Genomic DNA, 63,442 nt, shown 5'->3' on the forward strand with positions numbered 1-63,442 from the left:
TGTTGGCTCATATTCAACTTATGATCAACAACAGTTCCAAGATCCTTCTCACATGTAGTATTGCTGAGCCAAGTATCCCACATAGTATAACTGTGTATTTGGTTTTATTTCCCAAGGTGTAGAACTTTGCACTTATCCCTGTAACATTTCATTCTGTTGTTTTCAGCCCAAAGCTTCAGTCTATCAAGATCACTCTGAATTTTGTTTCTGTCTTTCAAGGTATGAAGTACATACATCACACATGCACATTCGAGCATATCGTTGTGGGCATGAGATCTAGAAACATCGTTGTTGCTTTTAAAATGAAATCTCAGACCTTGCAGAACTGTGACATATGCTGTCCTGACTATAAAGCACAGAAAAAAAGTGCTTCGGTTCCTTGATGCTCCATTCTTATCCGCTCTCACACACTTTCCAAGGCCCAAGGTGCAGTGTTCAATACTGGACAGCCACCTCCAACCCTGCTCTGGTTTGCCATGGTCCTTGCACAAGAATGTCTGTTCTTGAGGAGATTCTTCCCAGGCTTCTTTGCCAAACTCCCCTCCCCTCTCGCCAGCCCCTGAGTTTTCTTCTCAAATTGTGCATCCTTCATGGTGTGTTAACCCTCCAAGCGCCTCCAAAGAAAGTGTGAGCAGAACCGTCACAATATTGCTTTTGTAAAAAATCAAAATACCAACTGGCATACCTTGCTGAGCATTTCCCCCAGTTGGGCTCCACAGCTTCGTTTATGAACACTTCCCTTCCCACCCACGCACCACCCTTGTCGCCATCGCTTGCCTGTTTGCGGTCTGTCTCAACGCCCAGGCATATGGTTTGCACAATGCTTCCCCCACTGCTCCGAGAGAGAGAGAGAGAGATGTACTAGAGAGGCAGGAAGCCAGATCAGAAACGCTATAACTGAGGGTGGGATAGGGAGAATGCTCTAGATTTCTGCCTTAAATCCCCTCTGTCCAACATTAAAAGGGGCCAGTTCTTCTAGCAGCAATACAGAAAGCAGTTTGCATCCAGCTCATTCAGACAGGAGTGCCAGTACAGGAGTCTTCCATGCTCTTGATCTAAGATCAGTTTGTTTGTACGCAATGGACACTGGTGGCTCCAAGGTCAACCGTGCAGTGAATCCGCTCCAGGCACCTTGGACAGCTCCTTGAAAGTCTGGACTAAAACCCAGAACGGATTCACTGCCCCACTGACATTAAAGCCACCGGTCTCCAAAGTTTGGACAAGATCAAAAGGAATAGCCAAGAAAGAGGCTCTGGATAGTTCCCGATGTCTATTGGAGCCTAAGGAGAGCCTTGCTGGAACAGTCTAAAGGCCCATCTAGTCCAGCAGCCTGTTCTAACAGATGTCTGTAAGATGCCTTCAGGGAGGACATGAGCTCAATAGCCCTTTCTCCACTTTTGGAGTGGTGGTAAAACAGTGTTGCTACTAGCCACTGATAGCGTTATCTTTCATGGATTTGTCTAATCCTGTTTTAAAGTCATCCTGCAAGCATGACCTGAGTGCAACAGCACCCTTCTCATGATTCCCAGCAATTCCAAGCAATTCAAAGGCATGCAGCCTCCAACAGTGGAGGCAGGACATAGCCACAGAATCATAGAATAGTAGAGTTGGAAGGGGCCTGTAAGGCCATTGAGTCCAACCCCCTGCTCAATGCAGGAATCCAACTTAAAGCATTACCGACAGATGGCTGTCCAGCTGCCTCTTGAATGCCTCCAGGGTTGGAGAGCCCACCACCTCCTTCGGTCATTAGTTCCATTGCTGTACCACTCTAATAGGATGTTTTTCCTGATGCTCAGTCAAAATCTGGCTTCCTATAACTTCAGCCCATTATTCAGTGCCCTGCACTCTGGGAAGATCAAGAAGAGATCGCTGCCCTCCTCTATGTGATGACCTTTCAAGAGTGCTGTCATAGATTCCCTCAGTCTTCTCTTCTCAAGGCTAAACATGCCTAGTTCTTTCAGTCTCTCCTCAACAGGGCTTTGTTTCCAGTCCCTGGATTATCTTCATTGCCCTCTGAGCCTGTCCTAGTTTGTGTGCATCCTTCTTAAAGTGCGGTGTCCAGGACTGGATGCAATATTCAAGATGAGGCCTAACCAGTGCTGAATAGAAGAGAATTAGTACTTCACATGATGTGGAAACTATACTTCTGTTAATGCAGCCTAAAATAGCATTTGCCTTATTTGCAGACACATTGCACTGTTGGCTCATATTCAACTTGTGATCAACAACAATTCCAAGATCCTTCTCACATGTAGTATTGCTGAGCCAAGTATCCTACATCGTATAACTGTGCATTTGGATTCTTTTTCCAAGGTGTAGAACTTTGCACTTATCTCTGTGAAATTTCATTCTGTTGTTTTTAGCCGAATGCTCCAGCCTATCAAGATCCCTTTGCATTTTGTTTCTGTCCTCCAGGGTATTAGCTATCCCTCCTAATATTGTATCATCTGTAAATTTGATAAGCATTCCCTGCACCTCCTCATCCAAGTCATTAACAAATATGTTGAAGAGCACTGGGCCCAGGACAAAGCCCTGCAGTACCCCACTCATTGCCTCCCCCCAGTCTGAGAAGGAACCAGTGATAAGCACTCTTTGAGTATGATTCTGTAGCCAACTGTGGATCCACCTGATCTGCCCACTCTTGCTGCTGGCCCCGCCCACCACAGTCATGGAACCCCGAGAAGGTTTCCTGGGAGTTATTGTAGCTCTCAGGCTGAAAAGGGTCCCTCGCTCCAGCTAGAGCCCCTGAATCCTCTAGCTAGACAGAGGATTATGCCTGTAAATGTTCAACCTTTTTTCTGTTGCTTCTTCAAAAAAAAAAAAAACCCAGTCAGTCTGGTTTCTTTCTCAACATTAACAACAAATTGATCTTAGAAACATAGGAATCTGTCTTACATAGAATCAGATCAGTGGTCCAGCTAGCTCAGTTGTGTCTACACTGACTGGCAGGGGCTCTCCAGAGTTTCAGGCTGGGGGGGTGCATTCTTAGTGCTACCTGGAGATGCTGGAGATGGAGCCTGGGACCTTCTGCATGCAAAGCAGATGTTCTGCCACTGAGCTATTCCTCACCATCTTAACCTCCATCATATGGGTTCCTTTTTGCTGCAATTCCCCCAACCAGAATTGTATCAGCCATCCATTTGGCTCTACTGTACAACAGAGTTTGGGTGCCCCAATGTTTTGCTTGACATCTCTGTTGGGAGAAGCTGGTTGTTTCCCACTTCTCTTGCATTCTGTTGAATTAATATGATTAATAGTTTCGTCTCTGCAGCTGGCAGCCTTCTCAATTTTTTTTTTTTTTTGAAATCACATCTTTGATTAGAAATGTGAAACTATTATTACCACAGAGAGGGTCCCAAAAGGAAAAAAAAATTGGGGGTCTGGAGACACATAGAAGAAATTGTATACTTCTGTTATTTAATACTTGGAGATTCTAAATGTGGTGTTCAATTAATCTGAATTTTAAAGAGGCTGGATGTACAGCAGGGATGAGGAATCTCCATTGTTGGACTTCAACTCCCATCAACTCCAGCCAGCATGTTGCTGGGTATTTATTCATTTATTAAATTTGTAGGTCACTTTTCTACACAAATATGTGCACTCAAAATGACTTACAGTTAATAAAAAATTAAAATTAAAAAGCAATATGGCTATATATGTATATATGGCTACACAAGAGATGTCCTCTAAAAGCCTTCCAAAGTTAAGAAACAAATGCCTGGGAGAAATGTTTTTGCCTGACGCCTAAAGATGGATAATGATGGCACCAGACTTACCTCCCTGGGGAAAGCGTTCCACAAACAGAGGGCCACCACTGAGAAGGCCAGCTCTCTGCACCTCCTCTGGACGGGGCACACGAAGAAGGGCCTCCGATGCTGAGTGCAGGGTCTGGGCTGGTACATATAGGGAGAGGCAATCCTTGAGGTATTGGGGTCCTGCCGTTTAAGGCTTTATAGGTCAAAACCAGCACTTGAATTGAGTCCGGAGATGAATTGGTAGCCAGTGCAGTTGCACCAGAATTGGTGTTATGTGCTCAAACCGTCTTGTCCGGGAGAGCAGTCTGCCTGCTGAATTCTGCACCAGCTGCAGTTTCCGAACTGCAGAACCTGCAGAATTCCACACTGGGAATCACAAGTGGGGAGAATGCTGCTGCACTCAGGTCCTGATTCAGGTCCTGATTCAGGGCATCCCCTGGCCATCCGGTGGGCCACTGAAAGGACAAGATTAGACAAATTCATGGAGGACAGGGCTATCAATGGCTACTAGCCATGATGACTGCGCTCTGCCACCCTAGTCAGAGGCAGCATGCTTCTGAAAACCAGTTGCCGGAAGCCTCAGGAGAGTGTTCTTACACTCAGGTCCTGCTTGCGGGCTTCCCCCAGGCACCTGGTTGGCCACTGTGAGAACAGGATGCTGGACTAGATGGGCCACTGGCCTGATCCAGCAGGTTCTCCTTATGTTCTTATGGACTAGATGGGCCATTGGCCTCATCCATCAGGGCTCTTCTTATATCCCTGTGCCCAGGGGTAGCCAAGGCAGACACCAACTCCCACCAGTCCTAGCAAGCATGCCCAATGGTGCGAGCAAGCATGCTAGCAGTGGAAGTTGTAGTCCAGTGGCATCTGGAAGGACAACGGTTCTGAGTTAGTTGGGCTACTGAGCCTTGGCCATCTCCATATTCCAATGATGAGGAGCCTGTGGCCCTCCAGATATTGTTGGCATCCAGGTCCCATCAAGTGCAGCCAGCATGGCCAATGGTCAGGGATGATGGGAGCTGAAATCCAAAAGCATCTGGGGAGCCACAGGTCCACTGTCTCCGATGCTTTCAGTGGGGCTGATTCCTGAGTAGAGATGGGGAAGAAATCTGATTGAGATCACGTTTAAAGGCGAATCTATCTAATTTGCTCTTCCTGAAATATTATACAATCTGGAATGCAGTCAGCCTTTGAAAGGCACGCCTCTCCGAATTCTGCAAGGCAGTTCTCCAGCCAAGTAATGTGCACCAAAAATATGCAAGTGTGCATAAAAATACATGCATTGGCGAAAGCAGCATACAAAAATGCATTGCATTAGGGAAAATTTGCTTGCGCGTTCGACAAAATGGCATACAATTGTTTGCGTATCAGGAGAACTTTGCTCTAAGATGCAGACAAATTTTCATGAGATCTTTTTAAAAAAAAAAAAAGAATTCACAAACAGATGTGAAAATGTGGAGAACTGAATTTAAGCCTGGGAAATTGAGAAATGGAGAGAAACCAAAATGGGCAGATTTGTCCATCCCTCCTGCCGAGTAGGTGCCCCTCGCTATTCAGCCTGATGCTTTGTATATGTCCTAAGCCCCACTGAATTCTATGGAATTGTTGTTTATGACACTTCTATCCCACCCTTCATCCAGTGAGCTCCTGGTGGTGTACACAGTTCTCCCCCTCCTTTTCTGATCATTACAACAGGTGTGGTGAACCTTTGGCTCTCCAGAAGTTGCTGAACAACAACTCCCATCGGCCCCATCAAGCATGGCCAATGGCCAGGGAGGATGGGAGTTGTTGCTCAGCAACATCTGGAGGGCCAAAGGTTCCTCACACCTGCCTTACAACAGCCCTGTGAGGGAAGTCAGGCTATAAGACAATGCCTGGCCTGAGGTCACCTGATGAGCTCTGTGACTGAGTGTGGATTTGAACCTGGGTCTTCTTGGCCTTAACCTGTGGCTTCCTACCAGGAAACAAGATGCTAGACCTTTGCTATGACCCAGTAGGATTCTTCTCATGGCGTAGCATGCATTTCTGTGCTTGCAAGTAAAATAACCGCAGAGGATCCAGCAAGCATGTTCGCTCGTGAAACTGATAATTTTTTTTTACTTTGTGCCGTGCACAGGCTGAAGAATGCTAGATTTCCCAGCAGCCTCTTCCTCCTGTCACACGCGTACAAAAAAAGGCCTCAGAGCACCTGGCAGGGAGAAAGACAGTAAAAAGCAGCGCATTAGGTGGGAAGGGAGATAGCAAGAGGAAAGCCATATCAGACGTCTTCAGGCAAGATAACACGATAAATAATCAATCAATCCCGAGCGAAATCCTTAAGTGCTTGATGTATCCGCCCGCAAATTGAATCACAGCGCTTACCAGGAAGTTCTCCCTTGTAAATAAATGAGAGCTGAAATGGTTCATATTGAGAGGGGGGGGAATAATGACGTTAAAGCCGCTGATTAAGTTTTACACAAGCATATGAGAGCAAACTAAAAGGTTTTGGCTTTTTAATTTAAGAAATGAGGAATATGATATAATTTCAATTTGGGATGGGGAGGAGATGCCTTGGATGCTGAGCTTCGCAATTGGATTAGGCCCTAATGTACTTTTATAAGGTGTCAGCATAGTTGCCGATTAAGGTAGGGGTGTAATATCCTTTATTAACAATTTAATGGACTCGCTTCGACTCAATCTGTCTTCATCAGTGATTCCAGTCCACCTGGGAGGTCTAGTTTGCACGGAACCCAAAACGGCAACCCGATGAAAGAGGCAAGACAGCAATACATCAGCGTCAAACCGAGAGAGCTACGGAGGAAGAAAGGGGAGGGGAAATATGAGATAGTTTTGGGGGAGACAGTTGCGAGTGTTCGGAGTCAAACCTCCAGTGGGTATCAGGACCTACCTGCTCTGGTCATTGAGTTGGATGGGACCTCCTCAAGAGGGAAACAAGGGTCCCTCACAAATGTTAGTACATTCTGGCTGTGTTCACACATAACGCTAAGAAGCCATAGTCTTGCTCAACAAACCATTAATTTATCTAGCTTGGTGTGTTTGTTTTTCTTCGGGACCAGCCCTGCCGTTAGACCAAGGGAGGCATCTGCCTCAAGCACAGCTGCAGGAGAGCAAGGAGATGTAGAAGGAAAGAACTGCAGGCGTTGAGTGGCCTGCTCTGTGCCCTCTCAGGTGCAGTAGGGGACACTACTCTGTCACCAGTGCCAAAGGAAGATTCACCTGCCAGTCTGGTTGGCTTTTTTATATGGAGAGAAGGAGGCGCCATCTTGTCCTTCACCTCAAGTAGTAAAATGTGTGGGGCCAGCCTCAGTTTTCCAGCTGCTCTTGCTTCTGTAACTTGGCGAGCATTTGGAGTGGGGTAGCCAAACACACTATGTGTGTTGGCTGTTGAGAACAGAGATAATACCAAACACTAGTTAAAACCAGGCCTGGTTTGCAACCCGGCAACAAACCATAGTTCCACATTGTGGTATTCTTATGCATTAACAACCAATATATGACTCCAATAGAATAACTTTACTTCATAAGAATATCAGGGGTTTAATATAATAATTATATATATAATTATTATCATTATTACTCATCTTTCACCATCTGGTCCCAGGGCAGGTTGCAGGGATCCGGACAGAGGACTTTCAGCAGTGGCGGCTGGTGGTTCCATGTCTGTAGGGCAGTGGAATCCATTCCAGGTTTTAGTCTCAACTTTCAAGGAGCTATCCAAGCTGCACTGACATGGAATGACCAGCTACCACTGGCTTTCAGTATATAATTTTGTTTATGAGGTGTCTTGTTTTTGTTGATTGTTATGAGTCAGCGTACCAACCACCCAAGACTTCCCCATAACCCCCACCCTGGGGAGACACAGCTAGAGACTATCAAGTGGCAAAGAAGAGTAAGAATCAGGGCAGAGGGTTGCTCCTTCAAGTTCCTGTCAACTGTCAACAGAGGGGTAGGACCTAGGCAGTCTACATCAGGATACAAAGGCTTGGCTGACTTTCATCTCTTGCCAGAGCAACTTCTGTGCAAATTGGGAGCTGTCCCGGGTCCTGAAGGTCCTATCTCTCCTTCCTTTCAGTCTACTACTATGCTGCTACCAGATATAAAAGTGGCTTGCTAGCAAGTCTTAGATATCTTCTTGCTCTAGGTTGGTCTACCCAGAGTCTTCCTCACAGTCCCTACCAAGCATTCGTGGAGGACCTGTCGCTTAGCTGTGGAGCAGATCTTTGCATGCAGACAGTTTCAGGTTCAAATCCTAGCATGTCTTGTTAAAAGGGTCAGATAGCACATGATGGGAAAGCCTCTGAACAAGCAATATTAGGCTGGGCTAAACCAATGGCATGGCTCAGTAGATAGCACCTTGACATGTTTGTATTCAGAGTCATGCACATTCGTCCCAGGGCTCCAGAAGTCATGGAGATAATAAAGGGAAGAGTACCTGGAAGCATATTAGGGATGGGCAAGAGATTAGATTCAGTTCGCATTTCAAGCCAAATCTATCAAATTCGCACTTTCTGAAACAATATCAGAACCGAAACACAGCCATCCTTCGAAATTCGCCCTAATTTGAGTTTTGCAGTGCAATTTGTCAGCTAAAGAAAGTTTACAAAAATGCATCCGTTAGGAGAAAGCCATTATTGTAAAAATGAATATGTGGGTGAAAGTAACATGCAAACTGCAGCATGTGATGAGGGGTTGCAAAAACGTGTAAGTCAGTCAAAACCGCCTAGAAGCATGTGTTTATTAGGAGAAATGTGCGCTAAAATGATGCAGACTTGTTACGAGGATTTTTTTTTTTAAAAATCACAAATTGCTGCAGAAATGTGGAGAACTGAATTTCAGATTAAAAGAAAAAGAGAGGAACCAAAATTGACAGCTCTCCCATCCCTAATGCTTACACAGAATCAGCAGGATAATTCCTTACTCATCTGGGATTAGGTGGCAAGGCCGAGCATTCAGATGATGAACCTTAGAAGCTAACTTGCATGCAAATACCTCTTTTGAGAACAGGGGTGGGGAACCTGTGGCCCCCTAAATGTCATTAGACTACAACTTCCACCATCCCATTAGCCATGGTGGCTAGGGCTGGCAGGAGTTGCTCCAGTCACAATGCCTAAAGAGCCACAGCCTCACCATTCCTGTTTTAGAAATTAGCCTATAGATATTGTACCCCTGTACAAATGGCTGTTGGCTCATACTCAGCCGTCTTTCCCCAAACAGACTGTCCCTGGCTGAAGGCTTTCCATCCTTCAGGGCGAGATTATGATCATTGCCTTGATGCTAGCAAGACACTCTCCTGCCGCATTTGGTAACTTCCCAAGTGGCTCTAGGTACATGGATATACGTGTGCCAAACGGGAATGCAAAAAAAATATTTTTTTGGAAGAATTATCAGGTTGTTTTGTAAATAATGCGTGATCAGGAAAGAAGGGAGGGAAGGGGGAATGGATCCTCCTTTAATCCACCTGAGACATGCCTCTGTGGGAGCTTCCACCCTTGAAGGAGGCGGATCCATGGGCTGCAGCTGCAAGTGCTCCAGAACGGAAGACCGAATGGGTGGGAGGGGAAAAAGCATCAAAATGAAGTTGTTTGCAGCGTTTGATTCCATCTCTGGAATTATTTACAGCTGCAGGCAATATGAAAGTATGTAGAGCAAGTGTCCTCATTTACATGCTAATTCATTTATACCCTCTGGATTGATTCCACCAATTCATTTTCAGCCCACTAACTCTTCTGACGTGAATTATATTATCACCTTCAGAATGGCAGCAGGAAAATACAACTTGGGGGGTGGGGGAGAGAGAGAGAGATGCCCCCTGACCCTTGGTCTTCAAATTGTCCTGGAAACTGCAGATTCAACTGCTGCAGCAGGACAGGGAGGTAAGGCTGTATATCTGGCTTTGCAACTGAAGACATTGTTTGGATCATCTGTGGGAGCACACACAATGTTTGGAATGAGATATCAGATGAAAGTACAACGCAGAGAGATTTGCAGACTAGGACAACACCCATAGATTTACAGTTAGATTTCATGGTTTGCTCCCTAGAGAAAAGGATCAGTGGGAAAAGCAAGCTGCAGTTTTTGAAATTTCCATTTCTATTGGCTGAGAGAGCTCTGGTTTCAGTTGATTGAAAAGAGCCCTCCCTTAGACACAAGCTGAGCTGCTGAGATATTACAGAATGTTCATGAACATCCCAACTGCTCCGTAGTTTGCTTTTTTTAAAAGTCATCACACTAGGACTCAGGGGGAGATGAGGCTGTCAGTGAAATGAGGCTCAGGACAGAAGGGTGTAGGAAGAGACGGTACTATTCATGTATTGGTCAAATGCTGGACAGTGTGTGGGGAGGATGAACGAAACCTAGCAGCTGCCCTCTACAAAGCTTGGCAGTGAGCATTGTGGAAACTTGATTGGATCCTTTGAACATGTCTTGCTCAAAGCATGTGAGAAGATGGCCTAGTGCTATCCAGGAACATCATCCAAGTCTCCGTTAACGGGTGGCTTGTTGGATGCAAGTGGAACACAAGGCAGTTGGCATTTTGTTTCTGGGCATTCACATTAGTGTTTAAAGCCCTAAACGACTTAGGCCTCAAATATCTGAAAGACCACCACCTTCCCTACAGACCCTCTCAGGTGTTAAGATCAGCAGAAGGGGGCCTCTTTGTAGATCTGCCGCCGTCAGAACCCCAGGGTGGTGATTGGCCAAGATAGGGCCTTCTCTGTAGCAGCCCCTAAGTGATGGAACTAGATGGAATTAGAAGGAACTTCTTGACAGTAAGGGCAGTTCGGCAATGGAACCGACTGCCTAGGGAGGTGGTGGGATCCCCTTCACTGGATGTCTTCAAGCAGAGGCTGGACAGCTATCTGCGGGAGATGCTCTTGCTGTGGATTTCCTGCTGTGAGCAGGGGGTTGGACTCGATGGCCTACAAGGCCCCTTCCAACTCTATGATTCTATGATTCTATGAACTCCCTCTCCACAGAGTCTGGCACCTTCACTGCACAGCTTTTTGGTGAATGCTGAAGGCACACCTCTTTACTCTGGCCTTTGACACCTGAGATGTATAATCATCATCCTTCAACAGCCTGAGGACATCCTGGGCCATCCTCAAAGCCTTTGCTCCTAGCCTGCACCCAGGATTTTCCCCCCGATTCCAGCTGGGATGGAGTTTATAAACATCCTTAATGGGAAAGAAGGGTGTGTGCATGTGAGTGCCTGTGAATGGGTGCATGTACATGCACATACAGGAATGTACAGAGGTTTCCATTTATCCTCATCTAACTTTGAAGGGGACAGGGCATAGAAACCACAGAGGCATTGTTAGGACAGTTCTTATCTGCTGGGGATGGACAATCTATCAATTTATCTCGATTTCCCTTTTCTCTCCCCAGTCTTAAAAGAAGTTTGTCATATTTCTGCACCAGTTTTGTGCATGCAATTTTGCCTAATATGGACATTATGTTGGAAGCAGTTTCCACCAAGATAATGCACATAGAGGACTGTGTTGCACAACTGCCAATTTCAAAGCATGGATGCATTTTACTTTCATATTGTTTGGGGAAGTGTGCTTTGGGAAGAACAGCATTAAACTGCAAACCAAACATCTCCCATTTTATTTATTTATTTACAATTATATCCCATCTTTCCTCCAAGGAGCTCAAGGCAAATTAGATAGTTCTCTTCCTCCTTGTTTCATCCTTGCAACAACCCTGTAAGGTAGGTTAGGCTGAGAGACTGTTACAGGCCCATAGTCACCCAGCAAGCATCATGGCTAAGGGGGATTTGAAACCTGGTCTCACAGGTCCTAGTCTGACACTTTAACCACTACATCACTTTTGAAGATCATTATCATCATCTAAACATATATACTACCTTTGACTCAAAAAGAATGTCAAGGTGGTTTGCAGAACAAAAGAGTAGAGAAATCCAAGTAGAATCAAGGACTGCAGTGGTGGGGATGGAGCCAAAAGGCAGGCAGCAACATTCATTACCAGTTGGTCCTCCAAATGCTGCCAAACTACAACTCCCATCAACTTTGGCCATTGGCCATGCTTGCTAGGGCTGATGGGAGCTGTAGGCCAGCAACATCTGGAGGGCCAGGGGTTCCCCACCTTTGGTTTATGGCTTTAGAGATCCAAAAACATACAGGTAGCCAGCTGCTTAAGCACCAGTGGAATACGGCCACACCATCTTGTGCTTGGCACCATGTGGACAAAGGATGCTACTTCCTACCAGGTCAGATCACTGGTCCATCTACCTCAGGACTGCCTACTCCACAACTTAGAGCCTTCTCACTGTTTAGGATTACAACTCGCATCATCCCTGACCATGGGAAGGGTGTCTGATGGGAGTTGGGCCCCAACAACATTGGGAGGGCACCAGATGACAAAAGCTGGTCTACTCTGATAACAGGTCTCCCAGTGCTCAGGAGAGCCAGTGTGGTGTAATGGTTATGGTGCTGGACTATGACCTGGGAGACCAGGGTTTGAATCCCCACATGGCCATGAAGCTCACTGGGTGACCTTGGGCCAGTCACTGCCTCTCAGCCTCAGAGGAAGGCAATGGGAAACCCCTCTGAATACTGCTTACTATGAATACCCTATTCATAGGGTCACCATAAGTCAGAATCTTGAAGCCTGTCCATTTCCATTTTTCCCAGTGCTCAGGTGTCATTCCCAGTCTTGCAACCTGAGATATGTTGGGGAAGGGCCATAGCTCAGTGGAAGAGAATGTGCTCTGCATTTAAGGGTTCCCAGGTTCAATCCCCAGTATCTCCATGTTAGCCTGAAACCCTGGCGATCCCCTGCCAGTAAGTGTAGACCAGGTATGGAGGATCTTTGGCCCTCCAAACATTGCTAAAAGTGGATGGGAGATGTTGTTCAGCAACATCTGGAGGGCCAGAGGTTCGCCACACCTGACTTAGACAATACTGAACTTGATGGACTACTTGGTGTGAGCAAGTTTCCTTTGCTCCTGACTGGAGTTGTCAAGGATTGACCTTGGGACCTTCTGAAAGCAAAGCATGTGCCCCCCACTCACACTGGTGCCAAAGCATACTTAGAATTAGCATCTCCCTCCGTTAACTGTGATGGGCACAAATGATGTTTGCAGGCAACCGAGCAGGTTGTGTGATATACAAGTTGGTCCTCTTTGGTGACAAGCGATGATGGATGAATCAACATTGACGGAGTCAGCTAATTTGTATGGCCTTATCTGTGAGGCTGGGCAAGAGTCTATTTGCCCTTCCAAGCGAATTGGGTCACTGATGATCTCAACTATCTCTTTGCCAGGGGAAAACATAGCCACTGAGTAGCAAAGGGAGATGGGGGAGGGACAATTTCCTGTCCCTGATTAATTCTACTTCAAAGCTCTTTGACCAGGAAAATGGATAATGCAGTCAAGTGCAGTTTCTTGAAACGCCCTCCTTTAGCTCTTGAAACTGGGCTATTGAATTCATGCAGTTCTTTGATCAAGGCTGGTTAATTAAGTTATTCCCTTGATATGGGTCTTATCATTTTCACTGTAGACCTCCATCACGCTTTCACAATTGGCGTGAAGGCTTTGACATGCAACCCATACGTTCCCCCTACCAACCCAGAAATGGGGGGTTTCAAGACGAGAAGCCCAGTTAAGCCTTGCCAGCTTCACTTCTCACAAGTCCAGGCGGATCTGTTGGTTGGAGGTTCTACAAAACTTTCCGGAAGCGCTGCACAGCACTACAAAAATACTCCTGATGCAACTTCACCAGAACAAATGCATCCTCATAATTGCCTGAGTTGTTTACTTGCTCCTTCAAAAGGCTGGGACTTAACTGTGCTTTATCGTACTGTGATGCGAAGACCACACATTACAGCTGTATCTTGGAGGGTAAGGCTATCAATGCCTACTACTAGCCACAGTCGGTATGTTCTTCCTTCACTGTCGGAGGCAGCGTGCCAGTTGCCAGGAATCACAAGGGGGGCAGAGAGGGCTGTTGCACTCAGGTTCTCATTTCGGCTTTTAGTTGGCATCTGGTTGGCCACTGAGAGAGCAGGATGCTGAACTAAATGGGTGTTTGGCCTCATCCAGCAGGACTGTTCGTATGTTAGCGGCTTGAATGGGCTGCTGGATCCTCAAGTGTAGCAGGCTGGTGGTTCTGTTCTATGCTATTGACCAGACACAAGCCAGATTCCTAATATTCATACAAAGCCCAGCCATTCAGAAGGCTTTGTGCCAACCACATAGACAATATCTCTCTATGTCCCTCTGTGATTAAAGGGAACTTGGTGATTGCAATGTGTTGAACATGGGGCTGCCTTTGAAGATGGTTTGGAAAATGCACCTGTTGCATTGACTACCACTTAGTTGGGAGGGGGGTAAATTCAAAGTGCTGTTTTTGACCTGCAAAGCCATACATGGCTCAGGATCCCAATACCTCAAGGACCGCCTCTCCCCACCTGAACCAACCCAGACCCTGCATTGGTCAGCTAAGGCCCTTCTCTGTGTGCCCCCTACGACGGAGGCACAGAAGGCAGTAAAACGAGAACAGGCCTTCTCAGTGGTGGCTTCCCATTTGTGGAATGCTCTCCCCCGGGAGGCAAGCCTGGTGCCATCACTGCTGGTCTTTAGGTGCCAGGTAAAAACATTTATATTCCTCCAGGCCTTTGGAGTTTAATTCTCTGCATTTTATTATTATTATTGTGGCATGAGGATGAATCAAATGTTGCTTTTTATGCATAGATTTGTGAGGATTATAGGTTGTTTTTAATTCTTGTTTTTATATCTGTTTGATGTTTGTATGTCACTTTGAGTTCATTTTGGGGAAAAGTGACATCATCAGCATCAGCGTCAGCATCCATTGCAGCTCCAAGGCCTGAGCACATAGTCCTAGCTAACTCTCTAGGCTACACTCCAGACTCACAATTGGAGCCCTAGACTTTCCAACAGGACCAGACCATAGACTTGCTATCAATTCCTATGGGAAAATAGTCCCAAATAAATTATATTAGTGTTGAGCCAAAGTGTCTCCAAATGATCAGAGGCAACATGCTTCTGAATGACCAGTTAGTTGCCGGAGGGCCAGAGCAGGGTAGGCACCTACTTGTTGGCTTCCCAGAGGCATCTGGCTGGCCACCTTGGGAAAGGAGATGTTGGACTAGATAGGCCCCGGGGCTAATCCAGCGTCAGGTTTGTTTTTGTTATGCAAAGGGATTGTTTTGATCTTTAAAACCTTACAATGACTAGGATCTAGAACAGGGATGGGCAGACTTGAGGCATGTTGACTCTACTTTTTCTTTTACTAGAACCCCAAGCGTACCGATGAGGGCCAGCTGCAACAGCCACACCATTCCAAGCACATTCTGAGCCCAAGCATTTGCTTTCAGAACTAGAAACTGAACTGAGCTCAGTGCTTTTCACACTGGATCGCCAATGTTAGCACTAATCAGAGTACACCCATTAAAATTAATGACCATGGCTAACTTAGATCTATTAATTGCAATGGGTCTACTCTGAGTAAACATTAGGTCGCTACAACCCTCAGTGTTTTCAGGTTGTTGAAAGGTTGAATAACAGCGCATAAAATCCTAAACACGTACACACCGAAGGACAAACAAATAAACCGAAACAGTGCTGGCTCCTGGTTTTGGAGGAATTTGGACAAGACACCTTCCGTGGGCCTCCCCCCTTCTCCCCACCCCCCATGCAGCAGATCCAGCGAACTTTTGTCAGTGGGTCCCCTGCTGGGGTGTGGCCCCTTGACCAATGCCCAATGCTGCTGCCTCAGCATCTGCTGTCTGATTTGGCCAGGATTGCTTTCTCAGGTGCCTTTTGAATGACAGCTAGCCAAGAAGAGAGACACAAATACCAAAAGGCAAAGCATGCTTCTTGCTCCTTCTCTGCACTGGGGCAACATGCTCCATGCAGACAAAAGTGTGGGCATGCCTGGGGTTACATTTCATCCTCCCAATAATCCTGTGAGACAAGTTAGAGCAAAAGTGCCAGTTATGCCCAAGGGCACCCTCTGAAAGGCAGGCTCAGCGGTGTGCCTCCGAGAGTGCCACACAGGCTGCAGTGCCAGCCTGCCTGAACCTCCTGTCAGCTGACCACCGTGGGCCAATCCCTGCCCACCAGGCCTTATAAAGCCCTGGTCTTCGAGCCTTCTCTTAATGCTGAGCAAATCATCTCTGGAGTGAGGACACAGTCTAAGCTCTCACTTCCCATTCCAACTGTTGCTCTGGCAGATGACCCCTGACCAATTTGGGGACCACACACCTCCTTCTGGTCCATTTGGGTTGACCGCTAGCTCCTTCCCAGATCTTGGAGCCTGACTGCTTGGGGCTTGGCCTTTGCCGAGACCAGACCCCCCCACCCCCACCCCACTGCTTCATGACTGGGTGAGGTTTTGAAGCCACATCTCCCTCAGTCCCCATCCAGCTTATAAAAATGGGAATGTTGTGCATTTGTGATTATTTATGCTCATGATGGCGCTGCGGTGATTATACATGAGCCCCCCTTTCAATACTGGTTTTGGGATGGGCATACCACTTCATTTCCTGTCAGCACGTGTCCCGTAACTTCCTGCTGAAATCCTGTAACTTCTCATACCACAAAATGTCCTGGGGGTGGTGGTTCTGGTTCTATTTTGTTATGCTATAGTGCCAGAGTGCCCTTCCTGTGGTAACACCGCAGAAGCACAGCAGAACTAATAAAGCAGAATGATGTGTGGACCGTCCAGTATAAATCTATGACTAATGCACTATGGGTTATAGACAGTGTTAGTTCTGCTCAGGGTTTTGTTGTTGCTATGTGCCTTCAAGTCGATTGTGACTTATGGCAACCCTATGAATCAGCGACCTCCAGTTGCATCTGTGATCAACCATCCTGTTCAGATCTTGTAAATTCAGGTCTGTGGCTTCCTTTATGGAATCAATCCATCTCTTATTTGGCCTTCCTCTTTTTCTACTCCCTTCTGTTTTTCCTAGTATTATTGTCTTTTCTAGTGAATCAGGTCTTCTCATCATGTGTCCAAAGAATAACCTCAGTTTCATCATTTTAGCTTCTAATGATAGTTCTGGTTTAATTCGTTCTAAAACCCAATTATTTGTCTTTTTCGCAGTCCATGGTATGTGCAAAGTGGTATATAAATGTTAAAAATAAAATAAAATTAATAAAAATCATTTCAGTGGAGTTTACCCTGCTCAGGGTAAACCCCACTGAAATGATTTTTATTTGTTTTATTTTTAACATTTATATACCACTTGACGGTTAAAAAAACAAAACCCTCTATGCGGTTTACAAATTAATGGACATGGCTATCTTACAACCAGGAATTTCAATGGGTCTACTCTGAGTAGGACTTACTATTATTGCATGAATGACATGTTGCAGAATACACACATGGAAAAATACCACTCTGGAGGGGCCCACAGACTATGCAGAGCTGCCCTGATTCAACTGAAGGGTCTTCCCTGTCATGAAGCTTGATTCTGCTGCTGGCTGGTTTCCAAACACTGGAGGCATTCAAAGGGCAGCTGGGCAGCCATCTACTTTAACTTGGATTCCTGCATTGGATTCCTTGCCTGGTTCTCTGCAGAAGCTCTGCCAGCCTGGGAGAAGACCTGCCCTGCCCCTTTTAGCCCAAAGTGACTTTGGAAGCCTACACCTGTGTTGAAGGGGAGGAGTCCACACCTGGGCTTACAAAGAGATTGTGCTGCTGCTCAGGCCTTGCCTTGAGTCCCTCCGAAACAAGCCTCCTCTCAGAATAATGAAGTTTCGTAGGAGATATAGTAATGGTTTTCCTTAGGGGCTTCGGGGTGTGTGTGTGTTGAATGGTTACTTCTTTGATTTTAGAGGTTGTTTGGTTAAGGTGCTGAACTATGACGTGGGAGACCAGGGTTCGAATCCCCACACAGCCACGAAGCTCACTGGGCGACCTTGGGCCAGTCACTGCCTCTCAGCCTCAGAGGGAGGCAATGGTAAACCCCCTCTGAATACCGCTTACTGTGAAAACCCTATTCAGAGAGTCGCCATAAGTCAGGATCGACTTGAAGGCAGTCCATTCCCATTTTTTTATTATGTTCATAATACTGTAACTCTGTTTTTGCTTGCTGCAGCATTTATTGTTATGTTTCAGTCTTATTATATTTTTGGTATTAGGAAATTGCGTCTGCAATTGTTTTTGAGATGCTGTTCTGTTCTGGTTGTAAGCCGCCTTGAGCGCAATTTTCTGTGGAAAGGCGGCATACAAATAAAATGATGAACGAATGATGAATGCAATGAGCAGAGGGTTGGATTTGACAGCCTCATAGGCCAACTCTACTATTCTATGGGTGGACAATCATGCCCACACAGGTGCCATGTGCAGGATCCCTCACTCCAACACAGCAGCCTGGGCGCAGTTAAAGATACCCTGGTTACTGATCAGAGCCTGTGCTTCCCCTCGCTGTGCAACGCTTGAACAGACTCATTTCAAAATGTAACTGGGTGATGCAAACTTGGGTCACAGACACTGTACAGTGTCCTACATATCTGAACTTGCCACAGATTTACTTTTAAAAAAGAAAGAAAAGACTGACAAGAAGAAGCCCCCCTTTTTAAATTAAATTTACCTGTCCCTTTTATTATAATTCTTCAAAGGTCTTTCCCTTGACTGCCAGTGGAAACAGTGGGTGAAATTCAGGCGAGGAAAAAGGCCACCCCCCCTCCAACTCAAGTCACTTTTTACAAGTAGGTATCACTTAAATTGTTCTTGATTTAATACAAACAAGTGCAAAAATAAAGCCAATTGCAGTAGCAACCGGCTTGCTATATAGACGCACATTTTGACACTGTCATTAAAAAAACAAACATATATACATTAAAACAATTTTCCCTTATTTTTCCCCCCTTCTCCCTTCTGGTTTTAACACAACTTCCTGAGGTTTATTTAAAAGATGGGGAGGGGGAGTCAGCAGGTTGACGCTTTGGGCAACCAGACTTGTTGAGAGCTACACTGCCACCTAGCGGACAGAAGAAAATGTCCACAGTGAGTTGGTCTCCACACTTAATGAGCATCAAAGGACACGAGGACCTTTCTCTGGCTTTGAGAATTAACTCAGCCTTCTCACCACCCTACAAAAAAGAGAATGGGTGTGAAAACTCCTGGCCTGAAGAAGGATCCCGTGACTGTAACAGCTGGCTGACAGGAAAGACTCAACAAGGCATTGTAATGAGATGTGAAGCGCTAGATATGAGTTAGTTGCTACCATGCGAGGGTTAAAGGCCCAGGAGCCTTCTCACCCCAGGCAGGAATTGTTCTATCTTACTGGAAAGGAGCCCACAAAGAAGAGCAGAGGTGGAAATGGTTATGAAAAGAAGCTGAAAGAACTGGACATGTTTAGCCTTAAGAGAAGACTGAGGGGAGATATGACAGCACTCTTCAAGTACTTGAAAGGTTGTCACACATAGGAGGGCTGGGATCTCTTCCCGATCGTCCCAGAGTGCAGGACACGGAATAATGGGCTCAAGTTGCAGGAAGCCAGGTTTCGACTGAACATCAGGAAAAAAACTTCCTGTTAGAAAGGTACGACAATGGAACTCGTGACCTTGGGAGGTGGTGGGCTCTCCAACACTGGAGGCCTTCAAGAGGCAGCTGGATGGCCACCTGTCAGGGATGCTCTAATTTGGATTCCTGCATTGAGCAGCGGGTTGAACTTCATGGCCTTATAGGCCCCTTCCAACTCTGCTATTTTATGATTCTAAGCTGTAAAGCAACTTACCCTTTCTCCTCATTCCATGACAGTGGAGTACCTTCCACCTTGGACAGCTCCTCCCTGAAAGTTCAGACTAAAACACGGAGAGGATGCCCCACTGCCATCGAGACACCAGCCACCACTGCATTCTATGTCACTCTTACGAGTAGCAAAACAGCTCCAGGCCACTTGATGCAGGGTGTGTGTGCCATTTTCTTAGCAATGCTCCTGTGCCCACTACATCGGTCGCAAACATTTATATAGGTCTAGTTCTCCCACAATAGGGGGCAGTCAACATGGTGACCTCCAGCTCCCATCAGCCCCAGGGAGCAGGGCCTAAGGTTGGGGAGGATGGGAGATGTCATTCAATAACATCTGGAGGACACCACATTGGTTACCACTGCTCCATAGCATGGCAGATCCTGGGGTGGAAGGGAGAGGCATTGGCTGTTGCAGGGCTGGCAACAGAGTGCACCAGATCCTCAAAGGGAGCAGTGTGGTGGCCCTACTGCTGCTGCGGGCTTAAATAGGCAAGCATGGACACGCTGACACAGCAACGTGGGAAGTGGCACAGCCACCCTGCGCTGGCAGTGGGGGAGCGAGGGTGGCTCCCACTCTGCAATCCGTGCAGATGCTATTGCAGAGCCGGAGCTATACTTGCTCAGCCCCAGCCCCAGCCCTAGGGGCCTTCAGCCAGTGCCCAACCTGGCCGCCCACTGGCGCCAGGCCTGGGTTGTTGGATTTCTGCTCATCATGCAGCTGTTTAATGCACAGCAGTCCTGGCAGGGAGAAAAGGGGGGTCGGAATCTGTACTTTACACTTTTCCTGCAGTTGTGCATTGCAGGGGAAGATTATTAACAAGAGCCTGGCTATCTTGTGAGATTGCTTGTATTTATAGCAGAAGTGATCAAGGAGGTGCTCCTTTCCTGCGCTGTTCTTGTTGTTGTCGTTGTCATCATCATCATCATCATCATCATCATCATCATCATCATTATTATTATTATTATTATTATTTTAAACACCCTGCCAGTTAAAATAAACTCTAGCCCATCAGGAAGAAGGGTTCTGGACTAGTTTACTCCTTGCAGGGAAGGGTTTTTTGTGGTGATGGTGGAAGGCATTTAAAATGGGATTTTCACACCTGCAATTTATAGTGGTAGACTCCATTCTTCCCCCTCATTCTAACCTGGCCTGTCCCATACAGAGCAGAAGGGAGGCGTTAGAACACAGAAGTGACAGGACAAACTGTGGCACTTCAGGCTGCAGACAAACAGGAGGTGCAATTGTCTCCATGTAAAAACTCCCTGTGAGGAAATCAGACGCAGGAGAGCTTTTTGGCCCAATGGGGGAGATCTTTATCTCCCACCCAACCCTAGTGGACCACCCACCTGTCAGTCATCTATCATCATAATGAGGCAATGGGCATCTGGCAGAGTTGTCCAGCTGAGATAGTTTAAAGGGCTTCCCAAATGCCCCACAGCCCTCTGATTGCTGGGCATTTGGGAAGCGCCGTGCACTGGGCTGAGCAAGCTTTGCAAGCCCTGTGCTTGGAATCTGGGAAATGCCTTGCACAGGGCTTGCAAAGCGCTTTGTGCATCGCTTCCCACATGCCTAATAATCAGTGCATTGTCAGGCGTTTGGGAAGTGGGGCACAGGGGGCTTTGCAGGCTTGCCCAAAACATCCTCGTGGGGCCAATGGGAAGGCCTGGTGGGCCAAATTTGGCCCACAGACTGGGGTTTCCCCACCTCTGGAGAAACGAATACAGCAGAGTGCTAGCTTTCTACTTGCATTCCCTTTTAGGTGGAAGACAGTTGCCTCCCTGTGTGTGCTTGCAAGGGCTGCCACGAAGTTCCTCTGCCAGCTTCTTGTTATGGAAGAGACCAGCCAGCATACGGAGGCCAGGCCCTGGGCTTCTTGCTGGCTGGTCTCTTCCACAACAAGAGGCTGGCACAGAAAGCTCTCGGCAGCCCTTGCAAGCAAAATCAAGCTGAAAGCGGACACCCAGGGAGGCAACTGACTTTCCCCCTGAAATGACCCCAACCCATCAGCCCAGCCAGTATGGGCAACCGTCAAGAGATGATGGGAGAAATTGTCCAGCAATATGAGGAGGGCACCACATTGGCTACCCCTGGTTTAGTGAGGTGTGAACAGAGCCTGAAAGTTTCCCTGCCCACTTGCATGTGGCAACTCAGGAAGTGGCCAGAGGCGGGAACTGTCAGCACGGTGGTGGTCTGTAGGATTTAAGGCATTCCTGGGGTAGAGGAATCAGACATGTACGTGCCCTTCACCCCCATTCTCCCCCACTTCCATCCAGAATCGTGTTGGGAGGTTTCTCGTAGTCCTACATCCATGCCATATGACTCTCGTAACCACCGTCTCATACCAGAGGAGGGAGAAATAGTCACACTCAACAGGTACCAAATCACTTCAGGCCAGACCCAGATTCTGAAGACGTCTGGACAGACAAGCACCAGCCAATCAACACACGTTGCTCTCCAGCTGTTGCTCTGGAGAGGATGCTGCTCTCCAGATGACATCAGTGACACCATTGCTGTCAAAGCGTGTTAAGTTTCTGGATTCTGGACGAGGGACGTTCTGTTCCTTACTAACCAACATTCTGTTCCAAGCAAGGCAGGTTTCAATCATAGCCCTCGTCCAGTTCTTCTTCTTCTGCTGCTGCTTTATAGCCAAAGGGTTTTTACTCTCCTAAAAGAGAAAAAAATATGGCTGGCTCTTCCATCCCCATCACAGGGAAGGTTATCAGGAAAGCAAGGGGAAACAGGCCCTCAGTCCCCAGCCACACGGCCACTGAGGATACGTCACTCTCCAGTCTAGTTCTTCGTTTTCAATAGTTTGAACAAGCCAAATTTCATTTTCTTCTTTTCACTTTCCTGGGGGTTACGGGGCACATCTGCGGAAGAAAAATATATACATATAATTTTTTTAAAAGAGTGCAACTTGTCGTCCTTTATCGTGACTGTGAAGTGGGTGGTTTCGATTTGTAGGGGAAAGTGAACGGGGGGACGACGCAGAGACAGGATCGATAGTTGAAGAAAGACTCCTTGCTCCCTGGCAGTTGCGGGCTGCAGTGTCAGGAGAAGGGCAGCTGACTTTGCACCCTGCTTTGTGGGCTTTGCAGAGGCATCTGATGGATCACAAGAACCACGCCGGATCAGGCCAGTGGCCCATCTAGTCCAGCATCCTGTACTCACAGTGACCAACCAGCTGCCAATGAGAAACCCGCAAGCAGGACCCAACTGCAAAGAGCACCCTCCCTCTCCTGCGGTTCCCAGCAACGGGTATTTGGAAGCACACCGCCTCTGTCTATGGAGGTAGACCATAGCCATCATGGCTAGTAGCCATTGATAGCCTTTTCTTCCCTGGGAGGTCAGCAGGGGTAATGGAATGCTGGACTGGGTGTGACTTGGGTCTGATCCAGCTGGGCTAGTCTCATCCGAGGGCCGGACCCCCAATAGGCTGGATTACTGTAATGCACTCTATGTGGGGCTGTCCTTGAGGTTGGTCTGGAGGCTCCAGCTGGTGCAAAATGTGGCGGCATGACTGCTAGTTAGGATAGGGTATTGTCGGCATATCACCCCGCTGCTGAAAAAATTGCACTGGCTGCCCATTAGCTGCCGGGCCAAGTTCAAGGTTCTAGTTTTGGTGTACAAAGCCCTACACAGCTTGGGACCAGGATACTGAAAGACCATCTTACCCTTTATATTCCTTGTCGATCACTGTGCTTTGCAGGTGAGGGCCTCCTGCAGATACCATCTTATCAGGAGGTCCGTTCTGCACAACATAGGAAGTGGACCTTTAGTGTAGTGGCACCTGCCCTATGGAATTCCCTCCCTTTAAATATTAGACAGGCGCCATTTCTGTTATCTTTTCGGTGCCTTCTGAAGACCTTCCTCTTTCAACAAGCCTTTTAAGTAGAGACCTTATCCCAGTCTGCATCTGTGCTGGAATTGCTTTTTAAGATGTAAGCTGGTGGTTTTTTTTAAAAAAACAGCTGTTTTTAAGATGTTTTGTTTTAATACATTTTTAAGTCTCTTGTTTTAAAGATGTTTTAGAGTGCTTTTGGTGTTTTTGTTTACCACCTTGGACTCCTTCTGGGAGGAAGGGCGGGATATAAATTTATCAAATAAATCAATAATAGATTGCAGCTAGGGCTCACCAAGCTTCTGGATCATGGCAGCCAGCATCTCATCTTCCTCCAGTTCCCTAAGGAAGGAAGGAAAGGCAGTTAGCAGAGAGAGAAGTTGTGCATTCCAGACATTCAGCAGCTGGAGCCCTACAGAGAACAGAGCACTCAGGAACGACTCTTGGCTCAGCTGAACTGTCAGATCCCGTCTTTGAAAGCTGCAGTGTGAATTCTACCATTTCACCTTCCGCCATCATCACCCCTGTTCCTATCAAAGCAACAATCCTCAAAAACTGCATGCCTGAAGAAAAACACAACTCATCTGAGGGATGGAGGAGGGGAGACATCTCGATGGTGCACGTCACTGGATCATTCAATCACTATTATATCACGGACACAGAATAACTTGTCCTCCAGAGTAGGTGGGTCAGGTGTAGTCCTGTATGAGTTCCTGTGCTGCTCATTCCTCCTTCCACTCAAGAGGCATCTGTGACATGCAGAGAGCCAGGTGGGGTGCCTTGCCTCCCCTTACACATTCTAAAGGCAAACTTTGTTTCGGGTGAAGTGAGCCCTTTATTTTAACTCAGTAAGGTTTTAATTTGGTTAGCAGGAAGGTGTTTTGGAGGGGGGAGGCTGGTGAGGCTCTCCTTCCCACTTGCCTTGTCAGCACATCCTCTCAAAGCTTGGAGCTAAAAGACCTGGACCGACAAGGAAGCAGCAGCCAGAAATTAAGACGGTTCCTAATTACTCAAATACACCTGCCAAGGAGCTAAACCTTATGAACCTCGTTTGGCAGAAGGAGCTGATAAAGGCCCTCCAAGGGGGCTGGTTGGCCGGTTTCGGCAATACTGAGGCCAAAGAGGGCCTCCTCACTGTAGCACCCTCGACCGGGAAGCCTCGGCTCTTTTCTCTAAAGGTGCTGCCTCTGGAGAAACATGAAAACCAGGTATTTGGAGAGGAGGACTGGAAGGAAGGGACAGACAGCTTAACGTTCTGTTCCACTCTTTGCAGTGAAATTGGCAGAGCCCTGACACTGCAAGGCTGGAGGTGTGGGAGGGCCTTGGGTTCAGCGGCAGAGTCTCTCCTTTGCACGTCAAGGGTCCCAGGTTCAGTTCCTGACATGCCCACATACATCTTCCTCTTACATATGGGGAGGACCGCCTTAAGGCAGGAAGCTGCCTTACCCTACACTGACTCTAGCTCAGTATTGTTTACACTGACTGGCAGCACCTCTCTAGGGTTTCAGACAGCAGACTCTCTCAGATGCTCTGCCGCTGAGCTACAACCCTTCCCCTACAATGAAAACAAGATTCCAGTCCTCATGGTTCTGACTCGAGGTCTGATTTCACATAGGAACACGGGAAGCTGCCTTATATTTATTTATTTTTATGTATGATTGCATGTATAACCCACCTTTCTTCCAAGGAGCTCAAGTGGCAGACCTGGTTCTCCTCCATTTTATCCTCGCAACAAGCCAGCGAGGTAGGTGAGGCTGAGAGGCAGTGACTGGCCCAAGATCACCCAACAAGCTTCATGGCTGAGTTGGGATTTGAACCCTGGTTTTCCAGGTCTTAGTCTAGCACCAGAGCAGTTTAACAGCCAGTCCCTCTTCCCAGAGAGCTCTGGGAACTGTAGCTCTGTGGAGGGGAATGGGGGTCTCCTGGCAACTCTCAGTGCCCTTCACAAACCACACTTCCCAGGATTCTTGAGGGGGAAGCCATGACTGTTTAAAGTGGAATAAATAAATGGCGTGTGTCGGAAGTGGGGCAAGAGCAACTCCTGTTTGGGTTCTTCTGTTTGTATTCCAGAAGGAAGATAGAGTGAGGGTCCTCCAGCTGGCTAGGTTTGCCTTCTTTTACCTGTGCTCTTCTCTACCTAACTTCCTTCCATTGTAAACTAATATGCTCAGGGAAGCTGACCTGCCCCTCCCTCCTTCTTTAGTTAGTTAGCTAGAACCTTTCCTGTCAACTATGCCTTTCTAGAAATAAAGGAGCTTTTCATGTTTTCAGCCAAGTCCGAAGTCTGCCGATACTCCACAATGACATTGGAGCTGCCAGCCTCCATCGGATGTATGGGGCAGAAGAGGTGAGCAGGAAGGTATTTTTCTCTGCCTCGAGCCCATGTGGTGTAGTGGTTAACGTGCTGGACTAGGATGCGGGAGACCAGAGTTCAAATCCCCACACAGCCATGAAGCTCACTGGGTGACCTTGGGCTCACTGGGTGACCTTGGGCCAGTCACTGACTCCCAGCCTCAGAGGAAGGCAATGGGAAACCCCCTCTGATTACCGCTTACCATGAAAACCATATTCAAAGGGTCGCCACAAGTCAGGATCGACTTGAAGGCAGGCCATTTCCATTTCCTCATAGAACACAAGAACTCAGGGCCATGCAATATGATTACTCCCCACTTCTCTTACCCCCACCCCCACCCACCATCCCTCAAAGGCACCTGATTCTGTCCTCGTCCAGATCCTCCACGATTTTGTTCCGATCGTCGACGGTGGCCACGTACAACTTCAGCAGCTCTTCCTCTCTGGCTCTCTCCCTGGGGGTCTTCGAGAAATCTGCAGAACAAGAAACCGGCTGCGTCAATTCTTCCCATTGACGGCTCTCAAAATATCCACGGGGCCTCGAGTGAGGCAGGGATGGTGGCAGCGGGGAAGCTGGGAATGCCGCATCAGACCATTGGGCCATCTATCTCAGTGTTGTCTGCACGGACAGGCAGCGGCTCTCCAGGGTTTCAAGGCAGGAGCCTCTCCCGGGCCTACCTTGAGATGCTGGGGACTGAACCCAGGGAGGGCTCTACCATGGAGCCACAGCCCTGCCCCGGAAGGTAGCCAGTGGGGGTTTCAACAGAGAGAGAGAACAATGAAATTTGTCCCCTGGTTCTGGATTCGAGTGCATGTTTTCATTTGTATGCCTGCATTGAGCAAGGGGTTCGACTCGATGGCCTTATAGGCCCCTTCCAGCTCTGTGATTCTGTGGTGGTGGTGGCAGCAGGAGAAGGGAAAAGGAAACAGAAAAGGCAGCCACACCTTCCATTAGAAGAGGAGCAGAAGGGAACAAATGGACCAGAGGAAACGGCACACACACACCCAAAACACAGTCTTCAGGCACACCCACCCACCCACCAAGGAGAGGTAGAGGACCCACCGGATTTGCTCATGAGGTTCCGCAGCTCACTCTCAATGTCCCACTGCTTTGCCTCCAGCTTCTGCTGATTCATCCTGCCAGTTTCCGAAGGAGGATAAAGAGGAAGCTTAGCAAGCGTGGATTCGCACACAGATCTCCCCCAAAGCTTTGTGCCGTTCAACAACTGGCCACTGTGGGCAGGGCTACTTCTTCCTATTGCCCCAAACATATAGAACAGGTTGGGATTATGACCCAGAGTTCCCTAGCTAAGAGGTACCCAACATGGTGCACCTGCTCCAAGAACCAGCCCATAATTGTGCTACCCAAGAGCCATGGTTTGTGGCTCCGCCCCTCGGGCATCCCATTGGTTCCTCCTTATCTGGCCCTTGCTATAAATCAGGGCTGGCCCTCCAGATGTTGCTGGGCTATAACTCCCATCGTCCCCAACTGTGGGCCGAGAGTTGGAGTCCAGCAATACCGGGGGGGGGGGGCACAAGCTTCCCACCCACCCAATTTAAGAGAGTGATGTCCCATCTTTCCCTAAAAGTCAAAGGCATCTTAACAATTCAATTTTTAAAAAATCAGAGAATAAAGATTACGCCAGTCTTTATGCATTTTATCACATGCCATTTATTACTGCTGCTGTTTTATTTTTGTGTGGGTTTTTTTTGGCAATTTTTAGAGAATGTTTTCTATTATGACTTTGTTTGTTTGATAAAGGGGTGGGGCCTAATAAATTGAATGCATAAAATAAACAAATAAATAACAGTATCAAAAACCAGGAGGCACAAACAAGAGCAGCGAGGTAAAGAAACATACCGAACGTCATAAAACAGGGACCATCCGTAAAACAGCTAACACATCCGGATTTAGAAACACCAGTAAAACAGCAAAATAGTAACACCAATAATAACAAAGGTGGGAACCTAAAACAGGAACATTACAGTCCAACAGCCCTCCATAAAAACCAGGAAGCATTTCCCACAAGATAAAAGGCTAATAAAAAGGAGGAGAAGCTTCCCTTGGGATTTATTTAGTTTTTATTGATTACATTTACACCCCATCTTTCCTCCAAGGAGCTCAAGGCGGCATTCATCTCTGTTATCTTTTCAGCACCTGCTGAAGACCTTCCTCTTTCAACAAGCCTTTTAAGTAGAGACCTCATCCCAGTCTGCATCTGTGCTGGAATTGCTTTTTAAGATGTTTTTAAACATTTTTTAAAAAGGTGTTTTTAAGATTTATTATTATTATTAGATTTATATCCCGCCCTTTCTCCCAGCAGGAGCCCAGGGCAGCATTGTTTGCTTTTGAGATGTTTTTAGTGTTTTGCCCTTTGTTTGCAGCCCTGGGCTCCTTTTGGGAGGAATGGTGGGATAGAAATTTAATAAATAATAAATGGATCTCTCCCTGCCTCCCTCCTATTTATATCCTCAACAGCAACCCTGTGAGGTAGGTTAGGCCCAGAGACAGTGGCTGGTCCAAAGTCCACCCCCTTTCAGCCACCTTCCCACTCCCAGAGACATGGGCAAAGTGTTCCTGGCTTCACTCACTTGTGCATCAGCTCAGATTCTCGCCGCAGCAGCAACTGCTTCTCGTGGATCAGCTTGAACCATTCCACCATCAGGACATCCTCGGTATCATCTGCAGACAAGACCAAAGAAACCCTGAAGAGCCAGATCTGAACTTTATTCACCATAACAACCAGTAGGCAAACACAGCAAGGATGGCGCCAGGTGGCAAAAGCCACTAGGCCATACTCAGGCATCTATCTGGCCATAAGCAAAGGCCAGTGGCTTTCCCAAAATAAAAGAAACAAAATTAGGGGCTTTTACATCATTTGGCAAATGTGCAGAAGAACGCCTTCACAGCAAGCAAAGAAGAGACAGAGGGAAGGACTTGAAGCCATTACTCACACCTTCCTTATCTCATGAGGGCTAGGAACTTGATTGCTAGAAAAAAGATTGTTAAGCTGATGAAAGGTCAGAGGATGTGATTTTCAAGTGGTGTATTGTCAACTAGTGTGGCCTGTACTATTTCATTTGTTTACTGAATGTGGAGTCTGACAAACAATCAAATCAAATAAAAACCTGAATGCCCCTGTGAGCCCAATGCAGCTATCCACAGAGGAGGTTGCCTCTCTGCATGATTATTCATTGGTTTATTAAATTTATATCCCACTTTTCCACCACATATGTTCAAGGCTGCTATCAGCAATAAAATACTAAATAAAATAACAGAGAGAGAATCATAAGGCATAATCAAACACAGTTTGCTGCAGTCAATCTTGGCTGGGGGTGGGAAGCAAAATCTAGCATCTCTGCACCAGTTGTGATTGGATCCCTCCCTTCCCATGCAGACATCTAATAGAATTACTGACTCTTAGAGGAGCCTGCCTGTTGTCTCTCTGAATGAGTCACTGCTCTGTGTGTACCTTCTTCCAGTCAGTAGGCATGCCCAAAACAGCAATTTATGCAGAATAAAAAGGGAGGAGTTCCTCTATGGACAGGTATTACGCATTCAAAACAATTTTTACAGGTGCAAGTACTAAAACTACATTTTAGTTCAGAAAAAGAACTTTGGGAGCTGCTAGAGGTTTGATAAACGCTGATTTGAGGGAAGATGGAAGTGTTAGAGATAGGCAAGCCAGTGCCAGAATGGGTGATGCCCTAGACTTTCCAAATAAGTTGCTGCAAGCTTCCCAAAGGCTTTAATATTTCAAACATCCCATACTAAAAGTAATGAATCCCACAAAGTGAGTCCCACAGGTGACTGCACTCCACCCTCGCCTCTCGAACCCGCAGACACAGAGGCTCTCCTCACCTCCCTCGCAGTTCCTCAGCTGCTTCTCCATATCCACCCCCTTGAGTTCCAGCTTGTCCAAATCTTTCTCGATCTGCCGGACCTCCTTCTGGATTTCTTCCTCGGGGATATAGTCTGGGTGGAGCTGAAAGAAAAAAATGGCAGTACAGTTCTTCATAAAACACATTGATGATGGTGATGATCATAACCCTAATTATGATGGACCTCAGGGCAGAATATATGGTTCTCTTTTTCCCCTCTCCCATTTTATCCTCACAGCAACCCTGTGAGGTAGGTTAGGCCACAAAAAGGCAACTGTCCATGTAACGGCCTCTAGTGACATCATTAGCATCTCCGTTCTCTGCACCAGGGACAGGAAACGTGGGCCTTCAGATGTGGCTGGACTCCAACTGCCCTCATCCCTGACCACTGGCCATGCTGGATGAGGCTGCCGGGAGTTGGAGTCCAAGGATGTCTAGAGGAGGGGCCACAGGTTCCTCGTCCCTGCCCTGTACAAAAGTGCCTTTCTTCATTCAGTCACAGCTGCACCTTTGAGGGAGATCCCACTTGGCTGGTTGGATACTTCTGGAAAGCTCTAGGAGGAGACGGTTTCACTAGGAAGAAAGGAAATAATAATCATTGTTATTGTTATTATTGTTACAGCATTTATATGCTACCTTTCCTCCAAAGAGCTCAAGCTGATGTACATACATGGTCCTCCCCCTCCTGATTTTATCCTTACAACATCCCTGGGAGGTAGGTTAGGCTGAGAGACAGGGACTGGCCCAATGAGCTTCACACCTGCACGGGCATTTAAACTTTGGTCTCCCAGGTCCCAGTCCAACACTCTAACCACTGCACCACGCTGCCTTTTTTCTCACGAAGACAGACTCCAGAGATGTGCAGCACCAACCAAGGTGTGTCTACTCAGAAGTGAGCCTACCAGGTAAGCAAGTATAGAAGTGCAGCCTTGGTTTAGCAACAGAGATGATTGCTGGTGGGTTCACATAAGAACATAAGGAGAGATCTGATGGATCAGGTCAGTGGCCCAACTAGTCCAGCATCCTGTTCTCACAGTGGCCAACCAGATGCCCATTACGGCAAGCCAGATCTGAGCGTAACTCTCCCCTCCTCCAGCAGGCTCTTCTTATGTTCTTAGACGCACACTATTATCTTTTCGGCGCCTATTAAGACCTGCCTCTTTCAACAAGCCTTTTAAGCGGAGACCTTATCCCAGTCTGCATCTGTGTTGCAATTGCTTTTTAATATGTTCTCTGCTATCTTTTCGGTACCTTTTGAAGACCTTCCTCTTTCAACAAGCCTTTTAAGTTGAGACCTATCCCATTCTGCGTCTGTGTTAGAATTGCTTGTTAATATGTTTTTTTAAAATAATGTTTTAACCCTTTTTTAAAGATGTTTTTAAAGCTTTTTACAAAAAAATGTTTTAAAAGTTGTTTTAATGTATTTTAACATCTGTTTTTATGATGTTTTAAAGTGTTTTTAGTGCTTTTGTTTACTGCCCTGGGCTCCTGCTGGAAGGAAGGGCGGGAAATAAATCAAAGAGAGCTATCGCTAGTCGGGCGGTATATAAATCTAATAAATAATAATAAATAATAATAAATAAAAATAAATAAATAAATACACCTTGCTGAGGGGATCCATCAAAACACATCCCTGGGAAATGTGTGTGCACCAGGACCAATCTCACAACCATGGTTAAGAGATCAGGCCTTGGGAGAGTCCCTAGGGCAGTGATTCTCAAACGGTGCGCCCAGGCACACTGGTGTGCCCTAAGAGGTGGCTAGGTGTCCCTCAAATATTATGAAAGTATATTTTAAAAATGAGAAGAAACCCATTTGCATAGGGTAAGTAATAGTTTCCTATAGTTCATTTTTATTCATAGTTTAAAATATATTAATATATTTTTAATTTTGTACACAAAGTGCGCCAGAATTTTTTTATATGTTCTGCAGTGCGCCGCGAACCAAAAAAGTTTGAGAACCACTGTCGTAGGGCCATATAAAGAAGGTCAGAAGGGCCAAATTTAGCCCACAGGCTGGAGATTTTTCCACCGCTGTGCTAAATCATGACTTAGCATGACATGCAAGCCAACCCAGTTAGGAGACGGAAGCTTACCAGGTGCAATAGTTTTTTTGGTGGGGCTCAACCCCTCCGGCCTCTGGGTTGCAGGAAGATCCTCCCACTGTTGCTTGGCTTTCTGCCAGCCACTGGAAATATCCTGGTGAGGCACCAATAGTTTTCTCTTGGGTGGCTGATCAGTCAACGATGCTAGAAGGGGGGGAAAAAAGGCTGATGGGATCATTGAGATGCTCTGCGCACAGCCCAGCCTGTTCCTAGCAGGAAACGTCTCTTGTTGAATGTGTCTGAAAACCATTTGCTTTATGAAACTTTCCAGTCTTTTGCCTGAGTGGAAATGTCCCCTCCCCAAAATCGTGCTGGCTTATGTGCCTCTCTGCCCATGTCTGAAGTTAATTTTTAGGGATTAGTACCACACCCTTCAATAACCTTCTCAGGGTGGCTTACAAAAATTAGAAACACAGCATGTTTTATTTTTAAAAAGAAACCATTTTTTTTTACAGCCCATGAAGAATCACTTCGGCAGCAAAACAAAAGACAAAACCAGACCACAGAAGCCAGCTGACTGACAACAAACCCAGCCAAGAGAAAACAGACTTTAAACAAACAACCAAGTTTCTAGACCTGATCCTGTGATGCCTCTTCCTAAGATCTCAACCCTACTTGCTTTGGTCTGGTCTGAATTCTGTCTAGGGTAGATAGACTTGCTCGTGCCAAGAGGTACCTCTGAGTCCCTGATTGCACAAATATTGTGCTATATGCATGCATGTACACAGACAGCTTTTCTCCGATGCAAAGGATGCTGTGGAAAGCTGGTAATTTGCAAGGAAAAGTGTCTAAAATATGGATGTGGTCAATTACATACCCAGTCTTGAATGCTGTTGATTTTTACTTGTTGAATATTTAACATTCTGCTCAGTATATGACTGATAAGCTCTAAACCCTATGTTCACACAAAGCTTAGGGACACTTTGGGGTCCGAGCTTTCAGTAGGCACAAAACCTATTTCTAGGCTTTTGACTACATCCATAAGGACTAGATGCATGCTGGGGGGGGGGGGAGGAGGTCAAAACAGAGTTTCTATACCAGAGTCTATACAATGCTCCTGCATTTACTGCCTTCACAGTGCTATCATACCTGTTTCAGGATTTGCTGGAGAGGTTACTGAAGGAGTTGGCTTTTTCTCATTTTGTGCTGGGCTCAGAGTTATGTCGATAGCCACCTTATGGACATCTGAAGTTTTCTGAGCGGTTCTGGCATCACTGGAACTTGAGACTCTGCCAAAGGAAGAAAATAAGTGATAACAGGATTTGGGGCAGGAAGGGAACCCTCAAAACCCAAAAACCCTAAAGACATTTCAGCAGAGTTGTTTATATCCTGTGCTAGACAAATAGTAAACATTCTGTCCCAAGGGTCAGCAACTTGTTGTGCCAATAAAAGCAGAATTAGCAGCCTGTACAAATTATGCAAACCAAGCCATGCATATTATTTGCTCAACTTGTGTAATTTATTCTGCAGAACACTAAAGCTCCAGTCCCAACTGCTGGGATTCCTACCTAGTTACCCATCTGGCTGATAAAATTTTGCCAGAGATTGTCTATCACACGCTTTTGAAATGTAAGCCTTAAGGACTAGCAACATAATTTTAAAAGAAGAAAAGCTGAGATTCCCAGGATGCAGAATTCTCTAGTGTGTAGACAGAATCAAGGAAATACACTCACAGCCCAACTCACTCACATCCTTTTAAACTGGACATGACAGGGATTGCACCTAGGACTCACCTCTCAGTGCCCCTCTAGCACACGTTACCACAGCTATGGGTAGACTTCAGGCCTGCAGGATCTATTTTGCTTGTGTACTAGAACCCAGAGGTCCACCAGTCAAAGCCAAATGCAAAATAGTAGTGGAGGCAGAGTCAGATGTTTACAAAACGATCCTTGGTCAGTTGGCTATATCAAGGGTGGCCAGAAGATCAATCAGGATCTACTAGTAGATCCCTTGAGTGATTTGAAGCAGGCTGGCAAGGATTTCTGATCCCCAGTTGTTTAACAAAATAATAACAATAATAAAACAATTCCCCATACTGCTAAAATGAAGAAAAATGGGGGCTGGAGTAGATTTTTACATGGAAAGACTATTGTGATCTGTTCATTTCTGACAGCGAAAGCAATTTCTTGGATTCAGAATTCTTGCATTCAAAATGTATGTCTTTTGCCCAAGGCTCTGGTTGGGGATCTGGTCAAGGCATAGTAATATTTTATGCTATGTGATTGCAGATGCAACCACTGGTAATAAAAAAAGGTTTTTAAGAAAGTTACGTTTTAACAATGGAGGTGATCTTTGGTATGTTATAAAAGTACGTTCATAGCAATGACTGCAGTGTTGTCACAGTGATATTAATTCTGTCCAATTAAACATTTTTGTTTTTAGCTCCTGAGGAAGGAGATAGATTTTCCGAAACACCCACCCAATACCCGTGCAACCATCGCGTGTCTGCGAACTCAATGAGATGTTTTCCATCCAATTGCAAGTTGCTCTCCTGTCGGCCACCGGCTTCAATCTTGACCTCCAGTCCGCTGGGGTCTCGGATTTCTCTTCCGTAACGCTCCCAACCCCAGCTGTATGAGAAACACACCAACGAACATGAATAGGAAACGCTGGTGATTAGGCTTTGCACAGATCATCAACCCACCTCATGAGCAGCGTACACAGAATAGAGCATGAAAATTAAAGGCACGCATGCAAATGTGCCTCCTTTGCAGACGCTGTGCAGCAGGCTAGAGGAACGGTCAGGGATGATATGAGTCAGCCTTTCCCCTGTCTTGGATTCCTAGTAGCTGTTGGACTACAACTGCTGCCATGCCCAGCAGGCACAGTCGACAGTCAGGGATGCTGGGACTTGTAGTCCAGCAACATCTGGCAGGCCACATGGCAGGCCTCCATCCCTGCTGTGCAGGGCACTGGACTGAGTTCTTGATGTAGAGCTCTTGATTTTATTTTTTAGGGGTTTCATTTTTGATTGTTTTACAGTGGTCACTGTCATTGGCCTACCTGGTGCTCTCCAAACATGCACCACAAATCTCCTCAGATATCTTCAATATCTAGAAGAGCACAGGTTGGCAAAGGCTGCCCTAGAACAATACAAAGTTTGGGGGATTCTGGGGAACTATAAGCAACACGGACACCAAAGGGAAAATTCTGCCATTGCCCCTGCCAAAAAAAGCAATGGGTGGGCACAAATGGATGGCAAATGACCCACAAATTCTGAAGCCACTCATCAGTCAACGCATCAATGTCAGAGCCAATGAAACTGACCTGAATGGGCTCTGCTTTAAAAGCCTGGATGTCACCTCCACACCCTTCACCACAATCACAAAGCAATGGCTACTGCTTGCCTTTAGAGACTTTAACATCCAGTTTATGCCCAAAGTCAGCAGGTCTGCTGATGGGCTGATCCTTGACCCTGTTCTGGGTGGTCGTCCCAACTCCTACTTGGCAGCCTGGATCCTTGGGTGAACGTTCGACCACAGGCAACCTTCCCAGAGGAGCTCTCCTGGGATCTTCTGTGGTGGTTGGCACGCTGGTGAGTCTGGAAGGCCTGACAGGTGATACGCTCTTTCTCTCAAGAGGTTGGAAACCAGAGGTGGCCGAAGATGGTTTGCTCCTATAGGCAGAAGGAGGATGTTAGCACCTTGGCCAAAGGTATGGCCCGGGGCTTCCGCACACACCTGATAGCTGCTATGCCCCCTCTGGAAGGTCACCCAGTTTTGAGGTTGGAGCTCTCATAAATCCTGTCAATGTGTGGAAGCTGCATGTATGAAGGAGGGATCCTGCCTCTGAATTCTAAGCATGCATACCAGTGTTGGCAGTTTGGGATGAAATTGGTGATAGTGGCTCATCTGGCACATTCTCTACCCACCCAAGATTCTGTACTATAATAATAAGAAGAATAAGAATAAGAATAAGAATAAGAATAAGAAGAAGAAGAAGAAGAAGCAGCAGCAGCAGCAGCAGCAGCTTGCTAGTCCTCATGGAGTTCACATGGTCAGGAGAGTTCTATGTTAATCAGCTGTAGATTTCCTTTCTTATTGCCCTGTGGCAGCTGCCAATCCTGGCCCACCAGGCTCCGTGAAGTCCTAGGCTCGGAACTTGCCTTTATAAAATCGCCCTGTGTACATTGTGAAGCTTAACTTCCCTCCCACATCTCCAAACCTAGGCTGCAATTTATTTATTTTTCAAACATGGTGGGGGGGGGGAGAGGAGAAGAGGAGAAGCCACTGAAAACTGAAACGTTCCACAAATTAAAATTTCTACAACACAGAAAAATTTGCCTCAGTTGCATATGGGCTCCCAAATGACAGATGCAGGGGTTTTTCCAGTGGTCAAATCTCAGGCATGTGGGGGGGGGAAGGGTTGGACTTATGAAAGGATTGGATTGTGAAAGGATTACCCCTGGTAGGCAAAAAGAACCTCCATCCCCAGGAGCAGTGTATCTAAGTGCAAAAGAGATTGCAGAATGAACAGACTATTGCTCTTTTTCTAGCACAGAGATCAAAACTCTCTGCCCGCTCAGGAACAGTGAAGTAGGAACGCAAAGTTGCTTACGTGCTAGATGCCAGCGAGCTGGGCCAAGCACTGCTGTAGCCTCCTGGTTGGTGGGTAGAAGGCTGAGATCCAGGTAATGCATGCATGAGAACGCTCCTCGCTTTGTCCTTCTCGCTGGTGCCTGAACTAGTCCCAGATGCAAGCGCCCCAGAACAGGATGCTCTCCCAGCGACCCAAGGAGGGTTTAAAAGAGTGCCTTGATTTTTCACTGGTTCTGTTTTGTTCGTGGAAAGTCCTGAACTCCATGAACCTGCCTGGAAAAACTTCTCCCGAGCCTGCTGTGTTTTGGCTGACGATGCTGTCCAGTGCGACAGGGAAGGGGAGGCTTCATGGGGATCCGATTTGTTCCCAGGAAGGCCTAACCAACGCGAACCTGCGCTTGCAGAAACTGAGCTGGATTTTTTATTCCCGGGGTTGAAGGGCACACAAGCTGCTGCCTGAACGGCACTGCTGTTTCCCAGGGCCTGGCTCGTTTTCACGGTTTCCTGTGTTGGCACCTTGGATGCAAGTCCCTTCAAGTCGTTCCTTGCGGCAGGCGTGGTACCGGTAGGTTTATCGTCTCCAGGGACGCCCCTTGAGCTGACAGACAAGGAATTCTGGGGGTGCGTGGGTTGCTCGTGCCGGTTGCAGATGAAAGTGCCAGGGTCAGTCCCAGTTTTGTACTTGCCAGACTGGAGGGTGCTGGAGCACTGCTTACACCTATGGCAAAATGTATTTATTATTTATTTATTACGTTTATATCCTGCCATTCCTCCAAGGAGCTCAAGGTGGCGTACAAACATGGTTCTCCCACTCCTGATTTCCGGCATATGCTGGGGGGGTAAAAAAAGGCCAGGGACGGAACTGGCAATCCCACCCCATATATATGATCTGCCTAGTAAACATCGCAAGACGTCACCCTAAGAGTCGGAAACGACTCGCAATACAAGTGCGGGGACACCGTTACCTTTACCTTTACAACCCTTTGAGATAGGCTAAGCTGAGAGACAGTGACTGGCCCAAGGTCACCCAGTGAGCTTCATGGCCAAGCGGGGATTTGAACCCTGGCCTCCTAGGTCCCAGTCCGACACTCCAACCACTACACCACAATGACAGGCAGAGGATGAATGCACCTAATCCAGAATGCCACAGTCCTAAGATTCTGTATGTGTTCTTTAAAAATAAATAAATAAATCAAATTTCTACTCCTTGCTAAGCTCTCAGGATTAACGCCTTTAACTGAAATGAATGTGAATGTCCTGCCTTCAAGTCGATTCCGACTTATGGCGACCCTATGAACAGGGTTTTCATGAGGCTGAGAGACAGTGACTGGCCCAAGGTCACCCAGTGAGCTTCATGGCTATGTGGGGATTCTAACCCTGGTTTCCCAGGTCGTAGTCCGACACCTTAACCACTGCATCACCCTGGCTCTCTTAACTGAAACAGGATTTCTTTATTGTCTAATGCTAAGGCTGTATGTGGGTTACAAGACAGCCTTGAATTGATTTGACTGCTTCTATATTTCAACCCTGCCTTTCCGCCCAGTGGCTCAGGGCAGCGCATGTGGGGCTCCTTCACCCACAGGCACGTTGCTACCGGGTCTTTTTGTGCTAGGTCCCACATCTCCTGCTCTTCTTCCCCACCCTTTTAAAAAAACCTTTTTTTCCTGCACTTTGCTTAAAGGACAAGTGGGTAGGTCGTAATTTATAGCACCCGCAAGTTCCCAGCCACTTGTGGTCTTAATTTGCCCAGAGGCCTTCCATCCATTTATGTAAATTTGCATCATGGGCAGGGATTATTATTACCATCATCATTTATTACCCGCCCTTCAACTAAAGATCCCAGGGTGGGTTACAACAGTTTTCAAATACAAAATTAAAAACAATTTAAAAACAAATCCCAAAAATATACGTCCCAGATGTCAAAGGCTAGGGTAAAGAGGTGCATCTTCAGCATTCGCCTAAAACTGTACAGTGAGGTTGTCATATGCACCTTGGTGGGGAGGGAGTTCCACAACTTAGGGGCCACCACAGAGAATACCCTCTCCCGGGCCACCCCCCCCCCAAGCTTCCAAGGGCGGCAGAACTACTAAAAGGGCCCCCTCTGCTGATCTCAACACCTGAGATGGTCTGTTGGAAAGGTGGCAGTCTTTCAGATATTTGGGGTGTAAGAAGGCATTGATTTGCTTTCCGCCAGGCGTTCGTCGCATGCAGCACTGTTTCCGTTCTGCTGCAGTTCTATCAAAAGCTATTTTATTTGTCTCACTGACCGCTGTTGCAAAATGACATAACTTAGATAACTTATGTAATTAATTACATATTATTATTATTGTTGTTGTTGTTGTTGTTGTTGTTATTTACCCTGCCCTTTTTCCAAAGCTGGAACTCAGAGCGGCTTACAAATAAATTATCTAAATTACCACGCCATTACATTATTCCACCCCATTCATTTCATTGCAAAGGAAATGCAATACAAATGGGGAGAAATGTAACCAATTACATATTGTTTGCAGACTGAAAGCAACAACAGTGAATACCAATCATATTCAATGGATTGATTTCTGTTCTGGGCACGGGAACAAATAAGTGAACGACACTGACCAGTCCCCTTTCCATTTTTGTGAGAATTCTCATGGGCTGGTGCCTTGAGTCCTTTAATCCCCTGCCTACCCACAGGTTGCCCACTCCTGTTATAATTTATTCAACACCATGAATGCACATTTAGATTGTAAGCGTTTGGGGGCAGGGACTTAGGTTGTTGTTTTTAAAGTCACAAAGCACTGTGTGCATTGATTACACTTATTCCCCACCTTTTCCCCAAGGAGCAAAAGGCAGTGTACATGGTCAGCCCCCCCCCATTTTGGTTTCACAACAACCCTGTGAGGTAGGTTGGGCTGAGAGACAGTGACTGGCCCAAGTTCACCCAATAAGTTTTGTGGATGAATTTGAACCTGGTTCTCCCCTATCCTAGCCCAGGGTTCACTGATATGAAAGGCTACATATGGGGGGTGGAAGGTCACCTGGAAGTCATCAAATCCCCACCAACAAGCTTCCTCTCCACTTTCCTCTTTCAACAAGCCTTTTAGGTTGAGACCTATCCCAGTCTGCATCTGTGTTAGAATTGCTTAATATGTTTTTTTAATAATGTTTTAACCCTTTTTTAAAGTTGTTTTTTTTAAAAAAAATGTTTTTAACGCTGTTTTGTTTTAATGTATTTTAAGATCTGTTTTTATGATGTTTTAAGGTTTTTTTAGTGCTTTGTTTGCCACCCTGGCCTCCTGCTGAGAGGAAGGGAGGGATACAAATTAAATAACAACAACAATGATAATAATCTAAACCTATACAGACCCCAAACAGGAAACAGGTGGAAATGAGGTGCACCAGAAAAATTCTACACCTGAGCAAGCCCTCTGCCATACCTGAAACAGTTCCTATGATAAAGCTTCCCGTCCATCAGGAGCCGCTGTACCAGATGCACGTGGCTCCCACAGATGGCACAACTGCTGTTCCGCGTGTTGCTGCTCTCCTCTAAGACCCGTCTCTGGGGAGAAAGAAGTGACGACATCAGAGAACCCAGCATAAGAACAGCCTGCTAGATCGTACCAAAAAAGGGCCTCTCTTCGCAAGGTAAGCAATACCTTCCTGGGTCAGACTGAGGCCCACTTATCTAGTCCAGAAACAAGGAAGCTGTGGCCCTTCCAGATGCTGTTGAACCCCAACTCCCATCCTCTCTGACCACTGGCCACGATGGCTGGAGGCCACGGGTTCCTCATTCCTGATCTAGTCCAAAATCCTGTTTCCCACAGCCAGCAGCAAGTTGCATCTGGAGGATCACGAGCTGGGCAGGAAGGCAGCAAGCAGCCCTCCTCTCTCATTTATCCCTAGCATCATGTAATCCGGAGATATACTGCCACGGGTCGTGGAGGTTCCACTCTGAGCTATCATGTCAACAGACACCCCTCTCCCCCCATTTAGCTTCAGTCTTTAGGGCAAAAACAACAACACCACAGCTGTTCCATACTGCTGTCGCCGGCGGGTTCTCCTTCACCAGGCTGCGTCCTTGCAGGGCTGAGTCTGTCTTGGGTTCAGGTGATGGATGGACTCGTGATGGTTTGGCAGGGGCTGGCGCTACCGGTTCGGAAAGCACCTTTTTCCCAGTCGGCTCCTCGCTGGGTTTGGATGGAGGGCGTTTGATTCCAGACACCCCTCCGACTGTTGAAAGAGGAAGATGAAATATGTCTCAGGAAGTAACTGGGAAGAAAAGTCAGCTGGCTTGTAGCTTAGGAGGGTGAGGGCACCCCCTCAACTGAGAAAGCATCAGCAGAAAACTATGCAAGGATAACAAGCGAGGGACTGTAGGCCAGGCAACATATTTCAGTTAAATGCAGTGTTCCCCAACCCGGCCCCCTCCAAATGTTTTATTGATTTATAAAGGTATTGCTATACCGCCCTCTCACAAAACATCAGGGAGGGTGCACAACAACATAAAAAAAATAAAAGCAATACAAAACAATCATTAAAAAAGTATTCAAGAAAGTCAAAAGTGAGGATGCCTGCCACATCTCTGCTGGAAGAGCGTTCCACGGCATGGGATTGGAAACACTAACACTTCTGGTTGAGGCTAGTTGGGCCTCTGTAACACAAGGAACAATTAACAGCGCACTTGTGGATGATCACGGGTTGGGATATAAGAGCTCAGGTAGATGCCTGCCTCTTGCCCCCATCAGCAGTTTAGCCGTTGTCTTGTTTTGGATAATGACTCTCATCAACCCCACTCAGCACAGCATCTCGTTGGGGAAGGCTAGTCTGATCTACCTCATAGGGCTGTCGTGGGAATAAGTAGCTGGGCTGCAATTAAATTAGTGACTGGATACTCCACTGGGTTTTTTTCTTTGAAAATAATTAAATAGTAACTGCAGAGGGAAGGAGCTGAGTCAGGACCACACTGCTAAGATAGGGGGATTTAACTGTCCACTCCCCCACAAAAAACCAATATTCCTGATGTAAATCACCTAAAGCTACTCTTTGCCCCAAAGAAAAGCACAGAGGTATCTTTACATTTTCAATGATGAGTAAGTAGTATTGGGGGGCGGTGGGAGGGGGGTTAAGAGGAAAATGGGAAGGTGAACTTCCTTCCCCTGGTCCACACCCCCAGATGTGTACACTCACAAAAGTATTAAACTTTTATCCTACTTATTTAGTACCCGTATCCCACTGTTCCTCTAAGGAGCTCAGGTTGGCATACAGTTTTCTCTGCTCTCATTTCTCCCCAGACAACAACCCTGCAATGTAGCTGGCCTGGGAGACTGCCCAAGTTCATCCAGGGAGCTTCATGGCCAAGTGGGGATTTGAACCCAGGTCTCCCCTGTACTAGTCCAACAGACTAACCCAGGGGAAGCCAATGTCCAGATGCCTGGATTTAAGGAAACGGCCCTGGCTCAGTGGCACAGCATATGCTTTGCATGCAGAAGGTCACAGGTTCAATTCCTGACATCACTAGGTGGGGCTGGGAGAGACTCCTGTCTGAAACACTGAAGAGCTGCTGCCAGTCAGTGTAGACAGTCCTGAGCTAGATGGACCAATGATCTGACTCGGTGCAAGACAGCTTCCTATGTAACTGTGCCCTTTATCCAGAACCATGAGGACTAGAATTTTTATTTTTAGAGGCATGGCCAAAGTTCAGTGGAAGGGCCTCTGCTTTGCATGCAGAAGGTCCCAGGTCCAATCCCTGGCATCTCCAGGCAGCAATGCGTAAAGTTCCTGCCTGAAACTGCTGGAGAGCTGCTGCCGGTCAGTGTAGGCAATACTGAACTAGATGAGCCAACAGTCTGACCCTGTAGAAGGCAGGTTCCCTATGTTCCTACAGACTGCAACCCCCACAGTCTTTGGCTACACAGGAATCTGCCTTACACCATTGGTCCATCTAGCTCAGTATTTACACTGACTGGCAGCCACTCTTCAAGGTTTCAGGCAGGGTTCTCTCCCAGCCCAACTGGAGATGCCTGGGATTGAACCTGGGAGCCCAACAACTTGGAGCCCAACAACATCTGAAGGGCACCATGCTGGCCACCCCTGCTCTGGCCATCGCATCACAAAGCAAAGAAAGAAAAGGAGATCTGCTCTTAGATCTCTTGATGTCATTCTGGTTTGGCCCTGGCGGAAACCGCTGGGCTTGGCAGAAGGGAAGGTCAGCACCAGCAAAGCCCACACTGGATGCGTTGCCAAACTCAGGATGAGGGGCAGCCATAAACGGCAGCGTGTGATCATCATAAATATCAGCCGCTTCCTGGTTGGCAAGCGGGCAACCCACAAACAGAGAGAAGGAGAGAGATGCAGGGAACTGAGCCCCAAAGCCAAGAGGTCAGCAGCGACAGAGTTCAGAGGGCACATTCCAGGCAGGCCTTGGGGCTGGAAACACATGTGCATCACACAGTTCCCAGCGCAACCACAGCCATTTGGAGGGCACTGGAGGGCATTAAAATCTGGATGGTTGTGTGTGCGCGTACTTTTTTCTTTTTTGTAACCATGATGAGATCGTTCCCTTGGGAATCAGAGGAGAGAGACCCGTCTGGCAGAGCGCCCGAAGCTTGGAGGAAAGGCTGGGTCATTAGTCTTTGTTTCAGTGTCCAAAGACAGACTTTTCAAGAACAAAGAATGCAAAGAGTCAGGGCAGGGAGAGAGTTTTGCTAGGCTAGACTTTTGGCAGTTTGGAGGAGCCTTTTAAAAGCAAGGACAGAGATTCTCCTCCCCCGCGTTCCCAAAGGGAACTCAAATGCTAAACAAGTGACCCCAACTTTGAAGAGCATTTGAAATATATATCCAACTTTTCGTATTGATCACTGAGCCCAAATACTGCTCTTTTCAATTTAGTAGGAAGTGATCTTCTTCTTCTTCTTGGCTTTGTTTTACTATTTCCTGTTTTTTATTATAATTTGGGGGTGGAGATGCACTCCCCCTCCAGATGCCACTGGACTCCAACTCCCATCACCCCCAGCCAGCATAGCCAATGGTTAGGGATGCTGAGAGCTGGAGTCTGGCAACATGTGGAGGGCCACAAGTTCTGCACACCTGACAGAAATATTACATGCAGGACCTTATTCCTGTGGTGCAGAGGTGGAATGTGGTGTCTGGTGCTGAACTCGGCACTCTCAGTTTCCAAGTTTCTAGCCCTTCTGGCTGTGAAGATAAGCTTGAAACTAGTGATATCTATGAAGCCAAAAGGGGATCGGTGGCATTTTTCAGTGGTAAACAACTGTCATTTCTTTACTGATCTATTGAACGGCAACAAGCAACCATCGACTGTTCCAGCGATGATCACGCAGCAAAATGCAGCATGAACGCTAAATAGATTTCGATAAAAGGAGTTGTCCAACCATTGACTCCAGTGGCAGAATTCAGATCTTTTGGTTGGAAAAAGTGGGGTCTTAATTACTTGTTTCTGTACCCCAAGCCCGGATGGATGGATGGCCCTGTAAAGATATGCATTCTCCCCTATGCTCACATGCATTCAAACATGGCATGCACTGGTCGCGGCATCTGAATCCACAAGAGAATCCTGATCCACTGAACTGTGTGGATTACTTCCACTTTTCCTGACTATAAAAACAGCCTTCCTGGATCAGACCATCCATCCAATATTATGCCTCCAACAGTGGGCAGCTGGATGCCTCCAGGAAGCTCACAAGCAGTGCCAGATTTAGGCATAAGTTAAACAAGCTACAGCTTAGGGCCTCACAATCCGCAGGGGCCTCAAAAAAATTCAGAAATTTTTTGGGGGGCTTTTAAAACTTTATGTGTACTGAATATATATATATATATATATCTCTGGTGTAATTTTTTAACAAAGGGCCTCCAAGCTTTATATAGCTTAGGGCCTCACCAAGTCTAAATCCGGCACTGCTCACAAGCTTCACAGACATCACTAGACCATGAAGAAAATGGTTTGCCTCTCCTGTTTCTTCCCAGCGTCTGGTAATCAGAGGTATGCTGTCTCTAAACATGGAGGCTCCATTCCTAGCTGCCATGATTAACACAACCACTGAACGATGTCCCTCCCATTTAGTTTTTGAAACCTTTTTAAGGGGAAGAATCGCTTTTCAGCCAAAAGCTCAGCAGGAGGGTGGGGGTTAGGGAGGCTTACTTACTTGGTGATCGGCCATGAAAATAGTTGTAGTACTGGGAAACATAGGTGAGGACGCTCAGTCTGTCTGGCACTTTGAGAGCGACCATATCTTCAGCGTCCAGCAAGGCAGGGATCCCCAGTTCCGTCTCTGCCACTTGGAAAGCCTGCGGGATGTGAATGGAGGAGACAAGGCAACCTGTTTCTTGTTGTTGTTTTGAGCAAACCAATGAGATGCCAGAGATGTAAAGCCAAACCAAAACCAATCTATGGTTTGTTACCCTATCTGAAACAAGTCTCTACTCAAGAGTGGCAGAAACACTCCCAAAACTTCAAGGGGCAATCCAAGGCCTCAGGTAGGGGTCTCTTCCAATCCAGAGTCTCAGGCAGGGGTCTCTTCCAGTCCTGCCTGAAATTCTTTTCACTGGGGACACCAGGCATTGAACCAATGGTCTTTTGCATACAAGGCTGACACTGTTCTATTGAGCTACAGGCCATTGGCATCTTTGCAAGCCTTTAAGGCAGCTTCAAAAGGCGCTTGTATTTCCAATGGCCTTCCCATAAAAAATGCTGTGAGCCTATAGGACAGCCTCTCCCAGCTCAGTGCCTTCCAGATGCTGTTGGACAACAACTCCCATCAGCCCCAGCCAGCGTGGCCAATCGTCAGGGCCAATCGCCTTGGGGAAGGCTGCTTTGAGGTTTTAACTGGCTTTGCTGGTTTCAAAATGCCATTATGCTCATTTGAGTAAGTTGCTTATTATGGCTGGTGGTGTGGCTGGTTTGTGTTTTGGGACTGTTTTTTGTAATTAAGTTTCTGCTATTGTCTGGGTTTTGTATTTGAATATTGTATGGCAGCCGGCTCATCAGGGAGGTTGCCCTTACAAATCTTTTAAAAACACACACTTCACAAAAGATCTTGTGCCAGAGCTTGCTTTTTTCCTCCTCCTTCCCATCTCTTTTTCCTTGTGAATCTTATCGTTTAAGGTTGTACGCCTGAGAGCAGGGACTGTCTCCCTATCAATGTTTGCAAATTGCTCTGGGATGAAAGAGATGGGTAAAAATGCTTTAAATAATTAGCAGCAGCAACAATAACACCATCACTAAGCCAAAGAGTATTGGCCCGTCTGCCCAGTGCTGTCTATTCTGATTGGCAGCGGCCCTCCAGAGTCTCTGGCTGGGGTCTTTGCGTTAAGTGCATCTTGAACGCATTGCAGTTTTATGCAACCAAAGAGGGAGATCTTAAAATATGCGTAAGTTTCCCAGTGGCATTTTTTCTCCCAACTCGTAAATACTTGGCCCATTCTGGGATTTTCCTCTCCCTCCCACCCTCCCTCTCTCTTGTTTTTGCTTTTTCTCAGAGAACAATTAGATTTCCTTTACTTTTTAAGGCTTTTTAAGGCAAGTCACAGATCAGAACAGCTTCCTAGCCCCTGTCAGAAAGCTTTAAACAATAAAATAAAAATATAGGGAGCTGGAAGCAGTGTGGCGACTTCCACCCTTCGACAAAAGCTGAAAAGAATAAAATGTGGTTCAACGGGATTGGGTGGGACTGGATAAGAGGCATCCACAATGTCCATAAGAATTACATTGCAGTAGGCCAGCCCTCCCCAACGTGATGCTCTCCAGATGTTGGCTGGGGATGATGGGAGTTGGAGTTCAACAACAGTTGGAGGGCACCAGAAGTCAATGAAGAGAGTCACTGGCCCAGGTTACATGCCCCAATAAACCATAGTTAGTGGTTTGCAGCGAATGAGATTGCTCCCGCTTTGTTTCCGCCACACCACAACCAACAAACCACAATCCCTAGCTTTGAGTTGCATCTGAACGGGAGCAGGGATCATGGTTCTTTTTGATCCAAACAAACCATGATGCCCCAGTTTGGATGTAACACAAAGCCAGCAACCATGGTTTACAGTGACAGGTGAACTCTGCCACTGAGTACACAGCAAAGCTACACAGGCCGGCCCTATCATGAGGCAGAGTGAGAAGGCGAAAAGAGGATTTTCTTGGCTCACAATCTGGCCAATAAAAATTGATGTGCAGTAGACTCAGGACAGACCAAACAAAAACCATCGTCACACAACACATATTTATTCAGTGGCGAAGGAAACACTCCCTGAACCAGCAAGGACATTATTTATGTATTTCAAGCTAAGTCAGGCTAATTAAAGCAGAAGTGGGAAACCTCACACCCAGCGGCCAATGCGGCCCTCCAAGTTTCTCTGTCTGGCCCTTGAGACTCTCCCCAGGCTATGCCCCTCACTGGTCCTGCTCCTCGAGGGTGTTCAACCGGCTGGAATGCATCAGTGAAATGTGACAATGCCTTTTGCTTGTCAGGATAGAGGCAAGGGACTTTCCGCCTATTTTTTCTCTGGCCCCACCAAGCACTGGCATGCGGCCCCCAGAAGGTTTCCCACAAGGGAATGCAGCACTGAGGCTGGGAATTTTGGGGCTCGGGCATCTGATGCAAGCCAAACCCAGAGGCAGATATGTCAGGGTAGCTTCTTGGCAGCAACCCCCCTGTGCTCAATGGAGGGGCCAATTCAGCTAGTCCTCATTAAAATATTTCTTGAGAGGGGCAGGCAGAGAATTTGACCTCTGAGGTTCACTCCAAGCAGCAGTGGAGCAACTCTGGGCCAAGACCAAGGAATCCCTCCCCGGAAAAGCAGCACAATCTGCAGCCCATCTTTTTCACAAAGGAAGGACGGCACATTCCATTCTGCAAGCATTCATTCATCCCACACTTGGATTTCTGGAGCCAGCACAGAGCTGGATGGGTGGTCTGAACGCCATCCCTTGTTGGAAACATCTGCTGAACACAACAACTCCCTCCAATACCACCCCCAAAGTAGTCAAACATCCAGAAATTCAAAATTCATGTAACACAATGGAACAAAAGAGGCAAGATCCAGTTTCCAAAAAGGAATACAGACTTTGAGTAAAGAAAGAGAGAGTGCAAATGGGCCAGTGTGGTGTGGGGGGAGCTATGGGGTCAGACTTGGACCAGGGTAACCCAGGTTCAAATCCCCCACTCAGCTGTGCAGCCCACTGTGTAAGCCTATGCCTAACCTACCTTAAAGGATTGTTGTGAGAATAACATGGGAAGGAGAATGAGCTATGATTCTCCAAGGAGCTCAGAGAAAGGGTTGCATAGGTAACAAATAAAGAAGTCAGAGAAAAATCCTCCCCCCTGTTGTGAGACCAGCCCTCCCCACTTGCATTACAGTGACACATTTTCCCCAAACCATGTGTATATGCTTATCCTTCAGTCCTTCACTCTCCCCCTGCCCACATAAAGTTGCAAAACTGTCCCAGGAATGTGGGTGTGCATGAGTGTTAGTGATTACATATACACTGGCCCATAGACACCCCTAGTGGCCAGCTTTTCCTCTGTTCCATGTGACCACTCCGGAAATCTTGCAGACCCAGTTTTTCAGAGCTCAGCCTGGGACAGAAAAGGGTACTTTTTGTACTGAACGGTGGGTTAATATTGAACGTGTCCTTACATCTCAAAAAAGAAGAAGTCTGGATCCCGACTCCCACCAGCCACCCCACCCCGGTAACAGGGCAGGTGAATAGCCATCTTTGGTGTAGTTCAGGGCACGTTGCCAGGCAGTGTGTACAAAGTGACAAAACAGACGATCGTGTCAATTAAACAGGCACAGCTAGAGGATCGTTCAAACCAACCCCAGGGCTGCCAGCTGCAGACAGAATATGGAAAAAGGGTGACGTAGGTAGGTAGGCTGTTTAAATTCAGTCCTTTCGCTTTGATCTAATCTATCCGGTGCCAAGGTGTGCAGGGTGGAGGGGAGGGGCAGGAGACACCCTGAGGCCATAGCAAGCCGGGCTAGGAGGACGTCACAGCAGGAAGCAGAACTGGAAAATCTTACCAATTGGTTGTTTTCAAAGACGTTTTCTTTGCTAAGAGAATTGAAGTCTCTGAAACAGAAGGTCAGACAGAAGGAAGGTTTTAGCCAAATGAGCCAGACTGGGCAGCTGAATCTCCCCGCTCCCCACATGCTTGCTTGCCTTCCTGAACCCCCCCAACTCCTGCAAATGGGAAAGTAAGTTCTAACGCAAGCCCCACAACTTTTTCCTAAGAAAGGAGACCCCCTCCCACCTCATAGCCAATCATGCTATTGGACAAGAATCCTTCCCTTCAGAAGACACGTACACACAAAACCAGGTATCTGTTGAAACTTGGGGCCAAGGGAAAATGACCTTCCCATTTGGAGGCTCTGAACGAGGGTGTGGGGGACACTGCAGGTTCTGTGAGGGAGCGGGAGCAAATTTCAAGCTTCTCTGAGTCCTCGCTGCTGCCACTGGCTATCTCTAAAATTATTATTTAATATTATTTATTAGTGGTGGTGTTGTTATTCAGTGTCCTGGTCTTCAGAGCAAAAAGGAACCCAGAGTGGCTTGCAAATGCCAGGCTTACAAATCTGTAAGACACGACACAAAAGGAAAAATGTTTGGGAGGGAGGAGGGGAAATAGCAAATTCAGACCCTAGTTCTGAGTTCAAAAAAATGATAACAACCAAGTGGAATGGAAACATAGGGAAAAGAGGTGTCAAAAGTTGCTGGTCTTTCAGCAGAACTGACAGAGAGGCCCTGCAATCCCATCTCTTTCCTTCTCTCTTATAGGCCAATGGAATGGCTGCAGATATGAGTTGAGGGAGGAGCTCCTCCATCATGCCCGTCCCCCAGTAGGATTGACATTATGTCACAACTAGGGACAGATAGATCAGTTCACTTCCAGATCATGTCACTTTTGCACCGTGCTCACTCACCAGACCATTCTGTACTGTTTCTGCACTAATCTATTTTTTTAAAAAAAAATCCATCCAAACATGTGCATTTTAATACATATTTCTGAATGTGTGTATTCTCAAAACAGGTTCTTTAAAAGGCATTTTGATACATCTGTTGAGCCAAAAACAGTATTAAAACATTCAGAGATGTGCAAAATCCAAAAAATAACTCCATTCTGATCTGCGTATTAGCCTGGCAGGCACTGATCAGGTCAGATTGCACAGGAGTCCTCAAAGTCCTCCCACAACCATAAGCAAGATGTCTTGCCACTGTGAAGGCATCCCGGAGAGGAGAATACCAGCCTTTCAGTGGCGCCTAGTGGCTCCATGTCAGTGGGGCAGTGGAATTCACTCCAGGTATAAGTCTGAATTTTCAAGGAGCTGTCCAGTGTGTTTCAGTACCTTGGACAGTTCCTTGAAAATTCAGACTAAAACCTGGAGCAGATTCCACTGCCCCACTGACATCAAAGCCACCAACACTCCTCTCCTAAAATGCAGAAGAAGTGTCACCCCCCTCTTTCACCATGCCCGTCCAACTTCAGACCAAACGTTTGAGATTCCAAAGGTTCAGCCCTGCTCTCTTTGAAATATATAGTACCTAATGGCAAACTAGGTGCACACACATTCAATCAGTGGCTACTAGCCAGGATGACTATGTTCTACCTCCATTGCCAGAGGCAGTATACCTCAATACCAATAGCAAGGAATCACAGGTGGAGAGACTGCTGTTGCACACAGGTCCTACCTGTGGGTTTCCCTTCAACATCGGATAAGCCACCTTGGGAGCAAGAGGCTGGACTAGATAGGCCAGCAAGGCTTTTCCGACGTCCTTACATTCTTATTCATTCATCATTTTAGCATGTGTTTTTTAAATTGCTTTTTTAAAATGTGTTTTTAAAGTTGTATATTTTGTTTTTCATGTTTTAAATTGTTGTAAACCGCCCAGAGAGCTTCAGCTATGGGGCGTTATACAAATGCAATAAATAAATAAATAAAATCATGGCAACATATCTCCACAATTGTCAAGTCTTTCCAAGGATCGGATGAAAACAGCAGTAAACAACGGCCACAGACGTGAACTTACAAGATCTGAACAGGGTGGTTCACGACAGATGCTGTTGGAGATTGCTGATTCATAGGGTTGCCATAAGTCGTAGTCGACTTGAAGGCACATAACAACAACAACAACATCTTGCAGGAATTGTATAATCTCTGAGGGCCCTTTCCAAGTTACTTTCTCTTATTCAGCTGGCGAGTGGAAAGTGCAATCCTGCTGGCTATAGGCGCTTGATGTGCCAGCACGTTTCCTGTGGGAGATGCACTTGTGAAGCAGCACCAAGCATGTCTGAACCCAGCCCCTCAGCTGACATCACCTAGTGATGTCAGCTGATGAACAGGTGGGCATGGCTTGGGGAAAATGGCCTGGTGGTCCAAGATCAGCCCACGGATCAGCAGTGTCCCACCCCTTCTCTGTTGGATGTGTGTGGTCCTCAACTCCGTGGAAGCAATTCCACTGGCACAGAAACGACTGCGGTCAAAACATCAGATCCGTCTCAGATGGACCCAAAGCAACCACAGCAAGTCTGACTTAGGACTCATGTAACCTCAGCCCTGTGGGAGCCAGTGCAGTGCGCATTCTTTTTTGAGGGCAAGTGTGGTCTCTAGTTCAGGGGTGGAGGTACTAGTGGCCCTGCACTGATGGGAGCTGGTGTTCAGCCGCATCCGGAGGGCCAAAATGTCTGCACCACTACCCGAATTGCAATCCAGAAAAGAAAGCAAACTGCAAGTATATTTTAAAGTCTCTTTTTATGGTGTTTTAGAGCGCTTTTAGTGCTTTTGTTTGCCGCCCTGGGTTCCTACTGGGAGGAAAGGCGGGATATAAATCTAGTAAATAAATAAAAAAATAACTATCCAACATTTGGAGGAAATGCCGTTTTGCCAAGAGTCCAACAGTCTGCCTTCCATAGTCACAAGCCTGTTGCTGTTTACACACCCGGGAGGCACAGTGATAAAGCTAGAACAGCCACCTGGAGAATAAACGGTGCCCTCCAGATGGAGGGTACCACGTTGGAGAGGGCTGGTGGATGGTCACCACTAGTCTCTTAATCCCACCCTGTACAAGGCAGCCAACCATTCATGTGGGGGGATGCTGTACTGGAAAGAACTGGACACGATGAGCTAACAGGCATTTTCCACGGAGGTTTTAAGGAAGTATGACTCAGTGTTGAGGAGTCATCAAAGAGCAGCTGAGAACATGTTTGCTTCCCAGACAGCCCCGTTGGGCAACGCAGAGACAAGAGGCAAAACACAAGTTGACCTTTGTTCTTTACTACTCCGGCACAAGACTTGAAAGAAAACGATCCCCACCAGAGGATTAAAATAATAACCCTGCCATTGTTTAGAGGCTGTGTCCTCGCTTCGTCTCATTTCTAAGCGTCTCCACCTTGATTGTGGGTCCTGCCTTTTAACATTAACCATCACATGTATACAAAGTTAAGCACACAAAGCATTTTTGCAGCAAAGAGATTAAGTGTGGGAGAAAATTCCTCTAGCGTTTTGCTGGGTGCCCAACCACAGTTAAGGACACAGAAGCTGAACGGAAGGGGAGAAGAGAGGTGGCAACCCATTTCTTAGCCATCTTTCAATTCAGTGGGTCTCTAGGACCTCATCTGCACTAAACATTTGAAGCAGTGCCAGACCACTTTAAACAGTCATGACTTCCAGCAAATGATCCTGGGAAGTGTAGTTTGCGAAGGGTGCTGAGAGTTGTTAGGAGACCCCCTATTCCCCTCACAGAGCTGCAGTTCTCAGGGTGGTATAGCAATCAATCCCTCTTTCCAGAGAACTCTGGGAATCATATCTCTGTGAGGGGAATAGGGGTCTACAAACTAGAAACTACAGTTCCCAGAATTCTTTGGCAGAACCCATGACTGCCTAAAGTGGCATGATAATGCTTTAAATGCATAGCCCAGATGGAGCCTATATTGGAGTTGTGTGATTGCAAGCAAGAGAAACTGTCAAGGTTCTGGAAATATGAGTTTTCCTCCCTTCGAGAAACAGCCAAATAGGGTTGCCAACTTTTTTACTGGCCTTTGCACCTGTGTCTTCAGCAGCAGCTTGTGCTGAACACATTTAGCAAATGATAATGTGGATCTCCGTGCTCCAGGAAGTTTTGCCTGCTGACTACAACAAGTCAAGCTGCTCTCTGAAAGGCACAGGAGCAAAGCAGGAAAGATTCAGCAGGTCATTTGGCAACCCTTTGAGCCAGAAGCTTGAAACTTAGTGCACGGGTGGCTGAGGCACCCCAATTTCAGGGTGGTGATGGGGGAAAGAGAACTTTTAAATGGGTCATCTGAGCAGTCCTCTTCAAGAACAGGAGAGACAAAGAACATCTCAAATGGATAAGGAGCCTCTACATTGCCTAGAACAGTATAACTGTTTGACCAAAAGTGTGGTGTAGTGGTTAGGAACAGAGGAAGCTGTCTTACATGGAGTCAGACCACTGGTTCTTCTAGCTCAGTAGTGTCTACACTGACTGGCAGCTGCACTCCAGGATTTCAGACAGGATTCTCTCCTAGCCCTACCTGGAGATGCCGGGGATTGAACCTGGGGCCTTCTGCATGCAACGCAGCTGCTCTGCCACTGAGCTATGGTTACAGGATTGGACCAGGGAGACCCAGGTTCAAAATCCCACTAAGCCATGACTTTGGGCCAGTCACTATCTCACAACCTAACCTACCTCACAGGGTTGTTGTGAGGATAAAACAGAGGAGGGGGGAAATCCATGCAGTCCTTGGTGGAAAGATGGGATATACAAGCACTAAACAAGATCATAATAGCAGGTCAGGTCAGAGCCAGCATTACTCGGCCTAGTATTATTTCTGTTACTATTTAGATGTAATAGTTGCTTGATATGCAAAGGTCTCCAAGGGACTTACACAACGTTAAATCAAAAACAAACAAAACACACTATAAAAACATAACAATAGAGAGCAACAAAGCAATAGCACCCTCACGCAGCCACAGGAAGGTTTGGCAGCATATTAAAACAAAACATGTCAAGCTATCAAATGCCTGGGAGGAAAGATACGTCTTTACCTGGCGCCGAAAAAATGTCAAAGGCACCAGGCAGACCTCACTGGGGAGCATATTCCACAGATGGGAAGCCACAACTAAAAAGGCCCTCTCCCTTGTCACCCCTCCTTGAGCCTCCTTCAGAGGGGGGATCTGGAGAAGGGCCTCAGAGGACGATCTAAGGGTCTGGGTGGGTTCATAATGGGAGACTATGCTCTGGAAATGCAAGCTGGATTTCTGGGCTCATTTAACTTGGGTGTCTGAACATTGCTGAATGCCATAAACGTCGCTCTCCATTTCTTTGAACTGACCCCCTGGAACGATAGGATATCCTCTCCTGTCTGTGGAAACAAGACAACTTAAGGGAGGCTGGCAACAGTTCCTGTCCAACTCAGCTCTTTCCCTCTGGAAGGATCCTGTCTATCTTTGCATCCAAACTTGGGGAAAGGAAGGACAAGGGGCCCAGTTCTGATCCTGAGTCAGTGATCTCATTTGTTTGTGGCAAGTTTGTAGCATCAACATACTGGGAAATGCTTGAGCTGCTGATTTCTGTCTGTTATGCAAACATGCTTGAGAAAAACCAGGCAATTTCTTCGGAGAGGAAGGAATTGTCTGCAATCAAGGTCACACGTCTCCTCCACCTTTGGGTAGCTGTGTAACAGGAGGACACATTTGCAAGCATAGCTTGTCCCACCACAGCACTGCAGGGAAGGGAGAACCTGCAGTGTGTAAAATTCCCTCCGACTTCCACCCGGCAGGTCTGCCAGGGGCAGTAATAAACCTTCCTTGCAAATGATGAAGAAGGAAATGCAACCGGACAGTCAAAATTCTTTCTGCCAGGACAGTTTGCAAGAAAGGTTCCCCGGCTGTAGAGAGGACAGGCTGGGAGGCAAGTTCAAGGAAACGCCAGAGGGAGCTGGGAGGGGCCAGCGGGCCACGCCTTTTGGGCACTGAGCAGGAAGAGGCACCTAAGAGGAGAAAAGGAGTAAAGAGAGAAAGAGAAAGAGAGAGGGAGAGATCAAGGCTGGTATTTTGAGGCAGAGGAGAATGCAGCCCTGAGGCTCCCAAAAGTTCGTTGGGGGCGCCTCTGCTTTTCCACCTGCTGCTTGTTTGGTTTGCTTTCCGGTTGCATTATTTCCTTATTTTGCACCGTGTACGTTTTATGTAAGCCACCTTGTGTACTTTTGTAGAAAGGCAGCTTATACAGTCATTAATTATTATTATTATTATAGTAATTAGCTGCAGCAGCAGGAAAAGGTAACAAATTCAACGACCAGGAGATGACAAGAGGGTTTGGGTTTTTTTTTTTTTAATCATCTGGGCTCCTTCTGGGAGGAAGGGCAGGATATAAATTTAATAAATAAATACATTGGCGGGGGGGCAAAGCAGCCCAGAAGGGCAGCTGACAACAGCAGCTCCAGTTACAGTCACCTGGACTTTCAACCTGGACTTTAGGACATGGACCTATAAGCTGCAGATCCAGCATGAACATAGGAAACTACCTTATACCGAGTCAGATAATTGCTCCATCTAGCTCAGTACTGTCGACACTGACTGGCAGGGGCTCTCCAGGGTTTCAGGCAGGGGTCTCTCCCAGCCCTACCTGGAGATGCCTTTGGGGATTGAACCTGGGGCCTTCTGCATGCAAAGCGATGCTCTGCCACTGAGCTACAGCCCTACCCCTAAGGAGAAGACCACACATTGTGCCCATTGTGTTAACTGAGGCTTCAGCATGAACGGGATTGCAGCCTCCAATGGATGGGATTTACTGCTGATCTCGGAATAAACTCAACTTCTTGCCACTTTGGGTTTCTTCAAGAGGAAGGGTGGGATATAAATTAGGTTGTTGTTGTGTACCAGATGAGTCGCTATCGCCAGTTCCATCCTAGACTGCCAACCCTGGTGTGCATACTAGGAATTCAGAGGCAGAATCCATCCTTCATACGTGCATCTTCCACACATCGACAGGATTTATGAGATCTCCAACTGCAATGCTTTTCCACAGTAGCAAAGAGAGCATCTCCTTCCCAAACACGCCTTCGTTAACTTAAAGCAGGAGGGGCCTGCAGGCTAAATCAGGCCTGGCACAGGTCCCAGTTCGGTCTGCAAGGCCGTTTTCCCCAAATCATGCCCACCTGCCTCACACCTGATGTCACACGAGACACTAGGTGTGGGGCAGGTAGAGATATGGCTGCAAAGCAGCAATCGGAAGACTTCAAGTGTGCTCTGGATTGATCCTTGGCAAGCGAGGCTTGCTGTCAGAACCAATCAGCTCATTGGCAGTGACAGCAGACCCTGGTGAAATCAGCTGCACTGTCAAGGCCCTGACAGGAAACTCTGTAGTGCAGGTAATTCCCGCCCAGAGTGGGCTTGCTGCAAGAGAGCTCAGCACCACTCCTACTTGAGCAAGTTCACCACTCCTGTTTCACCCTGGATGCACACAACACTCTCGGATTGCACGCAGTCACCCCAACATTATGAGTATCACCCCCGTTTGTCCTAGATACAGAGAGCACACTCGGGTTGCAGGCAGTCAACCAAACTTCGAAATCCATTCAAATTGGCAGTTGCTGACCAAAAAAAACCACAAGAAGACAGGCTAGAAATCCAAATAATAAGTAACAAAATGCAATCCTTCCCCCTCCAAATAGATTCATTGCAGGGGCAAAAAAAACCCCAAAGCTGTATTCACTTAGGAGTTTAAAAATGGTGAGACTTTCCACAGGCCTGTAAGGGGTCCACTAAATCACCCCCATCCCGCAGATGAGGGCCAGACACAGGAGTTGCTCACAGCCAATCTTCGCCCACCCAATGACGTTATGCCTGTTGCAGCCACAAAGCCACATGCCGAGGGAACTCAGAGGTTATGTACAACAGCCTAAGTCACCAAGGCATAATAATGCGCCCTTCCTTGTCTCTCTTCCTGCCATGCGACTGATCCCGATGAAGGAACGGGCAGGAAGTGGGGAAAGGAACAGCTGAGGGGCTGATGTTAGCACACAGCATGGCTTTTATCCAGCCCTCTACTCTTCCTTCATCGCTACCAAGTCTTCAGCTTAGTCCCTGCAAAGGCAGCTGACCCAGGTTTGGACTGTACCACTTCAGCCCGGAAGGGCCATAGCTTAGAGGCAGAGCATATACTTAACCTCCCAGAGACCCTTATGAAAGGAAATGTAAATAAAATCGCCCACATCGTCTATAGCCTTTCGGCAAATCTATGACGAGACCACACCCGGAATACTGCGTTGCTGCACCTCCAAAAGGATATTGCAGAGCTGGAGAAAGGCTCAGAAAAGAGCAACCAAAATTATCAAGAGGATGGAGCGATGCCCCTGTGAGGAAAGGTTGCAACACTGCAACGATTATCATTATAAGTATCAGCATTATTTCTTGAATTTATATCCCGCCCTTCCTCTGGAAGGAGCCCAGGGCAGCAAACGCATTCACACAACATCTGGGGCCTTTTGGTTTCGAGAAAAGGCAAGTAAGAGGTGACATGATAGCTGTGTGTAAAGTTACACATGGTGTGGAGAAAACAGATAGAGAAAAGTTTATCTCCCTCAGCGCTAGAACTCATGGACATCCAATGAAGCTGAACCTTGGAAGATTCAGGATAGACAAAAGAAAGGACTTATTCACACAGCGCGCAGTTAAACCATGGAATTTGCTCCCACAAGAGGCAGTGAGGGCCACCAATTTGGACAGATTTAAGATTAAACAAATCCATGGAGGATCACACTATCAATGGCTAATAGCCATAACGGCTGTGTACATTTGTTTTTAAGCTAAAACAACTTGTTCAAATTTCACCTCTGTCATGAATTCCCTTGAGGGCGTTTGGCAAGCTGCTCTCACAGCTTCAGCCGACACAAATACTGGCCCTACCTCACAGGGTTGCTGTGAGGATTGTCGATATTAAATTATTTTAAATGCTTTTCATACCTCCCTTCATCAAGACTGACTCAAGGGCAGTTTTCAAGTTGTGTGTTTTTGTTTTTAAATACGAATATATAAAACCACAAACAAAACTGCAGAGGAACGAGCAGCCAGATGCATTTTAAAAGTACGTAAGAACTTTTAAAAATCAGAGAGAATACAAAGGTTCTTACTTGGCACCTAAAAAAACCCAATGCAGCATCCCATAACCACAGCACCAGAGAGGAAGAAGCCCTCTCTCCCTAACTGCCACCCACTTTGCTTCAAACAGGAGAGGCGCACATAGATGGACACCGAAATATGATTTTGGAGCACAGGCAGATTAATAAGGAAGTACCTGCCCCTTCAAGTACCTCGCTGCTGAGCCATTTACAGCACAATGGATGTGAAGGTCTTAAAGCAGCCTTCCGCAGCCTAGTTGCCCTCCAGATGTTGTTGGCCACCAATTCCCATCAGCTCCAGCCAGCATGGCAAACGGTCAGGGGATGGTGGGAATCGGAGTCCAAAATATTTAGCAGGCACCAGGTTGGGGAAAGCTGATCTAAAGCACAATGCAAATGCCTCGAATAAGAACCACAAGAATTATCACTACTAAGGTGAAATGTGTCTTTCACATTTCAGCTCAGAGAACCCCCTACATTTTATTCTGCACAAAAACATCTTTGGACCACAGGATGCCACTGACCCTTGTCTCAAGGAGCTGCCTCCCCCAGCACAAGAGGGGCTTTCTCTTGTGGTTTCTCCCAAGCACCTGGGACACCCAGTAGTGTGTCTTGGCCAATTCATACATGCAAGGTCCCTTCATGATAGTCACACCACGCCCCCACACAGCTATGCCCCCACACAGCCACACCCCTTCTAAGATTATACAGCCTTCTAAGATTATGCAGTAAAATGAGCTTCCAGCATCTTCCTTTGTATGGAGTGCTTTCCCTTAGTGATGATGCATTGCAACGATCAGTGCAAATCTCCTTTCAGCTACATCTACTATTTTCTGTGCACGTACATGGACAAATGTACTCAGATGTACAAATATAAAGTGAGGAACTGCCTTTGCTGATTTTCCCTTCTCTGTTGCCATATTAAAGGGAGTGTGTTAGCTACTGAGAAGAGTCTGCTCAGTGGCTGACACACCTCCTTTCACTCTGATTGGCTCCAAATCAGCAGGAAAGGGCACTAAAGACATAGGGACCCTGCTCTCAAAAACATAAGGGGTCTAATACCCCCCTAGGACCCTGAACAACTGCACCCCTGTACATACTGCCCCTGAAAATGGAAGTTTCACTTAGCCATTCTGGCTGATCCCCTCCAATAGATCTACCCTCCAGGAATTTGTCAGCCATCCCAGCTGGCACCCATCCCCACAATGCTTTGCAGCGGTGCCTCCCCCACCCACTCCAAGTCCTTAATGCCAAAGGGGGTGGGGGTGGGGGTGGGGAGACCCTCTCCAGCTCGCTCTCCCACAGTAGCACTCACATGAGATCCGGCCTGTGGCGATGGAGGATAGCACAGAAAGCCAACCCGTCCCGGAAAGAGGTGGTCATGTTGGTGATGCTGACCTCCCTGTACCCTTCGCACTGTTGCTTGCACCACTGCTGGAGGGCTTGGATAGCTGCCATCTTGGAGGCGGGAGGGTTAAAAAAAAAAGGCGAGCTAATGATGGAGCAATACAGAGCGCGGTAGGGGAAGGGGTTCAGCGCCTCTCACCCAAGCCTCTGGGCTGATCGGAGCGCGGGAGGGGGCGGCAAACGGAGAGTTGACGAATCTTCAGAAGTTCGCCGCTGTCGAAAGGTTTCCCCTTCCCCTTAACTATCATGACGCCTCCCCCAGGTCACCCCCCTCGCCCACTTTTCTACATAGCAGGAGGTGGAAAGAGAGAGGGGGCACTCCAGCCCCAAACCCTCCGTCCAAGTACACGTGGCTAGAGCAACATCGCCTCCTCTCCCCGAAGTGCCAGGCTGGTAAGCGGGTGGGGCTGGGGAGAAGGAGATCCTCCCCAGCTGCGGCTTCCCCTGATAGTAGCGCAGATCCTCGGAGCCGTGGAGCAGAGGGCGGCCGCTGCGCTTCAGACGTGCGCAAAGACGCGCAACATCTCCAAAAATATATATTTCAGAAAAAGGAAAACAGAGGGGCCTGGAGGAGGCGGAAAACACCCCCCCCCAAAAAAGCCAGCCCCCCACAAAGCCCGATCGCGCCTGACGGCTCTAACTCCGAAGCGCCTTCCTCCACCGGGAAACCCGGAGAAACTCCAACCGCCGGATCTGTGGGAAGGCGGAGGCGGAGAGAGAAGAGCACGGGGGGGGGGGGAGGCGGAGAGCCAATGGCTGCCGCCCGGAGGGCTGACAGGGCGTGGAGCAGCGAGCCGAGCCGAGCCGAGCGGCGCGGGACTCCGCCTTCGCCTCCCGCCGCTGGGGAAGAAGGCGAGTTGCAGCGAGACCCCCCCCCTCCGACGCGCCTTCACTCCGGACTGATCCGGGAAGCGCCCGGCCCGATCCTGTGCGCGCTGACTCTGGAGTGAGCTGCGCTTAGCGCAGTTGGGGGCGCGATCCGGTGCCTGCAGATTCGGAAGGGATTCTGAGTGGAGGGGCGAGCGACCGGATCCGAACTATGCTTACTCGGAAGTAAGCTGTGTGGAGTCCGGTAGGACGTCCAGCCCGATCCTGAGCGTAGTGAAACAGGATGCGCGGAGGAGGGGGATCCGATGCATTAAGGGGTTCTCAGTGGGGAGAGAGACCTGATCCTAAGCAGCAGTGTAGTGGCAAATTCAGAAGTGCAGGATCCCTTCGTTATAGTCACAGCCACATATGCCCCCTTTTTTTGCTCCTTGGTTGAATGAGATCCTTCTTCATGTCTTCTCCCCCAAGAACAGAAGTCCCCAGAAGCCAATAAGCATGAAAGGGGGGATGTTAGCTACTTAAAAGAGTCCTCTCACTGGCTGACTCACCTCCTTTTACTCTGATGGACTCCAGTCAGCAGGAAAGGACAAGGAAGCATGTTAGAAGACTCTTCTCAGTGACGAACTCACTCTCCTTTCATGCCAAGTGGCTCATAGGATGCTGGAGACAGAGGGACTCTGCTCCCCCAAAAAGAAAGGGTCTAAGACCCCTGAGACCCTGGATGACTACAACCCTGATCCTAAGCATGCTTATCCAGAAGTAAGCCCCGCTGAGTGAAATGGGATGTACGGCCTGATCCTGGGCATGCTTGCCACTCAGAAGTCGGGGTCCAGTAAACAAAGGGTGGGATGAGCAACCTGATCCTAAGCACACTTACTCAGAAGTAATCCCCCATGCGTGTAATGAGCTGTGCAGGGCAGTTCTATGAAGCTTTACTCAGAACCAAAGTAAGCCAGAGTCCATAAGAACTCTAGGAAGAGTCCTGCTGAATCAGGCCAGAGCTGCTTGCCGCAGCAACCAACCAGATGTCTACTTGAAGACCACAAGCAGGGCGTAAAGGCAACCGCCCTCCCTTGTTAACTGGTATTGGGAGGTAGGGAGGCTCTGAACAGGGAGGCTCCATTGGGCCAGCATAATGAATAGCTGTTGATGGACCTTTCCATCATGAGCTCATCTCAGCCTCTCTCTATATATATTCAGAAATGCATGTCTATCCTACCTTGCTTGTTCAGAACTTGATCAGCTGTTGATAGCTAACATCCGAGTGTAAAACACTGGGCACTCACAGGCAAGCAAGCAGCAGGTTAATGCAGAGGACTAAGGGTTAAAATGAAAAGAAGGGAGGCAGAATAATCAACCAATCATATAAGACCATAAGAAGAAACCTGAGGGATCAGGCAAATCTAGTCCCACATCCTGTTCTCACAGTGGCCAACCAGATGCTCATGAGACACCTGCAAGCAGGACCTGAGTGCAAGAGCACTCTCCCCTCCTGCGTTTCCACCAACTGGCATTCAGAAACATGCTGCGTCTGACTATGGAGGCAGAGCATAGCCACTGATAGCCTTATCCTCTATGAATTTGTCTGACTCTGATCCTCCTTTAAAGCCATCCAAGTTGGTTGCCATCACTGCCTCTTGTGGGAGTGAATTCCATCATTTTACTGTGCACTGGGTGAAGAAGTACTTCCTTTTGCCTGTCCTGAATCTCCCAACATTCAGCTTCATTGGATGTCCACGAGTTCTAGTGTTATGCGAGAGGGAGAGAAACTTTTCTCTGTCCACTTTCTCCATGCCACGCATTATTTTATACACTTCTGTCCTGCCACCTCTGACTAGCCTTTTCTCTGAACTAAAAAGCCCCAAATGCTGCAACCTTTCCTCATAAGGAAGTCACTCCATCCTCTTGATCATTTTGGTTGCCCTTTTCTGAACCTTTTCTGGCTGTACAATACCCTTTTTGAGGTGAGGTGACCAGAGCTGTATGCACTATCCCAATGTGGTCGCACCATAGATTGGTATAGTAGCAAGATGATACTGGCAGTTTTATTTTCAGTCCTTTTCCTCATGACCCCCTACAAGGAATTAACCTTCTTCACAGCTGAACAAGTTAAAAAGCACAGGTCCCAACACGATCCTTGGGGGACTCCACTTTCTACATCCCTCCACTGAGAGAACTGTCCATTTATTTCTACTCTCTGCTTCCAGTTTCTTAACCAGTTACTGATCTATAAGAGATCTCCTCTTATCCCATGATTCCTAAGCCAATTTTGGAGTCTTTGATGAGGGACTGTATCAAAAGTGTTTTGAAAGTTGAAGTACACAATGTTGAGTGGATCAACTCTATATGTTTGTTCACACTCTCAAAGAACTCTGAAAGATTAATGAGACAGGACTTATCCTTACAGAAGCCATGCTGGTTCCACTTGAGCAAGACTTGTTCTTCTATATGCTTGGAAATTTTATCCTTGACAATACTTTCCACCAGTTTTCCCAGAACAGACATAGCTAACCAGCCTGTAGTTTCCTAGATTCTCCGCCAGATCCCTTTTTAAAAATTAGTTGTACATTGGCCACTTTCCAGTCCTCAGGTGGCCGATCTTAGGAACAAATTACATATTTTTGTTGGAAGATCAGCAGTTTCACATCAGAGTTCTTTAAGAACTCTCAAGTGAATGGCATCCAGACCCAGCAATTTGTCAGTTTCTAATATGGACCCAGATAACCTGAACAACTATCGACCGGTAGCGAATGTGCCATTTCTGGGCAAGGTCTTGGAACGGGTGGTTGCCAGCCAGCTCCAGGCGCTCTTGGATGAAACCGATTATCTAGATCCATTTCAATCTGGTTTTAGACCCGGTTTTGGCACGGAAACAGCCTTGGTCGCCCTGTATGATGACCTCTGTCGGGAGAGGGACAGGGGGAGTGTAACTCTGTTGATTCTCCTTGACCTCTCAGCTGCTTTTGATACCATCAACCATGGTATCCTTCTGGAGAGACTCGCGGAGTTGGGAGTTGTGGGTACTGCCTGGCAGTGGTTCCGCTCCTACTTGGCGGATCATCTCCAGAATGTAGTGCTTGGAGAACATTGCTCGATACCCTGGACTCTCCATTGTGGAGTCCCTCAGGGATCGGTACTGTCCCCCATGCTTTTTAACATCTACATGAAGCCTCTGGGTGCGGTCATCCGGAGTTTTGGAGTGCGTTGTCATCAGTATGCTGATGACACGCAGCTCTATTTCTCCTTTTCATCTTCTTCAGGTGAGGCTGTTGATGTGCTGAACCGTTGCCTGGCCGCGATAATGGACAGGATGGGAGCTAATAAACTGAAACTCAATCCAGACAAGACCGAGACGCTGTTAGTGAGTGCCTTTTCCGCACAGATGGTGGATGTTCATCCTGTTCTGGATGGGGTTACACTCCCCCTGAAGGAACAGGTTCGTAGTTTGAGGGTTCTTTTCGATCCTTCCTTGTCACTTGAGACTCAGGTAGCCTCGGTGGCTCGGAATGCGTTCTACCACCTTCGGCTGGTAGCCCAACTACGCCCCTATCTGGACGGTGACGACCTCGCTTCAGTTGTTCATGCTCTGGTGACCTCTAGATTGGACTACTGTAATGCGCTCTACGTGGGGCTGCTCTTGAAGACGGTTCGGAAGCTGCAGCTAGTGCAAAACGCAGCAGCCAGACTGTTGACGAGGACCACTCGGTCCTCACATATTACACCCGTTCTGGCCCGTTTGCACTGGTTGCCGATTTGTTTCCGGGCCAGATTCAAGGTGCTGGTATTGACCTATAAAGCCTTACACGGTGTGGGCCCGCAATACCTGATGGAACGCCTCTCCCGCTATGAACCTACCCATGCACTTCGTTCGTCATCTAAGGCCCTCCTCTGAG

At 47.3% G+C, this 63,442-nt stretch overlaps 1 protein-coding gene across 3 annotated transcripts; it reads right to left on the minus strand.

Annotated features, from left to right (window-relative positions):
• Positions 1-21,360: 21,360 nt before the first annotated feature.
• MICALL2 (MICAL like 2) lies at positions 21,361-59,397 on the minus strand. Of its 3 annotated transcripts, none has more exons than XM_061599885.1 (17): positions 58,630-59,397; positions 48,223-48,271; positions 44,358-44,499; positions 40,235-40,425; positions 39,633-39,754; positions 36,236-36,934; positions 35,026-35,294; positions 34,098-34,248; positions 32,768-32,907; positions 31,670-31,822; positions 30,083-30,147; positions 29,555-29,678; positions 28,285-28,375; positions 26,756-26,829; positions 26,052-26,166; positions 23,636-23,682; positions 21,361-22,369 (listed from the first exon to the last, which is right to left on the minus strand). In XM_061599885.1, exons 1-17 carry the CDS (start codon positions 58,770-58,772, stop codon positions 22,290-22,292), a joined length of 2,655 nt encoding a protein of 884 aa, XP_061455869.1. In that variant the 5' UTR covers positions 58,773-59,397; the 3' UTR covers positions 21,361-22,289. The 3 variants fall into 3 exon arrangements, with proteins under 3 accessions (XP_061455869.1, XP_061455868.1, XP_061455870.1); XM_061599884.1 differs by having other exon boundaries at positions 31,670-31,843; XM_061599886.1 differs by lacking the exons at positions 21,361-22,369; positions 23,636-23,682; positions 26,052-26,166; positions 26,756-26,829 and adding an exon at positions 26,863-26,947 and having other exon boundaries at positions 31,670-31,843.
• Between the last annotated feature and the right edge of the window lie 4,045 nt (positions 59,398-63,442).

The sequence above is a fragment of the Rhineura floridana genome, chromosome 17 (genome assembly GCF_030035675.1).
Source record: "Rhineura floridana isolate rRhiFlo1 chromosome 17, rRhiFlo1.hap2, whole genome shotgun sequence".
Classification (NCBI taxonomy): domain Eukaryota; kingdom Metazoa; phylum Chordata; class Lepidosauria; order Squamata; family Rhineuridae; genus Rhineura; species Rhineura floridana.

Bases quoted from the DNA above. Each gene is read 5' to 3' on its own strand.
- MICALL2 (XM_061599884.1), bottom strand. From the start codon at position 58,772: ATGGCAGCTATCCAAGCCCTCCAGCAGTGGTGCAAGCAACAGTGCGAA. The intron at 31,844-32,767 runs GTATGATAGCAC...TGATCCCATCAG, and splicing joins TCCAGCAAATCCTGAAACAG to CCTTTTTTCCCCCCCTTCTA. The intron at 28,376-29,554 runs GTGAGGAGAGCC...TCTTGTCTGCAG, and splicing joins GCTGAGGAACTGCGAGGGAG to ATGATACCGAGGATGTCCTG.